General features: G+C 34.5%; 1 protein-coding gene and 1 long non-coding RNA gene across 7 annotated transcripts; both read left to right on the top strand.

The window, feature by feature from the left end:
• Positions 1-11,002: 11,002 nt before the first annotated feature.
• LOC145636173 (putative LRR receptor-like serine/threonine-protein kinase At1g05700) lies at positions 11,003-41,824 on the top strand. Of its 3 annotated transcripts, none has more exons than XM_081687648.1 (13): positions 11,003-11,306; positions 32,073-32,607; positions 35,547-36,049; positions 36,127-36,259; positions 36,384-36,455; positions 37,320-37,391; positions 37,477-37,557; positions 37,762-37,913; positions 39,695-39,903; positions 40,037-40,163; positions 40,575-40,637; positions 40,762-40,954; positions 41,103-41,824. In XM_081687648.1, exons 1-13 carry the CDS (start codon positions 11,174-11,176, stop codon positions 41,524-41,526), a joined length of 2,697 nt encoding a protein of 898 aa, XP_081543774.1. In that variant the 5' UTR covers positions 11,003-11,173; the 3' UTR covers positions 41,527-41,824. The 3 variants fall into 3 exon arrangements, with proteins under 3 accessions (XP_081543774.1, XP_081543775.1, XP_081543776.1); XM_081687649.1 differs by having other exon boundaries at positions 32,145-32,607; XM_081687650.1 differs by lacking the exons at positions 35,547-36,049; positions 36,127-36,259.
• Positions 41,825-57,430: 15,606 nt separating this feature from the next.
• Positions 57,431-61,131, top strand: LOC145635020 (uncharacterized). 4 transcript variants are annotated; one of them, XR_014113741.1, is made up of 7 exons: positions 57,431-57,635; positions 58,300-58,368; positions 58,465-58,559; positions 58,757-58,831; positions 58,940-59,075; positions 59,857-60,001; positions 60,764-61,130. It is a non-coding gene; the product is annotated as an uncharacterized LOC145635020 (long non-coding RNA). The 4 variants fall into 4 exon arrangements; XR_014113743.1 differs by lacking the exon at positions 57,431-57,635 and adding an exon at positions 57,642-57,987 and having other exon boundaries at positions 60,764-61,131; XR_014113742.1 differs by lacking the exon at positions 57,431-57,635 and having other exon boundaries at positions 57,642-58,368; positions 58,940-59,071; positions 60,764-61,131.
• Positions 61,132-72,089: the final 10,958 nt, after the last annotated feature.

The following is a 72,089-nucleotide window of genomic DNA, read 5'->3' on the forward strand; positions in this document are numbered from 1 at the left end:
TTACTTATGTCAAAATATGAATCTTTTAATATGTTTAAGGATGAAGATATTAATACTTGTTTTGGTAGATTCATGACTATTGTAAATGATTTAAAATCTCTTGGTAAAAGCTTTACTGATGAAGATCTTGTTAGAAAGATTTTGAGAAGTTTGACAGGTGAATGGACTCCCAAGGTTACAGCCATTTATGAAGCAAAGGATCTTTCAATTCTATCAGTTGAACAGTTGATAGGTTCCCTCATGACCCATGAAATGCTGGTTGGATCTAAGTCAGAGAAGGTACCAGCAAAAGGAATTGCACTAAAGGGAACAGTCGAAGATGAGGATGATGAGATAGGAATGATGGCTAGAAGGTTTGAAAGAAGTTTCAGAAACCAGAAGGGAAAATTCATCAAGGGTAAGTTTAATAATGCATCAAATAAAAAATCTAACAACTTCTCTGCAACAGGATGCTTTAAGTGTGGTGAGAAGGGACACCTTGTGAAGAATTGTCCTCAATGGAAGGACAACCAGTCCAAGGAAGCAGACAAGATGGCCTACAAAAAGGCCATGGTTGCTTCTGTCTGGGGAGATACAGACAGTGATGAAGAGGGAGATGATTCAAGTCAGTCAGATGTATGTATGACAGCAATACTGAATCAAAGTTCAGAAGAAGGTACCAGGAACAGCAGAGGAACCAGCTCAGATGTCCACTGCCTCATGGCAAAGAAGCACCCCTTGGATCAACATCAGGTAAACATTGATCAGATCAAAAAGGATATGCTCTTTTATGATAGAGAAAACTTGATGGAATGTGCTAGTAGTGCTTTAGATCAATGTTTAGAACTTGGAATTGCTTATCATGATTTTAAGAGAAAGTTTAAAGAAAAGTCTAAAGAATATGATATTGCTAATTCAAGTTGTGATCTGTTGGAAAGTGTCTGTGCTAACTTGAAGCAGGAAGTAGCTGAACTAGAGATTGCTTTAGATCAAAGCAAACTTGAAATTCAGAGAATAAAATCTGATATGGGTTTGTGTGATGACAGTGATGATGAATGTGAGAAACAGTTCACAAGTTGTGTCATTAATGTGCTTGATTATAGTGGTGATGACTTGTATGACTTTGATAGTATAAAATCTAGGGCAAGTGCTCTAAATAGGTCTAAACTGTTAGAAGGATTCAACTTGTTAGTTGATGATGTAGAGGAACTATATAAAGCATATGTCCTAGTTAAGAACAGCAAAAGTACTGGTTCTGAAACTGTTTCTAGTAATATGCATGATGAATGTGAAGCTAAAATTTGTAGCTTGCAGGTTGAGTTAGCCCAGCTTAGAAAGACTAATTCATGTGATTCTGTAGTTTTGCATGATTCAAATATTTCAAAATTGCAAGCTGAGCTTGAAAGAGCTAAGCTTGACTTTGAGATAGTTGTTGACCAGAATTTATCCCTGCATGAGAAAATGAACTTAAAGGACAGAGAGTTCATAGAATTTAAGAAGAGAATGGATAAAGTCCTCCAATCCCAGAACTCATTGAACCAGTTAACTTTAACTGCTAGAAACAGTGGTAGAAGGGGACTTGGTTATACTGGGAAGGGGAACAGGAGGAACTGGTCTCCCAGAGATACTACATGGTTACAGGAATATAAGAAAGGTAAGTATGTCTTAGCAAAAGACATGCATGTATGCTATCATTGTGGCAAGAATGGCCATAAGAAATATGAGTGTAAAGACAGGAAAAGTAGATTGGATAAAAATAAGAAAAATGTTAAGCAGATTTGGGTTAGAAAAGACTTGCTTGAATCTGTTGTTGGAAAGGGACCCAAAAAGATTTGGGTTCCTAAAGCTAATGTTTGAATTTCCTGTGCAGGCTGAAGTGAGAGACAATACCTACTGGTATTTGGACAGTGGCTGCTCAAGACACATGTCAGGGGATAGGAAACAGTTTCTCTCACTTACAGCTCATGAAGGGGGAAAGGTGACTTTTGGTGATAACAGCAAAGGTACCATTCTTGGAATTGGTAAGGTTGGTAAGTCACTTTCCCATGCTATTAGTGATGTATATTATGTTGATGGTTTACAACATAATCTCTTGAGTATTTCACAATTATGTGATAAAGGTAATAAAGTTGAGTTCAAAGACAACCTTTGTCACATAGTGAATTTGCAAACAAATGAACTTGTCTGCCAGGGATTCAGACATGAAAACGTTTACATTACTTATTTAAACCAAATCCCTGAGAACAAGTCCATCTGTTTGAGTGCTGTTTCTGATAGGGACCAGTGGCTTTGGCATAAAAGGATGGGACATGTCAGCTTTAGACTTCTTAACAAACTCAGGTCTCAAGAATTGGTGATAGGCCTGCCTAACATCAAGTTTGAAGCAGATAGAGTTTGTGAAGAATGTGCTAAAGGGAAACAGGTCAAATCCTTTTTTAAGCCAAAGAAAACTATCAGTACCAGCAGACCTCTAGAACTTATTCATATTGATTTATGTGGACCCATGAGAGTCCAAAGTAGAAATGGTTCTAGATATGTGTGTGTCATTGTTGATGATTATTCCAGATACACATGGGCTCTATTTCTGTCTTCTAAAGATGAAACTTTTGATGAGTTCATTGTGTTAGTAAAGCAGGTTCAGAACAAGATCAATCATCAACTGGCTGCCATAAGATCTGATCATGGATCAGAGTTTGATAACTCTAGCTTCATAGAGTTCTGCAGGGAACATGGAGTTTCTCACAATTTCTCTGCCCCAAGAACTCCTCAACAAAATGGAGTAGTTGAGAGGAAGAACAGGACTTTGGAAGAAATGGCAAGAACAATGCTCATTGAGAGTTGTCTCCCCAAGTCTTTTTGGGCAGAAGCTGTAAATACAGCTTGTCACATGTTAAATAGGTTGATGTTAAGGCCTCAAATGAAGAAGACTCCATATGAACTACTTAGAGGAAGGAAACCAAACATAGCATACTTCAGAACCTTTGGTTGTAAGTGTTATGTGCATAATAATGGTAAGAACAGCTTGGATAAATTTGATCCAAGAAGTGATGAAGCTGTTTTCCTTGGTTATTCTTCTCACAGTAAGGCATATAAAGTATTCAATAAGAAAACTTTGTGTGTTGAAGAAAGTGTTCATGTAGTCTTTGATGAATTTAATATGTGTTGTGAGAATGTGCAGGTTGATGACTTAGATGAGATAGGACTTTTGTATTTTATAGGAGAATCAACTGTTGTTTCCTTAGAAGAGCCAGGTTCACCTACTGGTTCACCAGATGCTGCTGGTGAAGGACTTGGTCACAATGAAGGAGATCCTCAACAAGTAGATACTCATGAGGATGGAGATGAAGGCCCCCAAGTAAATGGAGAAAGCAACACCTCAGGGGGAACAGAAAACTTTCAGGACAAGTTTTCCACCCAGGTAAGGGAGGTAGGGGGAACATCTCAGCATACTGGTCCATCTGTGCAAAACCAATTCGATGGCACAAATGAACCAGGGATGCATGATGGTTCTGATGGATTAAATGAGAATGCACCTAGGCCTAGCATTTTTAAATATAAATCTCCTCATCCTACTGAACAAATTCTGAGTGATATCAGTAGAGGTATTCAGACTAGGAGAGCTGTTTATGAAAACTTTTGTGCATTTTTCTCATTTTTATCTAATATAGAACCAACTGACTACAAGATGGCTTTAAAAGATCCTGATTGGGTTTTGGCTATGCAAGATGAATTAAATCAATTTGAAAGAAATAAAGTGTGGCATCTTGAGCCAAGACCTGAGAACAGGTCAGTCATAGGTACCAGGTGGGTCTTCAGAAACAAATTGGATGATCTGGGTACTATAGTCAGAAACAAAGCTAGACTGGTCGTGCAAGGTTATAATCAGCAAGAAGGCATTGATTATGATGAAACCTTTGCCCCAGTAGCTAGACTTGAGGCAATAAGGATCTTGATTGCCTTTGCTGCTCATAAGAACATTAAGCTCTTTCAAATGGATGTTAAGACAGCATTCCTTAATGGTTATTTGAAAGAAGAAGTATATGTTGAGCAGCCCCCTGGCTTTGCTGATAGTCAATTCCCAAATCATGTATATAAGCTGGACAAGGCACTCTATGGTCTTAAACAAGCTCCTAGAGCTTGGTATGAAAGGCTGTCCAACTTTCTGATGGAACATGACTATAGAAGGGGAACGGTTGATAAGACCCTCTTTATCAAAACCAGGAATTTTGATTTGATTGTAGTACAGATATATGTAGATGATATAATATTTGGTGCTACTAATCAAATTTTGTGTAGTGAGTTTGCAGATCTGATGCAAAGTGAATTTGAGATGAGCATGATGGGAGAACTAGGATTCTTCCTAGGATTGCAGATCAAGCAAACAGTTGATGGGATCATGATACATCAACAGAAGTATCTAAAGGAACTAATCAAGAAGTATGGATTGCAAGACAGTAAATCATATGCAACTCCAATACCTACAAATGCAAAGCTAGACAGTGATGATAAAGGAGAGAGTGTGGAAGCTACACTGTTTAGAGGTATGATTGGTTCTCTTCTCTACTTGACAGCTAGTAGGCCAGATATAGTGTTTTCTGTGGGATTGTGTGCACGTTTTCAAAGCAATCCCAAAGAATCTCACCTAAAGGCTGTCAAGAGAATACTTAGATACTTAGTAGGAACAGATGATCTGTACTTGTGGTACCCCAAAGGTGGTTCAATTGAACTATTAGGATACACAGATGCAGATTATGCTGGATTCCTAGTAGACAGAAAGAGCACATCTAGTATGGCACATTTCTTAGGTCCCTGTTTGATTTCATGGGGATCAAAGAAACAAAATTCTGTTGCTTTATCTACAGCAGAATCTGAATACATAGCTGCTGCAGCTTGCTGCTCCCAGCTGTTGTGGATAAGGAACCAGTTGAAAGATTTTGGTATTTTCTATGAAAATGTACCTATTTTATGTGATAATACAAGTGCTATTAACATTTCTAAGAATCCTGTGCAGCATTCCAGGACAAAGCATATTGAGATAAGACATCATTTCCTAAGAGATAATGTTGAGAAAGGTCTTGTAGAGCTGAGTTTTTGCAACAGTGAAGAACAAATTGCAGATATCTTCACTAAGCCATTGGGTAAAGAGTCTTTCTGCAAGTTTAGAGTCATGTTAGGTCTGACTAGGTCAAACTAAGAGACCTCTCTCAGCTGTTTTCCCCAATGATTGGCTAATTAAGTATTCTTTAAATGTGTGCGTGCATCATACCTTTGCAATCTGTCTATTATCTCAATGTTAATTGCTTATCTCTATGTGAGCAATATTGTAGCTAATCACTTTCAGGATTGAAGGTCATATTGAACAGATAAGCAACTGTTTCAGTAACCCTACCAGTAGAGGAAACAGCAGCAAATACGAACGGATTAATTTTGAAATTAATTTCAAATTAAACCGTGAGAAAATATTTTTTTTATATTCTTATTTGATTTTAAAATCTTTCAAATATGGCAGTTATTTTCCTCTGACGGCAATTTGTTCTGACAGTTGCAATTATGGCCAGTTGTTCATTTATGGAAGTTATTTCCAAATCAAAATAACTTCCAAATATCTTCTGATTCTCTGATTTTATTTATGTTTGTCTCTATAATTTCTCTTGCTATATATTTGCTTCCCTTTCCTTGCTCCGTGATTATTCATCATTCATCAAAAATTCTCAACTTCTCTCTCTACACAAGATCAATTCTTCGAAGCTTAGACTAGCAACAATGGTGAGAAAGGCTGGAACTGGAAGGAAAGGAGGAAGGAAGGGAGGTTCCAAAGGAAGTTTGGCTAGTTCCCCCTCTTCAAAATCTCAAGAAACAATCAAGGATGTTCTTATGAACGTCTCTGAGCAGACACCTTCACAAGCAACACCAGAAATCAACCCCTCTGAAACTGAACCCATCAAGGCCGTTCCCTTGAGACAAACTCCTTCAAAAGAGAATGTCTTGAAGAAAAAAAATTGTTTCACCATCAAAGACTAAAACTTTAACCCCATCTCCACAAAAATCCAAATCCAAAAAGGCCCCAAAAGAAAAATCCATCGAAACCCTCACTCAAATAACTGAAACCGTTTCTTCAAACCCCAAATCACCATCTGAGGGGGAACCTGATAAAAAGATAGCCAAGAAACTTGAAAAACAGTTAGAGGAAGTGGCTGATGAAGGATTGGATGAGGAGAAGGAGGACAAGAAGATGGAGGAGGATCTAGATGTAGTGGTGACCAAGGTGGTTGCTGGTACCACTACTGGTTCTGTAAGGAAAAGGCAGACTAGGGCTGCTTCAAAGGTCATTAAGGGCTCAGATGAGAAGGAGACTACACCATCTGAGACTAAGAGAGGAGAGAAAAGGAAAACAACATCATCTGTTTCCCGTATCTCCAAGGCTGCTAAAGGTAAACAACCTGTTACCCCCAGTACTGGTACAACTTCTTTAAGTTCTAGGACTGTGTTATCTGGTTGTGGTGTTGAGAATGAATATTTTGATATTCCTGCTTTGAGTCAAGTTAAGGAACTTCTTGAGTTCCAAGGATGGATGTCTCTGTTTAATGATTTAAATGATGCTTTTGTTGGTCCTGTTCGTAAGTTCTTTGTTAATCTGAAGCAAAACATTGATATGTCTGTGGTATCAACTGTTTCTGGTAGTGTTGTACATGTTTCTGAGTCTGTTTTATCTGAGTTGCTGGGTATACCTAGAGATGGTTTTGGTAGATATAGCAGTGATGGGTGGCCCCTAATGGGAGGAGTAACACCTGAGGTAGTTACTCAGTTTTTGTTTGGAAAGAAGGAAGAAGCTGGTTCCCCTAGTGACTTTAGGGAGGCAATTATGTTGGTTCTGCACTCCATGTGTTTGAAGGTCTTTCTGCCCAAGGGTCAAGGCAGAGGTACTGTTAGGATCATGGACATGGTCCTGATCTATCTGATCATGAAAAAGGTTAAGGTAAATCTGCTAGCTCTAATGATGGAGCACATGTTGTACTGCCATGCTTCATCCCACAACTCCCTGCCCTATGGTTCCTTTATCTGCAAAATCATCAAGGAGCAGAATCCCAAGTTTTCTTTTTCTGGTGAGGTGGTGAGTCTTCAGTTGTTCTCCAAGAAAATACTCACTCAGAAGAAGATTGACTACTCTGGAAAGAGGCTGACTTTTGTAGGTCAAGAAAGTAGCCCAAGGGATGAAGGGAACCAGGAGGAAATCACTCCTGAGGATGTGGCAATGCTTCTTGCCAAGTTGGAAAGGCAGGATGAGAGGATAATAAAGTTGGCTGCCAGTCTAGTGCAGGCTGAAGAAGAAAGGAAGCTTGATAAGCTTATGAACAACAGGAAATTCCTCACTATTTGCAGGGTGATTGATCACCTGTTGCCCCCAGAGTCTGGGATGAAGTTTGACCCCGCACACTGTAGGATCATTGAGACGGATGATGAGGAATCCTCCAGTGAGAAGGGTCCTGATGCTGAAGAAGGAGAAGGCTCTGAGGAAGAAGAAAATGAATCTGATGAGGAAGAAGAAAAAGAGAAAGAGGAAACAGAAGAAAAGGAGAAGAAGGAAGAAGAAAAGACAGATGAGGAAGGGTCTGACTTCGAGGAGGAGATCAACCCAGAGGGTGAAGAAGAGGATGAAGATGATGATGAATGATCACTTCAGTCTCCCCCTCCCCTTCCATTAACTGCCATAATATTTGCTGTTCCCCCACACTGCTAGACTGTTTTTAATGCAGTGTGGTTTCTATTATGTTTCTAACCTTCTGGTGTGTAATCCTGAACAGTTTTAAGCTTTTTCAGTTTTATGTGATTGAATAACCTGTTTGTGCTAACCTGCAGCATTGAGATTGATCAGTGGTTGAAACTACTGATTTTTGGCTTACTTGCGATATTTTGTTGTGCAATTCTATTTTTTGAATGCTTTTTAATGATGCCAAAAGGGGGAAAAGCAGGTTGAAGTTTCTGAAAAGGCCTTGTTAGACAATTAGATTAAGTCTTTTATTTCCTTGAGTCAGATAATCACAAAAACAAGTTAAAATAGAGGGAACAGTTAGATTAACTAACTGTTTCAGTGTCTTTTTACAAAAATCCAAAAACAAGTTGTTTCTTTTAAATAAAGATGGCTATCCTGGTCAGTCATCAGTGTCATAAGTCTTTTACACAAGATATCCCTTGTGTAGAAAGTCTAATAGAAAGTCTTGTCTTCTTAAGTGTAGATTAGAACTTTCTTTACTTTGTTGTTTCCCACTAACGTGCAGGTGCAGGAAACTTCAAAGTGTTTGTCATCATCAAAAAGGGGGAATTTGTTGAGTCACTTAAGGTTTTGAGTGATGACAAACAGCTGACTAGCTGGTTCTTGTTGGTTTTATATTATATCAACTGACATTTTGAACAGGAACAGCTATCCCAAGTACTTGAGGCAATATGAAGTCCTTTTGAATCAAAGCATTCAAGAAATCTGTATCAGAATGTTCTATCAAGGAAGGCCGTCAAGACTTGAAGATTATGAAGTCTCTTAGATTAGGATAGTTGATCTTTGTAGTCTTTATAATGTTAAGTGTGCATGGATGTTTGTACATGAGCTATTTGTATCCCTTACTTAGAATATTTAGTGTTGTAGAGATCAGGAAAAGTTGACCTGATCCCTAGGACATTAACAGGTCAGGAAACAGCTGCTTCGTAGCTTGTTTCATGAACCTGGACATTAGTTCAGTAAATATTTTCTGGAATATATATTTCCTATCCTTAGAGAATATTTACTAAACTAATTGATTCAGTTTATGCAAAGTTGGAGATGAATTATTTCGCATATAACTTATAATATATTATTCTACCCATTTATGGAAAGTAGAATAATATCTTAGAATGTCTCTTATTTACAAAATAAAAGATATTCTATTTACCTAAGTTATGATCTGAAAAGATCACGAAAGATTTTATCTCCCAACCTTATAAAAGCATAAACTCGATCAGAATTTCGAGTGAGCTTTTCTGAAAAAAATTCTCTATCTTTGAAAGCTCGAAATACACTCTAAGGGAAATAGTTAGTTCATCTCTTACAAACTATTTATGCACACAGTAAGAATTGTTTTGTAATTATCTCTTGTAAGCTTTGAGTGGAAGCATTTAGAGGGAAACAAAGGGTTTGTATTGAATCACTAAGAGGTTAGTGATTGGGTAGCATTTACGAGTGTGAGTGCAAGTGCTTGTGAGTTCAAGTGCGAAGTGACACCTAGAGTTAGGTGTGGGGATCACGAGTGTGATCATTTGTAATTGCTTTTGTTTTTCAGAGTTGATTAATAAAAGTAATTAGGGTAGTGGAGGACGTAGGCTCAGAGTTGAGCTGAACCTCGTTAAATCTTTGTGTTGATTATTTATTGTATTTTCTATTTCCGCTGCAGGACCAGTTCATCATCTGGTCCCCCTACATAAATAGAAGAAAATCCAATAATTTCTAACACTGCCCTGTACTCAATTCAACCCCCCCCTTCTTGAGTACCAGCTGCACTTTCATATATGCATTGAGTACTTTTTTTTTCCAAAAAAAAAAAAAAAAATCAAAATCTTATCAATATATTTTTTTTTGAAAGCCAAAATCTTATCAATATAAGTACTACGTATGATGCTTTAAATTTTTTATTTTTTTTTATTTTTTATTTTTAAGGACTATGACAGCTTAGTTAGGCAAAATATATTCTACAAGTATTTAGCAAATCTGTATTAATATTTTTATTAGTTAACAAAATATATACTTAATATATTTGAGATTTTTTTTTTTATTGAAAAGATTCATCCTTTAAATTAAGTACTTTTATATATATTTATTAACATAATTAAAACCCCCAATAACAAACACGCCCAAAAAAAGAAAAACGGGAATCAGTTAGATTTTTCTTCATTTTTATTTTAATTAATTTTCAACTTAAAATCATGTTCATCTAGCTTCAACATTCAACAATGGCTTCTTTAAAAAAAAAACATTCAATGGCGGATAATTATTCACAAATTCATATGACTTTTATAAATTATACTAAAAATCATTTCAATTATTCTAACAATTGATCCCGAAAGATATAATCCATAGTTTTCAATCGAATTTTTTATTCACATAGTTAAATTGATACAAACTCTGAAATAAAAAATTAAAGCATAAATGTGATGATTAAACATTAATCTTATTGATTCTATCTGTAATTTGGTAATTTTTGGATAAATAATGAAGATTGGAGGTTGATGATGGAGTGCCCATTAAAATAGATCAACAATTAGATGCACCATTGAAGATGGGTGAAGGTATCAAAATGGGGATGAAAGTATACAAATGAATTTTGTCAATCGTTTATTTTGGATGATTTTCTTCAATTTTATAATTATGAGTGATTATTTATAAGTTATAATATTATAACTTGAAAAAAAAAATTAGTTATAATATTGTAACTTGAAAAAAAAAAAAAAATTACCCTCTAAAAGTAATGAACCAAACAACCCTTTGCTGACTGGGCGTTGATTGGTCGCTGACTTGTCACTTAAATGATGTGTAACTTTTCGAAGGCTAAGATTAAGCAATAAAAAATATCAACGGTTGAGATTTAGTCTGTTATTGTAGTCGACCGTAGTCAACGACTATGGTAGAATCATCCTCAAAGTAAAGTAAAAGAAAAGTAGTGGAGACAAACTTTTTTCAAAGTAAAGTAAAAGAAAAGTAGTGGAGACAAACTTTTTTTTTCCTTTTTTTTTTTTTTTTTTAGGGGGAGACAAACCAACTTGATGTCCAAGTGGAATATATTAAAGTGGAGACTAATCAAGTCAGATATTTCAGATTGGTTTGTCATGCCTTCTGATTATCCTACATCGGACCTGCTGTTTAGGGACCAAACTTTTGCTCTGATGATGCTCAGCTTTATCTTGATATAATATAAGCTACTTTCCCTTTTGTGTTAAAAAAAAAGTCATATATTAAAGTGAAATTCCGTTTAAATATACGGTGTATTTGAGTAAAGTACGAAGAAGACTAATCAAGTCAACTACTTCGTACTTTTGTATGAACGTAACACTCACTGCATGTTATGCAAAATGCATATAGTATATAAGTGTGCTGTGTGCATATCAATATGTGTAGCTTATTAGCTTAATATACAAAACAAATTCACTATATCCATAAAAGAATAAATAAAAAATGCTGTGGATTTGGGTTATGGCCTTTAACACCATCAATATACTTGTGGTTTACAATCGTGTTTTAATTTTCTCCTTGGCTGCTGGTGACGCTGCAAATTTGACTGTGGTAGCCGATAAAAGAGTTGCTGCAGGTATAATTATTCTCTTAATCATTTGCATAGTCGCTTATGCTTTCAATTTGTTATTATGAAGCTTTAAATTAGTACTATATGTTTATGCCTAGCTAAAAGGATCCTATAGCGGATAAATTGATATTTTAGAGTGTATTTCCTATTAGATAATGGCATTAAAATATAATAGTAGTAGTCGTGATCATAGTTTTGTCTTTCAAAACAAATTTACAGTGTGTTTCGATAGATTAGGGGGGAGGAAAAGAAGGGGTGGGAAGGGAAGGGGAGGGAAGAATGAAGAGTTTTCCTTACAAATCTTTTCATTGTTAGAGGCAGAAGCGGGGCTAGTCATGGTCCTGATAGGCCACGAAAAAAAAAAAAAAAAAAAAAGGGTTCAAATAAATTTAATTTTAGTTTAGTAGAGTATAAAGTGTATACTTGTATTTTTATCAATAGCCTAGTGGTTAGAATATTTGTTTTTCTATCTAAGTTCATGGGTTTAATTCTCTTTCCCAACATTTTTTTTTTAAAAAAATATATATCTTTATTTGTGCTTAATTTTCTAGTTACCCAATACAAAAACAAGTTATCATGAAGTTTATATCACAATGAACAAGATTACTTTTCTAGTTAAGATGATGTAATTGATGACACAATATACCAATTTCAAAACTTGAATATTACTAGTTGAGCCATCGCGCGCGATGCGCGCGATAGCCCAATAAACACGAATAAAGTGTTATTAATTTTAGTTTATAATAAATGTGTTACTAATTCAATATAAAAAAACTATAAATAAATAAATAAAGATTCATATAAAACTATAGCCTTTATTTGAAATTATAGTTTTTATATAAAGAATATTTTTTCATATAAAAAAACTATAAATAAATAAAGACTGCATTATTATTATTTTTTGTTTTATATATAAAACTATTCGTTATATAAATAAATCGACCAAGCCACAAACCATGAACTCGTACCACGTACCGAATTGAAACATGAATATGGTAATACTTCTCCTGATTCATTTTCTCTCTCTCAACCCCCTCTCTCTATCCCAACCCTTTTCTAACTTGGGTTCTTCTTTCTCAATGCATCCCTCTATCCATGCTCCTCTCTCGCTCTTTCCCATGTCCCTTTTTTTTTCTCTCTCTCCCACACCTTCTCCCTTCCCCCCATCTCTCTCCCTCTTCTCCCAACTCATTCTCATACCTTCTTTTTCGCTCATTTTGTCTCCTGCCTCCCTCTCTCTCGGCCCCTTTCCTTTTCCGGTATGCCCTTTTCTCTCCTGGCATGCCCTCTCTTGACTCCTCAATATATGGATAATTTGGTGTCACATTTATCCATCATCCTTTATATTTTTAATACTTGTCTTGTATGGTTTTACAAACTTATTTAAAATCTTTTTGAAAAGTATTGTTTACCAACTCCAAGTTTCCATACTAAAGATGATCCTCTAAACAGTTTCCATACTAAATAAATCGTGCATGAGGTGTTGAACCCACATCTTATGCACGATAGCATAATGTTTTACCAATTAAGCTAATAGCCTTCATATACACACAAATTGCTATGATACAATCTTAAATACCCAAATTGCCTCAAATTAAACTACACACATCTGACATCTTAAAGCATGTTAATTGTAAAGGTTAAAGAATAAAGCAAATCAATCCATAATCTCTTTTTAGTCAAAATGTTATGAACTAAAAGACTCATAACTTCAACGTAAAGCACAAGATGAACAAAGGACAAAATAAATTTGATTCATGAGTACCACTTCCAAGGTTTAGACGACTAAAATGGAGGCATTCACATTAAAAAAAAATAGTAGTAGTAATTAAGTATTAGTTCTTTAAATTACACCTGGTATTCACTTTCTTTTGTTATAGTAGTTAATACATTTACATTAAAAAGACTTAATAGGCAACATAGACACATTACAGCAAGGCCCCAAGAAATAGAAGCAAGCAATATTATTATTGTAATTAACTATGGGATTTTCAAACATATTAGAGTAGTTGCATGAGTTCAATTGATTAAGAAATATTTACAAACAAAATGTAGCATACCTCTTTCACAAACTCAATAGGACGATGTTGACATCGCATATCACACCTATGAAGAGCTTCTGAAGAGAACTGTTGTTTGTCGAGCCACCATAGCAAGGGGATCAAGTACTTACTTGGTCACAGGATAGATCAGCTGAACAAAGTCCATCCTGCAAAATTTTAGCCCAAACAATCACTAGTTAGAAGCATGTAACTTCTTACACCTCCCTTTTAGTATATAGACCATAGTCAGATTTTGGAGCAAGTTAAGACCATTAATTTGAAGAAAACCAAACAGAAGCAAGTGTCAACTAAAATCAGAGAATAGAGCTTATCAGAGTACCACTTTATTTAATAATTTAACAGGAACATTGCAAATTAAGCAAATTAACCTGACACTTACTTGGATTAACGGAAAAGACTGGATATGAAGCATGCTTGTTTCAAACTCCAAGAGAGCAGTAGTGAAAATAGATAATCATCGCAGTACAACTAAACTAACTTTCTAAGCCCAATAATAAAAGGAGTAAATAAATGACATAGCCCCCAAATTAATTACAAATTATAGGGACGGAGATAGAATCAAAGAGGGTAAAAACTCAGAATTTCAAATCAAAAACCCATATTCAAAAAGAAAAGAAAAATTGGAAACAAGCCTTTCAATTTCGAGAGTAGACTAAAATATTGATTCCGAAAAAGATGATGAAAAAAAACAGAAAAAATTATAACAATCTTCTTAAAAAAAATATTCATACAAACATAAATTACTCACATATTTCAATTATTCATTTTATTTAATTTTTCATAGGCTGAATCTCTCGTCAATGTTTGATCAAGGAAATGAAATAGGTGTGATCTACCTGAGTGCTCAAAATGAAGGGCCAGGACTAACTGCAGAAGAAACCACTGTAGTCCATCATCATCAACTCTTTCAAAAACTCAACGCATTAGCACAAACCTGTAAAAAGACATCAAGTCACTTGATTTAGCTGAAAAAAAAACAGTAGAGAATATGAACCACAACTAATGGTGATATGATGTTATGTAGTTTAAATTCCTGTTTCACCCAAACAAAAGATGTTGATGATCAACTTTGTCATTCTAGAAGTGGCTTCAATGTTAAAGACAGGTCATATTTTAAATTCGTTGCAATATACAACTTTGAATTCTGGAGAACTAAGCTGCCACGTTCAAAACTTCAAATGATCTTCCTTGCCTACTTCATAAGTTCAAGTGACATATCTAGCATCATTAGGTCTTCATCATACATTTATTGCTTTGAAAGTCACTAAATCTGTCATGAATAGATATATTTTATCAGAGGAATTTTCTCTCACCCCTTAATCTTAATTCACATTTATCAACAATAAAGTCCATTATAGGTCAATTATCAAATTTAACACCCTGTCACAATTAATCAAATAGAAACAACATAATTGAACGTTACCCAACATAAAAGAAATTAAACGAAACAAAACTTGACAAACTCACCATACCGCCTTCAGCATCCTGTTCCCTAGCAAGTTCTTGTAGGAACCAAACATTACCTTCATCAGCAACCTCTTGCTTCAACTCTAACAATTCTATAATCAGACTTTCATCTCGATTAGGGTTAGCAAACGCTTCCTATACACACAAAAACAAAAACCACATTGACTCTTCCATTAATTATTAATTACCCACAAAACCCATCACTACAAATAATTTAGAACCTCTTTAAATTAAAATTCAACGTGATGATCAGGGACTTCCCGTACATTGCTCAAATCCTATAAATATAATTCAAATTTGCACATAAAACAAAAGTTCAAACTATTGTTAGTTTCCCACAAATATAACTTAAGTAAAAAGCAAGAAATTGGGAAATTTGGCATGTAAAATCAAGAATCTATTAGGGAAGGTCATTGATATTGCCCACCAAATAATGGGTGCTCAGTAAATGCATTATCCACCATATTTTAAGAAAAAAAAAACTGCATTTCAAGCAAAAAGAAAACACAAAAATCAACCAATTTAAAGAGAAGACGATGAATGAAACCACGAATATAGTAATGAGAAATTGACAAAACCCAAAACAGTCATACCTATCATACCAGAAAGTTGTTTTGCCACTTTTCATAGCGCCGCAAATGAATACAACAAGAGACAGCATTCTGGTAAAACTTTTTGCTATGATGTCTGCAGCGTATAAAAGGCAAATAGCAGCAGATAAGCCCGACCTTAGACAGAGTGAAGAAAATCAGTCTTTTTTGACATGGCACGTGCAAATTTGAAATCACAAAGCTAAAAAAATAGAAGCAAGAATAAGCTTTTTATACTGAATAAATTTAACCTTAATAACGCAAAAATTTAAAACTACACATTTGTATAAAAGAGGTGAAGACAATAATGTAACAAAAACTGCAGCTAGAAAGGTGCAAGCCAGATTGCCAATTCACGAGTCATTATGCTCTTCAAAAGATGATCCCAGATTGCAAGCATTGAAGTTGGTCTTATTAGTTACGAGTACCCTGTAATGCTAACATAAATATCTAGATAATCAAACATCAACATAAATATCAAGATAATCAAATATCACAGCGCACTTGAGCTATAAGAGAGTAATTTCATAGCACCGATGATATGTCATTGAGATTCTATGGCATCACAAGGCAAATGCATAAGCAGGACAATTGATGTGCCCTGTGCACACTTGCCTAATTATATCAATCCTATTCACTTTATAATACTCCTTATTTATCATAACATATCAAACATCCAATCATATCTACTATGGAGTATAATTCAGCAGATCACACTACTAACTTGCAGTCTCGCACCACATTATACACCATTGAAACAAAAGTTATCGACTTCCTTGTCAATCAACTGCAGTAAGCATAAGATAAACAACACCAACGCATACAAACTCAGAAAAACATATTACAGATAACAGAAATTTGCCAATGTCGATGATAATACATCGAAATTCTCTGAACCAAAGACTAAAACAACATAATTGGAAAATTTTACAGAACAGAAAATACCTCAAAATTCTCAAACAACCCAACAAAATACATACTGTATTTCCAAGTAAATGCCTCAGCTTCAGCAACTGAATTCAATCTAACAACAGGCTCACCCGTCTTCTTCCTTGCCCAAATCAATATCTCCTCCCTAATCCAAAACCACATCTTAAAAATTTCAGAAAAAAATCCAAATTAAATATACCCTTCAAATTTAACAAAACATAAAATTAAAATCTTACGTAGAAAATCCACCAGTATACTGCTGAGAAGTGTCATTGATGAAAAGAAGTGATGATTAGTTGCTGGCGACCAGCCCACCTCTTCCACCCTGAGCCTACCTAATCGCTAACCCCCAAATCCTCGACCCTACTGCTCCGTCCTTAAACAATTTTTGTTCTTTTGTCTCTCCTTCCCCAAACACCACCACTGCTCCACCCTTCTCTCAATCCACCACTATACCACTCCAGTCCCATCCCACCATCAGAACCGCCCCTCCCCTTCTTGACTATTGCTGCCAACCCCCCCCCCCCCCCTCACCGAACATGCCAAAACTCCCACACAACCCAACAACCAGTCTCTATTCCACCCCTACCCTTCTACAGCCCCGATTCCACCAATTTCCGACCACCGTAGCCAATCCTCACCACCAAAAACTCCCACACCCACACACCCCACCAACGAGCCAGAATCCCCCACCTCACCCAACCATAACTCCCTTCTCCCTCACAAACAGCAGCCACCAGCAACCCTGGTGCCCTGCTGCTGCTCCATCTCCTTGCACCAAACATAACAACCCCACATCACCAATTCTTCAATTGCGCACCAAATCACAGCCAACGCCACCAATTACCGCCAATCCGCCACCCACAATCATCAATTTGATACTGTTTTCAACAATTTTTCCCTCCACCGTTGATTTTATTGAGATTCGGGATTGATGATGATGGTGAGCATGGCCTATTGTTGGTTTGGTATCTTCAATATTAATATTTTAAATAAATTTACCCCAGTATAAATATTAAATAAATTTACCTAAAAAATTGAATTTGTATCTTCTCGAGATCATCTAAAAGTTCTTCATTTCCAGTGAGCTTCTCTCATATTCAACCTTTACAATCCCCTGACCTACAGATGTTGGATCTGACGGAAAATTACTTGACCTTCCTCTGTAAAAGCAATAAGATGTTCAGTAAAAATCAAAGTAAAATCAAAGCAACAGGCCTAACTTCTACCATAGCATTATTCATGAGAAGATGATCAAAATTTAAAATTTATATTTTTAACTTCTGTTTATAACTTGTGCTTCTTAATTACACTCAAACTTGTTATACAAGTTCCAAATTCAAGATACACTCCAAATCCAAAACCCTAGATTCGTACAGTTCATGACTTTCCTAAATCTTGTTATCTATTCCCCTAATGTATACCAAATTAACCAAAACCCTAAAGCACTTGTTTACCATCTACTCATAAGGACTTGAAAATTGTCTATCATGAGGTATAAAATTTTATTCTTTATGGGGCAAACAAATATAAATAAAAATAATTTAATAACCCTTGAAAGCTAAAACATATCATAGATTAGAAAAATTTAGAAATTTACCCAAGATTAACACGAAGACGACTGCTAAGCTCCACAAAAAGCTCAAACATCGGACCTAAATCACCGACACTGCCATGATGATAAAGCAAAGTAGATGAGGCTTTAGCGTTTACATACACAGCTACTACTCGTTCCGCCTTTGAATTTGGCGCTTAAAACATTAATGCCAGGAATTGACAATAATTTCTCGCCACCAAAATTTCATCAGAGATCACCGTGTATACTTTAGAGCTGATAGAAAAAATGCAAATTTAGCAGCAATTGATGAATTCACTCCCCCACCCCCGTTCTTTTTCTCTCTCATTAGATATTCCTGTTTTAAAAACCTTTCTCCAAAACATCTCCTCTTTTATGAAAACCCAAAAAATTTCCAGCTTAAAATCGATAATCCGGAATAATTCGAGCCCAAAATCGACAACCTTGATAAAACTAAGCTATATTAAGACTCAGAGACCACCAAGACAAAATCCAAGTAAAAATTGGCAACCTAGAAAAATCTAAGCAAAAAGTGCGATGACCCAATTACACAGACCAAAATTATTGAACTCAAAATCGATCACCCAACAAAAAAAATGAGCTGAAAATTGAATACCTAAACAAAAAATTTAAGGTCATAAGTCATAATCACTAACCTAAAAAAAAAATTAAAGTTTGTATAAAGATGACCCTTTAAAGCTCAATCAAACCATGTAAAAGTAGGGGCAGAAGCTGAAAATAACGTAAGTTCCAATATTTTAAGGTACCCTAATGTAAAATTGAATTTAACAATAATCACAATAGCAAGATTAACCATAAACTAATTTAGGAAAATTATGAACAACATATCAGAGTAATTGATTTCAATAGGAGTAGTATTTTTTTCGATCCCAAGAATCTCTTTTTTTAGCCATGAAAAATAACCCAGTTCATCCCACACATATAACCCAATGAATCTCACATTATATCCCAAATTATAGGGGGGATAAAAGCAAAAAAATTGTACCTTAATTGAGTGAACAGAAGGCTACGATTCTCCATAAGCTTTTCCAATCCACCCCTCTGATTTCAACACAGTTAATCTAACCTAACAAAGGTATGAATAACCAACATCAGAGTAAAAACAAATAGCATTATTTTATGTAGAAAGATACAAGGATATAATTTTCTACCTTTAATTAAATGCATAAGGATCATCTGATCATCTCCATTAGCAAGCATATGGATTCAGAAATTCGGAGACCCTTCATTTCAGTGATAATAATAGGCTCAAAGTAACCCACTGCCCTAACTCTCTGCATTATGAGACTATGTCATCAATTATTTTGTCCTCTAATTTATTGGTGACTTTCAAAAGCAGCAACCAAGCATATTAAAAAAAAGTCCAAACCACGAGTAGAAAAAGCAATCAACAGTGTAGGAAATTTTATGAACCTAAGCAAGATAAAAGAACTCATCTCTAATTATTGTGATAAAACTCAGCACACCTACAAACAGAACAAGAGAAAATGATAGCTTTCATTACAGGATAAAATCTAATCAGATTAAATTATATATCAGTGGTAATCAAAGCATGTATGCCATCATTTGTGTTTCTACCTATACAATCCAGAAATGTTTAAAAAATAAATAAAAATAAAATCATACAAACAAGAAATTACTCACACAGAGTACTTAATTATCTGAATCCTAAAATTGAATCAGAGTAACATGTAAAACGGCATACTCTGATTGAAGAAAAAATATTCAAATGATTTTATGTAGAAAGATACAAGGATATAATTTTTTTTTTTTACCTTTAATCAAATGCAGAAGGATCATCTCCATTAATAGATCCTTGAGCTCCCTTTAAATCCAAAAAAATCAAAAAAAGAAACATCAGCTTTTAACGAATGTAAGCTAAAACGTAAAAACATATAAAATCAAATAAGTTTCATCAGATCTTGATAAATGTAATAAAAAAAATAAATAAAAAAAAACCTTCACAAATCCTGAAAGTAAGCTAAAGACTTTATAATTCAACAAAATAATTAAAGAACCATACCTTCATCAGAAGCCGCTACAATGGAGAGTCGAAGAGTTTGTGAAAAATGGAAATAAAATAGGATGAACCGATCCTAACTACATAAAAGAAGAAATTGGGCATTGCTAAGAAATTAATCTAAGAGTATATGATTGAAGGATCCATTAGATGAAATTGGGCATTGCCCTGAATCCTAATTCATTATAACAGATAATTAGGGATCCCAAAGAATAACAACATTTTATTTGACGCCGTAACTGCAACTGAGTTATTTGACATTAACCATTCAAAAGCTTTATCCTTCTTGCTCCATTAATGCTTGATCAAACTCCACCGCACCATTGAAGTGAGGTCGGCGGCGAAGAGTGGAGATAAAATATGACGGTAGTTGTGATGATGGTGGTGGTGGAGTGATATTGAAATCTCTATGCTTGGTGATGAGGCCTTTCATGTTGAAGCAAAATTTAACATTCTTTCATGAGTGCAGTGAAGAGAGAGAAAATGAAGTGAAAAAGGAAAGATGTACTCCATCTAATGGAGTGATAGTGAGAAAGACTGGTTCAAAGGAGAGAGAAAGCAATGTAGGATTTTAGGTACTCTAAGTGGAATTTTATGAATCTCATTCATACGCACCTAAATAGGATCTCATGAATATACAAATAAAGGATCACATAATAGTTTAGAATTAACCTTTGATGCGTGAATTCCCAAGCTTTATTCTACCTTCTTGCGGAGATTAGAGCCCCAGTTGTTGCTCCTCTAATATTGGTCCACAAGTGTAGATCGAACCTCCACCAATGCTAGTTGGACGGGAGAGTTTAATCTCCTCTTCTATGGATAACTTCTATCCGGTTGTAGAGAGAGAGGAAGGGAAAAATATTACGTTGTTTCTTTTGAGAGATGAACGTCTGTTTTATTTTTCCCAAGGCCCTTCATTATATATAATCATATTATCTAATTAGGGAAAGGCTTATTCCTATCTTACTCCTTATGGATAGTCATTCACTAAGCCCAACTTTTGGACTCGGTATTCATGTTCGACCTAACACTGTAACGTGTGACCTAATAGGATCCATTTAGTTGGCATTGGTTTAACCCAATGATCAATATTGGTCTCTAGCAAGACGTAAAGACGACCCAACTAAACGAATTTATTATCTCCATAATACGATCCATATTATATTAGTAATTGCACGAGAGTCGATGACATATTTCCTTCAATCTCCCACTTGTCTTAGACAAGCGTGCAATCTTCAAATTCCTTAAGTCTCTTAGTGTCCAATTTGATAGTATGATTACATCTCTATGTCATCCATACTAGCGTTCAAATTATTTCTTGAAATCCGAGTTTGAATTGCTAAACAAATGATTATCTAGTAATCCATTTTACCACGGCCATGCATTTCCAATCCATACTCTTCAAGAGGCCAAGACACCCATCCTATCTAACATAGGAGGACTTATTCAATCTTGTGGCAACCAAAACTCCCACTCAAATTTTAGCGCAACCCGAGTGTCACTTTTATAGTCCCCTTTTACGGCATGACGTTTAAAAACATCAAGGTTACACTAATCATTGAATTGAGTAGTGTTCCACTCATGTCCAAGGAATCTACTAATATAATTTGCGAAGTTTTTCAAAACTTCTAAGTAGGTCTGTTCAATATGTATCAACCATACAAATCCATATAATTGACTGAACATCTCTATGTTCCCATAACCCATGAAATTGCGCTATCAATCAATCTTATATGCTAATCCTCTTCAATAAGTCGTTTATGTCCAGTTTAACGACTTAGATTAGAAACTTAAATATTCCATGAATTCAGTTCACTTATGGGGTTTTATTCATCAAATCACGCATTTGACAAACCGATTGAAATTCATAAAATATTTTGGACATTTTATTTAATACTAAACCATGATTAAATAAGTATGAAACTTTGTTTCACATTGATAAACATAGGGAGAACACAATTGATAGTTTTGCAACTGTGTCCAATACACAATCAAAGCTATCTAATATGTTAAATTTCTATTGAACCTAATATGACTTTCATATTTAGGCTTCTGAAATAGTTTAGTTAACAGATTTTGAGACATTCTCATCCATATGAACTTTGCGACCTTTTCTTTTATGATAGTTTATCTCCATATACTTAGACGTTGCCTTTTGTTCTTCTCCAAGTACTTCAGGAAACTCTTAATTCAATAATTTCCAATATCACATATCAGAATCCGATTTGAAAATTGCATACATGCATCTAATCAGTATAATGCGTAGCCTTTATGACGAACCCTTTGAAATTGCACAAGGAATGTCACTCATTCGCTAAATCTCATCAATCTTTGCTTTAAACTGAGTCTTGATAAGCAATGTGCTATGCCACATAGGAGTGAAACCTCCTTTGGAGTTATTATGCTTGAACGTAGAGAGAACCTCATCTATATAAGTTTCTCAATCAAGTTCAATCCTCTTCCAAGACCAATCTCAATAAATCTTGATTCCCAAGATGTACTCATTTAAACCTTCAAGGTCTTTCATACAATAACAATTCACTAGCCATAATTACTTGACCTATTAAAGTATGGAAACATCGTATCTTGTAAGAAGTATGTCATCTACATAAAAAACCAAGAAGACTACATAGCTCCCACTAAACTTCTTGTATGTACAAGCTTCTTCATTTATAAGACTATCAACCAATTTGATAAACTTAGTAAATCGAAGATTTTGCTCCATGATGCTTATTTCAATCCACTAATGGACTTATGAAACTTACATGCATTTCTAGGACTTCCTGGTTCTTCAAAACGTTAATGCGTGTATCACATACACATTCCCTTTCATGAACAATTTCAGGAAAGTGTTTTGAACTCCATCAACCATATCACATAGAGTTGAAATCACTAGAAGAGTCTGAATAGATATAAGCAATATTAGCAACGAAAGATTTCACCATAGTCAATACTATGAATTCGTTAAATCCTTTAGTGACTAATCAATGCTTGGAAATTTTTTTTCCTTCCTTGTCTACTCTTTGCATTCAATGGTTTTCTCCCAATTCATGCAAATCAACCAAGTGTCTCACACTCAATTTTTCAGACATGGAAACCATTTCAAATTTTCATTGTACTAAGCTATTTTGTGACTCGTCAAATCTTACATTCAAAAATCAATATTTTAGAATTTCTTAACCATCGAACTTATTTCTCTGGCTTAGATTTACTAGACTTTGTGGGTTTATGCGCAACAAGTGAAAACTTATTTTCAATGAAGAACAACATAATAAGGGTATACATTGAATGTGGCCCTTGACACATGGTTACGTATCCCATTACATTAATGAGACCACGTGTTGTTGTTTTTAACATGGTGTGAATCATGCTCATTTGTTGGTTCTTTCGAACACCTTCGAGACTTATACTCCCACTTGCCTTATCTCGAACACCTTCGAGACTTATACTCCCACTTGCCTTATGAAAAAGGGTTTTAGCATAGGGTATGTTGCTCTTCTCGACCTTTTCGAGAATTACTCCCACTTGACTTTTATAAATGACACCTTTTTTCAAAAAGGCACCAATTAGAGCAACAAACAATTTGTCCTCAAAACATTTTGTGGTTGTAGTACCCTTGTACTAAGCTTTAGAATTCAACATTGCATTAAGCAGTTTAATACAAGTTTCTTATTCTTAAATTTGTAGAAAAAAAAAAAAGAACTTCTCTTATTTATATCTTATATGATGTTTTATCTACATTGTGATTTGACGCAGTCCTAATTAGTGTAAAAAGCTCATTTTAAAAGTGTATCCTTAGAACTATTGTTTGGAAGATAGGTACAGTTCATCATGAATTATGCTATATCTTATATAGTTTAATTCCTCCATTTGAAAAACATTTTCTCTTAGTGGAGTAGGTTGTAAACTAATTTTACAATCCTTGGGATGATCATCAAGTTTTGGCTCAAACGCTCATCACTATGATCACATCGTAAATGTTTTTGAATTCTTGCCAAGTTAACAATTTGACTCAAAAGTAAATTGTTACAATCTTATCGTAATGTTTTCCAAGTCCTTTTATTCTTCTTTTGAACCTTATTGAACTCCTTCAAAATCTTCTGATTCATGCTTCATGTAAGCATGTGTGATCATATTCAAAAGAAGTATCCATGTTCATCTCTAGCCTGTGATCCTTAGGTTTCTTAATTACATCGTTATGTATTCAACCATGGGATCACGTCACCTTTTCTCCAAAAGATAAACTTTTCAATCATCAAACTACAATAAGATTTGCATGCATCAATGGATTCATAATCTTATGATGTTAGAAGTCCATCCTCTCGGAGCTTCCGTATGCAATTTTATTCGTATTTTGATCAAATTGACATTTCTAGAAGTGATTCATACATAGAAATGGTTCATCTATATCTAACATATAGAACTCTTTAACCTATTTAGCATTTCAAAACATCCCTTGATTCAACTAAGCACAAAATAACATTTGTTCGATGCTTTGAATCTTTGACATTCAGTGGTAACTGCAATGGAATGATGTTTTGATTATAGCAAGAATATAATAACGATTATTTATATCGATGCTAAATTATATATAGTTAAGTGAAATGTAAAGTCATACATGTAAAACAACATTTGTTTCTCACATTGTAGATTTACTTTTCGCTTATCCAAGTTTCAACTCTTTAACTCAACCTCATTCTTCAACAAGAGAGTTAATCTTGACATCACATGTCAAATAAGTAGATTTTTGCTAAATCAATTTCTATAACTACTTGATGTGGAACATTTCCATTCTTAACCTTCCAACTGTACTTTATGGGGTAGTTTTCAATCTCTTGGAGCCAGTCCTCAATTTAAACATTTGCTATTCATAATAGCACTTGTCAATTTAGTAGCCTTGTGATTAAGAATTGACAACTTATTTGTCTTTTCTTTATCCTTTGGCTTTTATTGTAGTCCCCATCCTTCTTAACCCTTTCTCATTTGAACCATCTAGAACATTTCTTTCAAGCTCAAAGTGATACTATGCTCAACTACTTTAAGCATCTTACATAATTTTGCCAAAACCATTCAACACAATTCATGTTGGAGTTTAATCTTGTATTTAACACCGTATGCAAAAAGTGATGAATGATGTCACTTAAATTAGTCAACATTTGATAGTATGAAAATACAAGTAATTCACCATGTTCAATCATATTGATCAAGGAAAAATACTGAGTTCTTCATGTGAGTCGCACTCATGTTGTCTTTAGAGGTCTTGTACCTCTCCATCGAGTCCAATTACTTGAAACGTTTTCAAAATGAGTCAATGGTGGAGCCATTCAATTATTCAAACCTTTTGAGTTCTGGGAAGCTATCATTAGACATGTGACATTATTAAATAGGTTTTAACACTCCTTTTAGCCTTTAAACCCCTTTTAACAAAGCATGGATAATAATTTACGGATACTCTTTTAGTTTTGAGAACGTTTCTCAATATTTCTTTCAATCGAGGAGATACTCATAACAAGAAAATTAATCAATAAAGACATAATATTTGCAAATAATTACAAAGTTCAACTATGTTTATCGAAGTAGTTTATGATTCAAACATCCTTTGAAATCATTTTAGCTACTTTACACTATATTCATTTTGTGTCCCTTCATGAATAACGTGATTCCAAGATCCTATCCCTATGTAGCATTAAGCGGACGGAGGCCCTTCCTTAAGGTTACATTTTCAAGGTAAGTAAACTCCTTTACTAATTACAACTTCTTACAATTCTTGGTTGGATAGATAACATCATATGTTCAACTATCCCCTAGCTTGCTTCAAAATCCAAAACGATTTTGATGATTTTGTCCAGGATGACCAAATTAAGTGTGCAAAATTCGCAATTTCACCTTACCTCCCAAGATTAATAATAATGCTCTGCGGAGGCATGACCCATTACTATTAATCAAGTGTTTAATAAGTACTTTATATTTGGAAAAGCGAGCCTCAATATTGTGGGACTTAAGTTCATTATGTTGTTATAAATCAGTGAACTCTAGCGCATTTGATAACAACATTCAATAACTTTATAAACATTTTAAGAATAATAATAAAATGAATAAAATTAAATATGAGCTAGTATGGCCTCTAATCCTAAGAACTAAACTTGATTAGGCACCTCCTTGAACTCTTAATGGATCTCCGTCCATTTTCATCATGGGCCTTCTCATCTTGGGCTCTTCTTTGGATTAATTAAGTATTTAAATAATTAAACTAATTCATAATTAAAATAAATTACAAAAATACTTAACGATACGCAGATCGTATTTAAATTACAAAAATACACAACGATACGCAGATCGTATTTTCTAATTTAAACTTTGGGCCATACTAATAATTTATAGCAATAATAATATATCATATATAACATACAATTGCCACAAATTAAATCACATAGCATACTTTTCCTAAATTAAAATATCAGATATTCTTAATTAAGGCAACGTATATTTCAAAATATCACATATTTTTGCAATTAGATAATATCATATATTATTTCTAACCAACCATAAAATATCATATATTTTATTTAAGGTAAGAGATAGAATCAAATCATATTTTAGTTATGAAAGATAAATCATATTTATCTTCCATGGTTATCCTAACTAATTTAGGAGATTCTATCCTAATTGCTAGCCAATCACATAATTTTAATTCAATTATTATCCAAAAATAATTATGGGATAATCACATTATTTAAATCAATCTTTATCTTTTTGGAATCTTGCTCAACAATCCTTAAAATTTTCAAAGATTAAAGCAAATTTTAAGATTTGAAATTATCTTAACAAATTATATCCAAAATTAACAACTTTAATTAAGGATAATTATCAAAAACCAACTTTTGAAATTTGATATTATCCTCAAAATAAAATCAGATTTTATTTTGAAAATATTCTAAAACAAAATAATTTTAATAAAAACATTTTTTTTATTATTAAAATACTAACTGCCACGTCAGCAAAGGGAAAAACCCCAGCCAAACGCAGCAGTTCGCAGGTGCTTCGCTCACCCGCAGAAGACGGCAGCCAAGGAAACACCTGACTAGAAGAACGCCGGAAAACACCTGACCAGAGATGGTTCCGCGCCGCTCGTCAATCTCCCGACACCACCCTTTAACGTCTGAGGGCTGTTGTCGCAACCAGGCTGGTGCCTAGCCACGATCGAAACACAGGCCGCAGCAGGCAGCCGTGCAACAGTTGCACTATGCCGCTGTCGCCTGTCAGCCAGTCGCCGCCCTCAATTCCCCTATTGATCGGCCACCTGGAAAACCGTCGTGGCCCACCTGACGGTGATCCGACCACCCAACCACGGCTGCCCCTCCCAAAAATCAATTCTTTTCCCTTTTTTTTTTTAGAGTTTTAATTTAATTAATTTAACAACTCTTGTAAAATTAAATTAGGTCTTTTAAATTAAAACATAACATTTATGCCTAATTCAATTTTCAAAATCAAATTCACAATTCAATTTCAAATCTAGAGTTCGAAAATCATCAAAATTAAACACAAAATCAAAATTTAGGGCTTTATTTCAATCAAAATATTCGAAAATTCTAGGGCTTAAATTGGATTTTGCTAGAAAAATTGAGCAATTTAAATCATATTTAAAAAATTCCAAAAATTAAATCTCATTTAATATAAAGATTGAACCATAATTAAATTATTCTCCCTCCTAATTGAATTAAAATTGTGGACTATCAAAGAATTAATATTCGGTATATGTACATGCATAGGCTAACTGATACCACTGTAGGGTTTTAGGTACTCTAAGCGGAATTTCATGAATCTCATTCATACGCACCTAAACAGGATCTCATGCATATACAAATAAAGGATCACATAATAGTTTAGAATTAACCTTTGATGCATGAATTCCCAAGCTTTCTTCTACCTTATTGCGGAGATTAGAGCCCCAGTTGTTGCTCCTCTAATATTGGTCCACAAGTGTAGATCGAACCTCCACCAATGCTAGTTGGACGGGAGAGTTTAATCTCCTCTTCTATGGAGAACTTCTAACTGGTTGTAGAGAGAGAGGAAGGGAAAAATATTACGTTGTTTCTTTTGAGAGATGAACGTCTGTTTTATTTTTCCCAAGGCCCTTCATTATATATAATCATATTATCTAATTAGGGCAAGACTTATTCCTATCTTACTCCTTATGACCAGTCATTCACTAAGCCCAACTTTTGGACTCGGTATTCATGTTCGACCTAACACTGTAACGTGTGACCTCATAGGATCCATTTAGTTGGTATTGGTTTAACCCAATGATCAATATTGGTCTCTAGCAAGACATAAAGACGACCCAACTAAACGAATTTATTATCTTCATAATATGATCCATATTATATAGTAATTGCACGGGAGTCGAGGACACATTTCCTTCAAGCAAATCGAAGAATTGAATGGTGGAGCATGAAAAGGGGAAAAAGCAGGACTGAAACAAGACTAAGGAGACAAAGTGCTGAAATCAAGCATGAAGGGAAATTTCGAAAGTAAAAAAATAGCTTGAGGGTATAAACGGAAGCACACTGTAGATTTCAAATAGTAACACAACTTCTGGTTTTTATAAGGGTAGAGATTGGTCTAGTTTAATTGCACTCGTATTTATTTATTTATTTAATTTTTTTTTCTATATTTCTATTAACATGACATTCGAATCATTAGTTGTAGTTGCTATTTTTTTTATCATGCTATTTGATAAGAGGATTTTTGGATGACATGGTGCCCTAGCATTGAAATAATACTGGCTCTGCCACTAGTTAGGGAGATTAATTTCTTGCAATTTGATCCTCTATTTTCTTCCCCTCCAATTTAATTCTCTCCTTGCTTATTTGTTATCCAAATGAAGGATTATTTATCCTTTAATATCTCTTCCCTTCCTTTCCCTCCATTTTTTTCAATCCAAAAAGTGTTAGAAAAGGGGTTGTCCATAATAAATAGATGTTTTTGATTTGCAGTAATAGTCCTACCGATTTTCGAAAGTTTATTTAATTGATTAAAAATTGTATGGAACTACTCGCTAAACAAATCATTTTCTCAACAACTATCTACTCCCTTAAAAATTTAATATATCCTATATATAAAGTGAAAGGGGATTTTGGGTGATAACTTTCACTTTCCAAAATATCCCTATCAATTTTGTCTTTCTTTCTAAATTTTTTTTTTTTTAAAAAAAAAGGGGAAAAAAAACTACCATCTAAATAAAAAACTACTACCTAAAAAACTACCATCTGAAAAGAACAAAAAAACAAAAAGAAACAAAGAATCAACAAAAATATATTCACACACACGAATTTTTGTGTGTCGCTTAGCTTATATATATATATATATATATAGACACACACACACACTCTATCCCTATATTTAAAAATTTTGAGTAACACTATATATTTTGGTTTTCCGGCAAACAAAATCCGATGAGTGGGAGCTACTTTTATTTTTCACTCCTAAAAATTTTGTTGTCGGCAATTAAAAGTTTGAAGTAAGGAGAAATTTTATCATTTTGGCGTCGTGTTTAAGAGGGAAAGTTAAAGTGGGCCCCACCCAACAAATTTGGTTACCGGAAAATCAAAATGGGTAGTGTTACTCAAAATTTTTAAATTTTTGGGTAGTTTTTTATTATAAAACTTTTAAGCAAGTAGTTCATGACAAAATTGCCTATTAAGCGGGTAATTCTTAACAATTATTCTATTAATTAAAGTACAAGTTTACGTCCAGTTTTTTTTTAACGGAACAAAATTAAAATAATTTCAACAATGAAAATAGATATATTATTATTATTATTATTATTATTATTATTATTATTATTATTATTATTATTATTATTATTATTATTATTATTATTATTATTATTATTATTATTATTATTATTATTATTATTATTATTATTATTATTAATCTAAAAAACATACAAAGTTATACAACCTATAGAAAATTAGTGGGAAGCCGAGATACAATCTGGGCCCCCACTCCTCTAGCTATTGAAAAGCCGATCCTAGTAAAGATATGATCTGCAGCACGCGCTCCAATGTTCTGAGTCTTCAAAAACTTCTGGATCCGCTTCAGCAATGCAACAACCTCCTTTTCTAACTCCCAAAGAGAAGAGAGAGAAAGGAAGGAAGCCATATCCTATTGCTCGACAACTAGATTCGTACTTCACCCGCTTTCGATTAGCCGCATCAGTCACTACCCGTCCAGGAACAAAGTCAGAAAGCCCAAACTGTGTCAATGGAGAAGACCCTGTCAAGTCAACACAGACATCGCGACCACGATCCCATGAATAAAGTAACACATCTGCAGGTTTGAGAGCCCCGTCGTTCCCTCCAGATAACCCAATGTCCACTTCCTTCCTAGCAGAAATCCCTGACCGATAGCAAATATCAACAAGGGTATCCCGAACAACATTGTGCCGATGTTTAATACCCACCATACCAGCACACGACACCGCGTGATCACCGAAAATATCCGCCGTGAAAACCCTTTAACAAGCAGAGTACGACGTCGAGACAGAGAACAATGGAACACCCAATCGGTAGCATAACACACATCGGAAAGTCTTTGCGTTCATCGTCTGACCCAACCCTGAAATAGGAATCGCCCGAAGCCAAACGGAGGTATGATCTCCCTGCTGCGATTTCCACAATGCTGATTGGCGAGGAGATAAAGAGAAGGCAGATTCTGCAGAAGCGGTAACCTTTGTGAAGTATATATCTGCCAATTTCTTCATAAGTTTAGGGGCAGCGACCTTAGTAGGATTACTCATAATGTCAGACTCAACCGTTCTATCAAACAGACTCAACGCATCCGCAAAGGCTTGACCAAGGCCAATAATTATTATTATTATTAGCTAATAATTAATTAATTAAAAACTGAAGAAATCATAATAACCTACAAAAAAATTAGTGGTAAGTGGAGGTACAATTTGAGCTCCCCCTTCTTTAGCTATATCAAATCCTATCCTAGTGAATATTTGAGCAGCTACACGTGTTATCTTTTATCTTTTTGTAAAAAATGTTTCTCAAAATTTTTTGTGTTATTTATATTTCAATTTGAGCACACCGTGTGGTAGGGGTTACCCAAGTTATTTTGTTAGGGGTTATCTGTGTTATTCAGTTAAGAGTTACTCGAGTTACTCGGTCAGCGGTTACTTTAGGGGTTCGGACAGGGGTTACTTGAGGGGTTCACTTGGTCAAGAGTTACTTGATGGGTTACTCGAGTTATTCGGTCAAGGTCAAGGTTTCTCGAGTTACTCGTGAGGTTACTCGGTTAAGGGTTACTCGATCAGAGGTTATTTAAGGAGTTCGGTCAAGGCTGGAGTTACGCAAGTAATTCGGTGAGGGGTAATTTAAGGAGTTCGGTAAAGAATTACTCGAGTAATTCGATTATTAGGGGTTACTTAAAGTGTTCGGTCAGGGGTTAATCTGTTAGAGGTTACTTTAGGGTTCAGTCAGGGGTTACTTAAGGAGTTAGTTACTCAGCTAGGGGTTACTTGGTCAGGGAGTACTCGAGGGGTTCAATCATGCATGGATTACTCGAGTGGTTACTGGGTCAGGGGTTATGAGGGGTTACTTGATCAAGAGTTATTCAAGTAACCTCTAACCGAGTTACTTGAGTAACCCTGACAACTCAAGTAACCCCTGACCGAATAACTCAAGTAACCCCAGCAACTCGAGTAACCCCCGACTGAGAAATTTGAGTAACCCCTGATCAAGTAAATCGAGTAACCTCCATCGCACACGGTACAACGCACACCGTATACAAAAAAAATTTGTTTTATTTTATAAATTCGTTATGCTCTTTATAACTATATGTTAGTTTTTGTTAAAGATTTTCGTTGATTTCCAAAGTTCAGAATCAACAAGAGTTCGTAGAACGATGTTCTTTCTACTTTAATCAGGGTGCGCCATATAGGGTATACGAACAACTGATTATTAGACTACAATTAGTCCGTGATATTGTTAGCGCAATTTATGTGAATGTACTTCAATATCATGGTTAGTTATCGTTGTTAATTATGTGTGAGGATGGGTGTTTTATTTAATGGTTCCTTTGCAATAAAATTTGAAGGCTTCATCAGCATTGACTGTGGAATGACCAAAGATTCACGATACGACACGAATGGGTTATATTTCGTTTCAGATGCTGGATTCATAAACACTGGAAGAAACATGGAATCTGAGGTAGACTACGAGTTGTATAAGCTTAGGCCAAGTTATAACACACTTCGAAGTTTCCCAGATGGAGATAGAAATTGTTACAGCTTGAAACCTTTACAGGGCAAGAATAAAAAATACTTGATCAGAGCTAGTTTCCACTACGGAAATTATGATGGCCTCAACATTATACCTCAATTTGATGTTTATATTGGAGTTTATTTTTGGGTGACAATTAACACTGAAAGTACTTTGTTTGAACTTATTTACACCCCTCCAGAAGACTTGATATATGTATGTTTAGTAAAAACTGGATCAACCACACCTTTTATTTCTACGTTAGAGTTGAGGCCGTTGAACAACTCTATATACAATCTCGACACTAGATCACTAGTGATGCTGGAACGAGCCACGGCTAGCTTGGAAGGAGACAGGTCACTTTATAAAAGGTATCTTTCTTTTTGCTCATTTTACTTTATTCCTGAATCGATTCCTACCATTAGATGTCGACTGAGTCTTGTATATAATGGGTGTACATTAATTTTTTTTGTAAAACGGTCAGTTCGAACGTAAGTTTACCTATTTATATGGTAATAAATTTAATGGATATTTCACCATATGCCCCTGAGTTTTTTTATTTATTCATCATATACCCATGAACTTTTTTAAATTCATCATATACCCATGAGTTTTCATAAAAATACACCATATACCCTTGATGACTTATTATTGTTAAATTCGTCAATCATTTGGGTTAATTATGAACCAAAACCACTTAAAATACATTGATCTACCCCCAAAACCACCCACATTCCTATTTTCCATCCCAAAACTACCCTAAATTTCATTTTCTAATCCTCAAAATTATTTATAGGGTTATGGTTATGGAGATTTAGAGTGGTTTCTAAGGCTAGAGAAACGAGAAGAGTGGTTTTGGGATGAAAGCAGATATCTAAAGTGATTTCGATTTATAATTAACCAAATTCTACTCATCTTATTTTCGTTAAGGATATACGGTGAATTTTTGTAACAACTTAGGGGTATATGGTGAATAAACAAAGAACTTAAGGGTATGTGGTGAAAAAACCGTAAATTTAACCATTTAAAGGGTAACTTTTAATTGGTCGCTGGTTTGAATTTTATTTAAGGTGTAATTTCTTATAAATACTGATTTCATACTATAAAGACTAATATGATTAATCTAATACATTGTAAGTTTTTTGTTAGATTTAATGGAAAGCAGTACAAAAAGGTAACTTTAAGTACTATTAACATAATTTTAACCCGTTTTATAATAAATTAACGTACACCTGTTGCACACAAGACTTAGTCTTGGATGTCATGTTGATTTATCTATAATAACAAGCTAAGGCCCCGTTTTTTAGAGCTGCTCTGCTCTGCTCCACACTGCTTAAAAATAATACTTAATATTGATTTATTATAATAATAACTAATATTTAATAATAATAATAATAATAAATAATTAATATTTAACAATAATAATAATAATAAATATTTAATAATAATAAATAATATTATTAAAAATTATTATTTAATAATAATAATAGATACTTCCTCCGTTCTATTAATATTGCTACAATGAACTTTTTGCACTATTCATCACTCTTGTTTGACCATATAATATGAGTTATACGTTAAGCAAAATATAGTCAAGTGGGATCTTGTTGGATTCGTCTCATAAAATACTTTCACAATATCAACTTTTTATAATTTTTACTCTTACACAATTATAGATATTTAGCATATAAAATGTGTTTTGGGATGCGTAATTTCCTTCTTGTTGCAATATTAACAGAACGGAGGAAGTATTATTTAATGATAATAATATTAATTAAAAATTAATATTCAATAATAATAATAATTAATAATTAATATTTAATAATAATAATAATAATATTAATAATAATCAATATTTAATAATTATAATATTAATAATTATCAATATTTAATAATAATAATAGTAATAGTTTTATAATGATAATAATAGTATTAATAATACTTATTATTAATTAATAATAATAATAATAATAATAATAATAATAATAATAATAATAATAATAATAATAATAATAATAATTTGATTTTTTTTTAGAATAAAAATTAATATTTTAAGATAATAACTAATATTTAAATATAATATTAATTAGTAATTTTTAATAATAATAATTAAAATATTAATTAAATAGTATTTAATAATAATTATTATTATAATTAATATAATAATAATAATAATGAGGGATACCCAATCAATTCCCCAGATAAATAATTTTGTTTATCTGGGGTATAATTGTCTTTTTAAGTAGTAGTGGAGGGGTATATGCGTCTTTTCATGTACTAGTTGAAGGGTACATGTGTAATTTCCTCACCAAACAGTAAAAGCAAAAGGCAAACATTAATTGAACAGTACTTGTACAATACTTAATAAATGACCCTACTTTTTCAATATATTTACAAAAATGCCATCAGATTAACAAAAATTCGTTTATCTGGCAGATTGACTTGTATTTTCTCAATAATAATAATATTTAATGATTATAATAATAATGCGGTAGTATTAATAATAGTAACAATAATAGTAGTAGTAATAAATTAATATTATTAATAATAATAATAATAATAAATAATTACTATTATTATTATAGTAGTAGTAGTATTAGTAATAGTAATAATAATAGTAATAATAATAATAGTAATAGTAGTAGTAATAGTAATATTAAATGTAGTAATAGTAGTAATAATAATAATAATAATAATAATAATAATAATAATAATAATAATAATAATAATCTAATATATATTTATATAAAGGGGAGTTTTCCCCCGAGGTTTTAGAGAGCCACGTAGGATTTAATTTTCTTAGCGCGCCATGTAGGATTATAAATTTAAGTTGTAGCCAATTAAATAAGAGATTTTAATTTCTTTTACAATTAAATAATTCAAATGTCACGTAAGCAAAATTAAAGAATGAGATTTTAAAGTTTAGATTAATTAAATACAAAATATTATCTTTTGAGATTAGGAATTTTATCTAATATAAAATATTTTTTTTAAAAAAAATAACAAACCGTGCATCGCACGGACTTCATCTAGTAATAATAATAATAATAATAATAATAATAATAATAATAATAATAATAATAATAATATTTGCTCTGCTTTACTCGGCTCTGCTTTGCTTCAATCTCCTCTGCTCTGCCCAGTAGCTCAAAAGAACAGGGCTTAAGTCATGCATTAAAGATGCAAATTCCTAGCGTAGCATTATTTGAATGATTAATCGCCTTCTTTCTGTAATATGTGAATAATTCATTTGTCGTCATTGCGAAGACAGTAATACTAAGTTTGGAATCATGGATGTCTTATAATCCAGAAAAGGAGATGATCCATATGATCGACTTTGGGCCGCAGTTCCAGGGGAGTTACAGTGGGGTTCAGTGAAGACTGATATTTACATGAATTCCACATATGCAGATGCTTATGAGTTACCATCTTCGGTTTTGAATATAGCATCCACTCCTGTGTCTAATACCTCTTTATTGAGTTACTCTTGGGAAATCGCTGAACAATCATATAATAAATTCTATTGTTTATATTGGCACTTTGCTGAAATTGATGAGAACTTGGGAATCGATGATCTAAGAGAATTTACTATTTCTATACCCGAAAGATATCATTCAGGAGTGATTAGCCTAAGAAATCTGCAACCGTTAACCGTGGTTTCTCCTGTAATAAAGTTGATTACTGAATCTACTATTGAGTTTTTCATTGAGAAGACAAATACATCGAAACTCCCTCCCATTCTCAACGCTTTTGAGATATATGAAGTAAGGAACTTCTCAGCGTTACTAGTATACGTAACAGACCAAAATGATGGTAAGATGGGTTTAAGCAAAATATACATTTTGGATTAGTGTGTTTCTATTTCATGAATGAGGTTACATTTTTAACAGTTAATGCCATAATGAATGTCAAGGCATCATACTACACAGTGCCGATGAGTTGGCAAGGGGATCCTTGTCTACCAAATCCTTGGCATGGTTTCCAATGTAGCATCAATGATCAATATTATAGAATAACTTCTTTGTGAGTTTAACCATATCTATCCCTTTTGAGGTTTTGCACTGCTTTGACATGATAAATATGCTAATATTTGCTACTATATATTTAAATTTAAATGATTAAACTAATTTAAACTGAATGATTGCAGGAATTTGACTTCTAGTGGATTGGCCGGAGATATTCCTAGTTCATTGTTTGCTCTTACCGCTTTAACCAACTTGTAAGTTAAATTATTGTATGTATGAATGAAAAATGTTTACTGGTTATGTGTTTTTTTACTTGTAAGTTGTAACTTGTATCTGAGATTGCGTAATGATTTCTGATACGTTTGGATACATGCACATTCAACACAATAAAAAAAGGCTCTTGTTGTGATTTTGGCAAAATATAAGTGATTGTATCGCTGGCCAATCAACCAATTGAGAATTGCATAAATGATTCTACTTTGATTTTAATATAAAGTGATTTTATTTTTGAGGCAAATCCAAAGTTAACCTTTAGAAAAAGTGGGTGTTTAAATGAAAGAGTTACATGTGAGATTTTATAAAAACAGTCCATAGGAGTACTTACCTCCAACATTTTTAAAAGAGAATACTCCTTCCGTCCCTAATTACAAGTTTATTTCTCAAAAAACACGGGAGTTAAGGAGGATGAGAATAGTTGAGAAATATTACATGAAAAAAAAAAAGTAGAGAATATTGTATGGAAATAATAAAACATAGAGAATATTGTTGGAAAACATAAAAAGTAATTAAATAATGATTTCTCGGGTATATATGTATTTTGTATGTGAAAGATGTAGAGCATTTTGGCTGTTGATTGAGTACCATACCAACGACATTCATAGAGCATCTTGTTGAAGCTAATTTTTCCCTCTCTCATCTCTTTATTTATAATTTCAACACATCTAGCTAACGCTAATATTTGTGAAAGTGACAAATTTTCTATGATTTATTTTTTACTTAATTATTTTATTCAAAAAAAAAAAAAATTACTTAATTGTATCCTCATTCCTCAATAAATGTATGATACGTACGTATTCTTCACTTCTTCAGTCTTGACCTTGTGTATAATGTTACTTCAGGGATCTTTCATATAATTATCTTAAAGGGGTTATACCTGATTTTCTGGCCAAGATGCCATCTCTCCATATCATGTAAGTTTTGTAAGTAGTTTAACTTATTACTTCCTAAAACTTGAGATATACATGAAGTTGGCCTTGATTAACTCTACTATGACAGAGATTTGAGAGGTAATATGCTCAATGGTCAAGTTCCGGTAGCACTCAATAAGAAGGTGGAGGATGGCTCAATAATTTTGAGGTTAAGTTACATCCCATGCTAATCATCTACTTTGTATGATAATTTTTACAGGAATTCTTGGTATTGTTTCTTATTTTTCACATAAGAAAAAATAATTAACTCATTTAATTCTTTTTAATCATTTTCGACACAGTAGTTTAAGAAGTGTTACAACCACTGAAGTTGTTGATGCATTTTGTCTCACCCATCCCACCCTCGTCACAGATTGGAAGACAATCCAAATTTGTGTATATCATACTCATGCAAGGAGAAGAATTCAAAGAAGATGGTGATTACTTTGGCTGCAATAACACCTATAATTTTCATCTTCATTGTGATAACAATATTGATCTGCATACTTAAGAGGAAGAAAGCAGGTATCTTAAAGTTTTCGTTACATAATCTATGGGCAATTTTGAAAATTTGAGATTACATTGCATTATGCAGCCTTAGAAAGATATAATGTCATCTCGTAATTTAGGAATGACAATGGATCAAATTCAAGTCGGATGGCGCTAAAATGAATCTGATCCGCTTAATAATCAGACCATAGACTCAGATTCAAATGCGAATCTGACTAATATTTTAAGCACCGTATCCGATCCGCTTATTTGGACATCCAATAAATCTCGCCCTGTTTGTGTGAAATACTAATAATTATTGTTTGAATTTTCTTTAATGAATTTCATTTCTATAGGATTTTTTTTTGTTAAAAACTAACTTTTAAATTCCAAATTATAAGAAAACTAGCTACCTTATTAAAAAGAAAATGTAAAAATTACCTACCTTTTAATGTATAAATGTTGTAATTGACTAATGACTACCTTCCACCGGAATCTCAAATTTGACTTTTTTTTCCTGGCGTTGATCATGTCACGTGACCTTTAATGACTCAATCCCCCATTTTTTCCCCAAATTTCCCCACAAGAACTCCTTTGACAAAACCATTGTTCATCATTTGCTTCTCTCTATCCTCATTACCACTCCCTCAACCACACTAATTTGACAAAAATTGCAGGGGCCATGATGAAATTTTGGTAAGTTTTTTGGACTTTCGATCATAAATTTTTAGGGTATAAATCATCAATTAAAAGAGGGTTTCAATCGAAAACCATTAAAAAAACATAAATTAAAGAAAATCTACCTAAAATAGAATCTAGAAAGGGAGAATTTGCCTCAAAGATTGGAGATACTAAGTACAATTAGGGATATTGGGGTTATAAGGGATGAATTCGACACTGGACTTCTTGCTTTGCTCTGATTTTTGGCCTTTGGTTGGGCAGCAATGGCGGTTTTGTGGCTGTTGGGGTGGTCGGTGTTGAGAGTTCGTTGTGGTGCGGGTGGTGATGAGTAGTGGCGTTTGATAGGGAGAGGTGCGATTACAGTTGGCTGGCGGATGGGCAGGAGTTGTGACTGTGATGTGAGCTAGAGTTGATTGTTTATGGTCAGTGCTGGCAGCAATAGCTGTTGTTGTCGTGCTGTGGGCGAGAGAAGAGAGATGGCTAGGGCTACGGACCTACGGTTTGTGCTGTGGGTGCTGCTTGGTATGTGCGGTGGAGCACGAGCGAGCGTGAATCGGTGATTGGTAATGGCGGTTGATTGTGGTTATGGTGTGAAAATTTGAGGATTAAAAAGGGAGGAAATGAATCATTAAGAGTCTTCGTCAACCCCAAACAAAAAGTCAAGGCCGAGAATCCGTGGGAGGTAGTTAATTATAACATTTTATATTTTAATAGGGAGTTAATTACAACATTTTTTTATTAGATAGTTTTTCGCAGATTTTCGATTTTAATAGGTAGTTTTTCAAAATAAATCTCGTCTTAATTATATATATTGACCGCAGTCGGATTTTGCGGAAGATTTAAGTCCGATACAACTCATATTCAAATTTGGAATTATTTAGTCTGATTCAGACTCGGATTATTGTTTAACAAGTTCATATCGGATTTTACTTTTGGATTAGGTTGGATTCGAATAAAACTTGAATTAAATTCACGTCCCTATAGTAATTGCATCATCAGCAAAAGCACTTATAAAATGTGTCAATAAGTTATGTATATGAAGTGCAATAAATTAAGGTCTAGTTTAAGTACTATGCTTTTTCTTTGGTTTGTTTGTATTTGTAGCAGTGGCTTACCCTACTTTTTCCATTGTTTAGCAAGATACATAAAAAATGCATCTTTAAAGCTGGAGAGTCGGAATTTCACATACACTGAAGTGATGAATATGACAAATAATTTCCAAACAATTATTGGAAAAGGAGGATCTGGAGCAGTTTATCACGGCTCCTTACAAGATGGTACTCCTGTGGCGGTTAAAATGTTAAACTCATCATCCACTCTTAGTTTAAATTTGTTTCGTACTGAGGTATATAATTATTCAATTTGGTATACACTATCTAAAGTTTGAGATCTATACAAAAGAAATCTTAATGCACGTATCCTGTAAACTACCGTAACAAAATACTTCGTATGTAACAACTCTGTTTTCTAAATGACAGGCTAAGCTATTAACAAGAGTACATCATAGAAGTCTTGTTTCTCTAATAGGTTATTGTGAGGAAGGCAAAACCATGGCGCTCATCTATGAACATGTAACTAATGGTAGTCTGCAACAACATATATCAGGTAAACATGGCTAACAAACTACAGTACTAAAGTACTTAAAGGTATAAGATAGATAAAGTTGAACTGTGCCCATGAAATTATTTTAAACGAGATATGTATAATTAGTATTTTAATGATATATAATATGATCGATTTGTTTTTTCACGTTATAAAATGGCCTCAATTAGTTTTATAATATCTACAACGTAAATTTAAATTTTGAAAATTTTAGTCCAATATTATAAAATATTTTTTGAGAAACTACATAAAATAAGAATAAAACTTATATATATTAAACTAAAATTTTGATAAATAAAATAAATGTTGGTAATACTATTTAATACCATTAATAGAGTAATATAATTAATCATAAGTAATATATTTAATATAATTAATACCTAATAGCAAAATATGTTCATGTGCTGGTTGCAGATAAAAATATTAAGGTTTTATGTTGGAAAGAGAGACTACAAATTGCCATAGACGTTGCACAAGGTCAGTTATGCAACACTATAATTCAATTTTATATATGAGAAAATGTTTTTCGATAATGTTTGATTATCTGCTGCACAAGGTTAACTTCGTTAATGATAACAAATTAACAATATTGTAACTATAGGTTTGGAGTATATGCATAGTGGGTGTAAGCCTCCTATAGTACATAGAGACATGAAAAGTTCCAATATTCTATTAGACGAGAACATGCACGCTAAGATTTCAGATTTTGGCATCTCCAAAACGTTCTCTAATGAAAGTAGTGAGAGTGGTCTGAGCACTAAAGTGATGGGAACACATGGTTATATTGATCCAGAGTAAGTTCACAATACTCATAATACTGTATTTCAGTTTTACTACGAATCATTTACATGCAATCCTCTTTCTAATTAGAAGACTAGAAGAGTTATGATAATATGTGGTTTAATTTCTGATGAGTGATTATCATGTTGTCTTATGTTGTAGATACTACAGCACCCGAAGACTTAATAAAAAGAGCGATGTGTTTAGTTTTGGGGTTGTTTTGTTGGAACTCATCACAAGGAAATCATCAATTGTGATAAGCAAGGGCGAAGCTATACACATAATCGCATGGACTACTCCTAAACTTGAGAGTGGAGATATAGAAAACATTGTCGATAAAAGATTGGAAGGACAGTTCAGCACCAACTCTGCATGGAAAGCCTTGGAGATTGCTATGATGTGTGTTTCATCTACTGCAATTCAAAGGCCAAACATGAACCAAGTGCTGAGTGATCTGAATGAATGTTTTTCCATTGAAATGTCGCAAGGAAGAAAAAGAGATTTGGACAACCATGGATATGGTTATCCTACTACTGACATTGCCATTGCTGATTCATCAATTGAAATGGGTCCAACAGCAAGGTAGTTGCCTAAAATGATACCAGAATATCACTTTGATATTTATAATGTGAAGAACTATTGTATTGAAATATATCACCAGTATCAATGTACTACTAAATATGTTTATGTAATGAGCTCCTAAATAAGTTTCCAATATAAAACTTAATTGTATATACATATATATGTATATTTTATGTATATATAGTCTTATATATATTGTTGATAAAATTTTAAGATAAACTTTATTACTTCAATGTTAAATCTTATCATGTAAGAGTTACTCTACAAAAGACATATAATTCCTTTTAATAATTTATTTTATTAAAATATACATACGGTGTAAGGAGGGTGTTCCCATCGTAGGGGATCTTTCTCCTTAAATTGCCAAGACCCTTTAAAAGCCTAGGACTTTTACACTTGTTAGGGTGTATTAGGATTTGAATTCTTGACTGTTTGGGAGACCTTGAATTAGAATTGATCCTGTCATTACAATTTTTTGTAAGAAACAAGTAGGATTCGCCAATGAGTTTTAAGAAAACTCATAAATCTCGTTCATGTCTTTCCCCAAAGTAGAGTTCATGGGATAATTAGCACGAATCGTAAGTTTACCCATGCTCAAATTGGTCTACATAAACCAAAAATGAGTTCGGGAGCGAGGGTACTAATATAACGTTACCTTTACAAGGGAATCGCTATCCTAGCCCTAGTGCGCCCTCTACCAGCTCTTCCTTTTTCACAATTTAATCACTAAACAATATATGCAACACGATACCTAAAACTAAGTTAGTTGATTTTATTTACACGCGTCAATCACGTAGGAATTACATTGCAAAGTCCTCATTCATATTCGTGAATAGAACAAAATAAACAAGATTCGTCTTGGTTTAAGTGATCAATCAACTATTAATTATTCAATTCTATTCTTATTTATCGCAAGATACTATGTGGAATTGAGTAATTAAAAGTCCGTTTAAAGTGATCAAGCAACACTAATTATTCAATTAAAGTTATTTTAAACAAGAATAAAGGTGATTGATCTAAGTGCTTGGGATTATACTTCTCTTTGCTTGATATTCGTTTAGAACACTTATGGACTCCTTCTTGTTCGGGAACCTCAACTGTAGTAACAAGTATCAAGAGTAGGGCTGAGTGTTTAGGATAAGAGGGTTTGGTATCACACAAGTTCACAATGTTTCTGCCAGAGTTTTAGGCTAAATTCTGTATGTTTGAGCCTCGTATAAAGCCTCTATTTATAGGGAATGGGTGCATTTAGGGTTTTTAACATTCTGTCGCAGCAGGTGTCGCGCGTATCTGAATGGGTTGCGCGTGGCAACCCAGTGCAAGTTATTTAGTTGCGCTGCTATGGGCAGCGCAACTGATTGTCTTGCGCACGGCATTATGGTAAGATTCGATTTTATATCTTTATGAAATTCGGAATCTTCCGCAAGCGCATCACTAGCAGTTATGTTGGGTGTCGCGCGCATCTGAATTAGTTGCGCGCCAGACCAACGCGACTCAGTGAGATGCACGTGGATTTTTTGTGGCAGCATTGATTTTTAACAAAGGCGCCTCTAAATCCGTCATTTTTAGGTCTTAAGCTCGGGCTTAAGCCTAATTTTGATCGGGCTTAGTTAATTGGACCTTATTTCATTTGTTTTTGGGTCAGGCTAGTAATTTTATGTTCTTATGATTCAACCAGTTGTCCATAAATGTTCTTCACGTTGATCCAACACGAAGATGGTTTTATTTATCGTCATTGCACTTCCTGTCGGGACAGGAGCCAAAAGTAGATGTCTATAGTTAGCCCCCACTTTGATCGAGTCTTGAATAGACGAGGATCAAAGTAGTCAAGGAAATAAATCCGAGACTTATTCGGCGAAGTTATCAAAGAATAGAGAATCTTTCAGAAATGTTAAAGATGTCGAAACGATCTTTGATTCGCTAAATGTTTGATACAAGTAGCTATTAAGGCTAGAAAAACTTATTTCTAGTCTTAACGCGCTAAAGAATCTAGATTGAACCTTTGCAATTGTAAAACGCTTTTACAAGTAAAGGTGTTCTGGGTGATGTCAAGTCATGAGAAGAAATTGGTTTAAAAAAGGAGTAAAGGGGATGATGTCCTCTCAATCATGTCATCGTTGGTCTAAAGTCCTTTGATATGTCATTGAAACATTAGCCTGATTTTAACAAGTTATGAAAATGACAAAAGGGTGTTTTGGCATTCGTAGCCTAACATGTGAATAAAGTTGTTGACAATTCGCTTGTCAAAACGCAGTATTCGGTGTCAACAAGTGATGCGGTTCCAAGGCATCAATATTGTTATTATAATTATTTTTATTGTTATTTTTAGTTTATTATTAGATGACCGAATTTATTAGCATATTTTTGTTAGTTTAATTCGGTTAGTATAAGATAAGATTAACTTTAAAGATCATATTTGCAAAATATTATCTTTACAAGTTAGAGTTAGTTTCCTAGTTAGATTAGAATTTGTTTTACCGATTTTTAGGCTAATTATTTAGCTTATAAATACGTGATGGTGTTTAACGAAAAGCATGATTGATTGATTTGAAATTTATAAAGTTTTACGTAAGCTTGTGCTTGTGTATTCTTGGCCTAGTTTAGGTTTTAAGCTCGTGTTGCTTAGCGTTTCTTGACCGAGACTCAAGATTCCAAACCTTTCAACTGCGATTGAAGGTTATATCCATCAAAATTCATATCAACAAGATAGAATTACACGTCTCAGGAGGCATATATCCAAATCCAGTGAGAGAGAAGAAATTAAAATTGGCAACTCTCTCAACAGTTTTGTCCACAAGATGAAAATAGGTGTCTTAGGACTGGGGGCACATGACTAAATAGATGCGACATTGCACGTTGCTCTTTATACAGGGGGTGGATGGACACCGATACCGTAACTGTCCGGTAAGTCAATAAGTGTACTAACTACCATTTTTGCTTTCTTTATACAGGGGGTGGACGGACACCCTAACTGTCCGGTAAGCCAGTAAGCTTACTAGCTACCGTATTTGCTTCCAATCGAGAATGTGCCTTGTCCCCGACGGTTCGGCGCGCCAGTCGACTCGTTTAGCTTACGCCTAAAGTAAAGAAATTCTACCTTTAAGTTACGAGAGGTAGATCACATTAAGCTGGAAAGAGGTGAAATTTTACGTAACACCTACGCCATACACTTTTACGCCGCATGAACGCCATCCTTTTTGCTGTGGACGCCAGAAAGAAAAAAAAAGAACGTGACATTTATAAGTCAGTACAGTAAAATGACAAACCTTTCTATGGGAGCTTTGATGTAAAGCACCACTATGGAACGTCTTAAGACACGCTCTCAAAAAACTTCCAAAGCGTATGCTTAGGGAAGGAACAAAGCACGGTGTGCATGCAGGATGATGCAAAAAAACTATTAAAGAAAAAATAAACTACAAAATGCAAAGTAATTAAAAGAGATTTCGATAATTTGCATGCCATTTGTAGACACCCATTTGTGTCTCCCAAAAACCAAACCCAGTGATGAGTACCTTTCACGTTGAATCAAAATCAAATGAAGTGAAGAAAGTGTGGAAAGTTTAGTGTTGCGGATAGTTTTAATTCTTTTCTCTTCTCTCTGTTTTTGAAAAACTTATTTTAAGAAAACAGAAAATCCAGTTTGGTTGGTCCATGATATGGGTCCAATAGTAGTGTAGTTGGATGGGGCTTGACAAGAGCTTTCCAACGATATATTATAAGCCCAATTCCGATGAATATTGAGGAAGTTATGGCCAATTTACTAAACTGGGCCCGTTTTGAGCCTTACATGCGGCTCAATGATCTAGGGGAGGGCCTAATATGATTTATCATTCCTAATGCAAATAGGAATGGTTTTAGTCTTCTAGAATCTTCTAGAAGGTTCTTTTCATTCCTAATTCAATTAGCATTGATAAATTGACTTTTGACTTTTCAGAGTTTTAATCAATATCAAATAGCATTTTCGAGGAAATTATATGATTTTATCCTCCAGTACGGCAAACTTATCTGATTTTCGAAAACGCGTTAAAAACAGGCTTGGCGCCTGACCCCAGGCATTGGCGCCTGGAACCAGGCCTGGCGCCTGGCGCTAGCCATTGGCGCCTGGCGCTAGTGTTGGTGCCTAGCGCCAGTTAGCCAGGGTTTGCGCCAGCTCTGTTTTTTGTGCGTTAGACTCTGTTTTGATATTTTATCCTTTTTGGCTGATTTTCTCTATAAATAACGTATTAAAAACTCCGTTTTCATTCACCAATTCTCATCATTCACGAGTTCTCATCAACAATCAGTTTTAATTAGCATTCTCTCAATCATTCATTAATTCTATCATTCTCTAATTCATTCATCAATTCTTTCTTTCTTTCTCTAAACCTTGTTTTCGCATACAAAATTTCGCATTCGCAAGATCTAGAAACACCTAGCCATATTCGAAGTTTCCTTCGCCCTAGACGTGAAAGGTTTAATTTCTGAGGGTTTGGTCCCAAATCTCTCTTTCAATTATTTAATTTGATTGTTTTGATTATTATTTTCCTTGAAGTTACTAACGTGTGTATTTTGTTATTAGAAAGAGGTACGAAGCATCAAAGTAAGTGCTTTAATGAGTTTTTATTGATGTTATGATGTAGAAATCATGTTTATATTGTTATTATGATATTCCTAGTATCATGTCTAGGGTAATTTTAATATCAAATATGATTGTTATGATGCTTCCTATGTTCTTCCTAATACTTATGATTGTTAGTATCATGTTAGGGCTAAAGATTTGATTTTTATTGCTTAGTGACATGCTAGGGTTTGTTATTAATCTTGTTAGTATCATGCCTAGGATCTTGCTATTTCTATTATGCTTTAATATTAACATAAACATGATTATAATTTATGATGATTATTATTTTGATGATGATTATTTTATCTATGATGATTATTAATTATTATTCATGATATTGATTATTTTTTATGTTGCTTGATGTTTATTATTTATTGCTTGATCACACCTTTATTGCATGTTTAAAGGGAATTTATACTTGTAATCACGCTTAATAAGATAATTAATAATCTTGTTTAGGGTTAATTATGATTATAATTCAAGTGATCACCAATAATAGTTTATTTGTGCATTATATTCAACCAACATAGATAAACAGGTTTAGGGTTAATCCTAATGATTGCATGTTAATTAAAAAGCGCACATGAATACGATCAGAATAAAGTAGAGGCCTATTATTAGGGCAGGTTCAATCTCTTTTAGGTTGGATTTGTACCATCATCCCCGAACCCTTATTTGGTTCTAGACCTTATGGAGTTGACGATCTCTTGGATCGTTAAGGGGTGTAACCTTAACCCTGTGAACGGTTTACAAGTTCCTAAAACTTGTTGGCGACTCTTTTGCTCTATCTTCTTCCCTTTTGGACGCCACCGTACTTTAGTGTATGATCACAGTGGGGTTTAAGTTAGGGGTTAACGCTTGAAATTTATTCCCTACAGTTTTTGGCGACTCCACTGGGGAGGATTTCTATTTTAGTTCCTGAATTTGTTTCGGCAATGATTTAGAATGAGTGGACGAGACTCGAAACGTTCTAAGTATTTCATGTGCGTAATTTTGATTAACATTATTGTCATATGCATAAAAAAGATCTCATTGGAAAGACCATCCTTAATGAGTTAAAAACATAGAATTTTACACGTAGGAAATTTGAGGAATATCTTTCACAACTAGGACCGAAATAACACCGCGCGAAACTGGAAAATTTTATCGAGCACAGAAAGCTGCTGAGGCATGTGGGAAGTAGCGCCAAAGGCCAGAGCTTGGCGCCAGCATTTTAGCCGTAGCGCCAGACGCCAGTATTGGCGCCAGGCGCTACAGTTAAAAGCTGGCGCCAGTCTCTGATTGTTGGCGCCAATTCCCCCCAATACCGAGCCAGAAATATGCGTTCTAATTTCGACCATTTTTTCGTATTGTTTGCTCGATCCTACTTCTTGATTGAATTTTTTCTCACTTTTCTGAAACCCATATGTGTTCTACATATGGACATAACCCTCTGGGAATTCATGCTCCATCTACCCGATTGAACGCTCCGTGCAACAAAGGGTACATCCGAGATGTTGAATTCACCAAACCATGGAAGCGAGTTTTTCTAAACTCGCGGTGTCCCATCCACTCGCGCCAACCTTTCACGGTTAGGCTTCCGCGCGGTGCATCCGGAAAATTAACCATGGACCCTCTATTGACTAAACGTATATTAGCTTAGTTTAGCCTTAGAAAGAAAAATAAACTAATAAGAAACTTTATCTGTTTATAGTATGAATTTCCCTCTGTTCGTCGATGCTGAGGAGGATGTGGTTTGGAAGGCTCCTCCCAACTGGGACCCTCGGGTCCTTAAGGGGTACCCAGACCATCATGTTTCAATCAGGAGTTAGCGCGGCATAATAAGTTCTTTTGCGCCTCCGTTGTTTTTTTTTCTCTCTCTTTTTTTTTAAAACCAGCCGTAACTATATTATTTTCGTATGTTTTTTCTTAGAGTGAGCCTAGCATGCGTTTGTACAGCTCAGGCGACTTGAGAGGCCGTTTTGAGAGTTTACCCGATGTGGTGAAGGGTATAGTGGAGCTTTCGGGGATCAACCCTAGCTGGCGGCTCTTCGGGATTTATCGAGTCAGCCTGCATCGTTAGCTTTCCTTCGTGGGTTGCTGGAGTTTTGGTGGGAGTCCACCAACACTTTCCACTTCCCATAGGGAGAGATGACGGTTACCCCTTATGACTTTTATATGATCACGAGTTTTTCTTTTGGAGGCGAGCCTGTGATTGTAGAGGCCGTAAAGGATCAGACGAGAGGCTGCGGGACAAGGTTGATCGGCAGTGCACACCTGAGCAGCTGGCTCGGATATACATTACTCACGTTCTTTCCGTTACTATCTTGAGTGATCGGGGAGACATTTCGCTATCGGGTTACTTATTTTCCTCGGTGATTTGGGGTAAGTAGGTAATCTGAGTTGGGCAGAGGTGTCGCATGCCCGTATGCTTATAGTTATGGGCAAGGCGACCCGGGTGATGGATTTCGCGGAAGCTACTGAGGCGCCTCGGATTTCCATTCCGTTGCATGGTCGTATCCTTGAGGTGCATATTCACTTTTAATCTTGTTATCTTTTTTAATCACCATTTTTGCATTTCGATCTCATTATTTTTCATTTCTTTTAGGCTTGGGGATACTCGTATTTGCCTTTCTTAGCCCCCATGGTGCTTTGGGCGGCTTGTTTTTCTATCGACCATCGTCTCTCGTCACGATTAGGAAAAGACGAGCCACTTCAGCCAGCGACTTTCGCCAGAGGATTCGTTTGGCGACTCGTGCATCGGTGAGTATTTTAAAAACACACATATTCAAATATGTATATATATGATTTTCTCATGTGGTTGTGTTTTGTAGATCAATCTCCATACTTCGAGTTTGATCGTCGGGGTCCCTAAGGCTGTCCGGTCAGGCATGATTCGCTGCCCTTTTTCGGGCCCTTTATCGTGGATTTCAGAGCAGACGCTTTATTAGGGATTTCAGAGGACAGACGCTTTATCCTACTTGACATTAATTGCATCCAAGCTGAATCCTTTTCCAACTTTTGTTCTGGTTAGTGTTCACTATTTTCGTTATTTTTTTTATTCTTTTCTTTTGATTTCGGAACTTTGAATCTTTAATTATTGTATTTTTAGCGAGTCGAGCAGGGTCGTTGGGTGCCACCTGCAGTGGAGATCACGTACACCGATGCTTTCAATTCGGGTCGATAATTCGTGAGATTCTTCCAACGGCGGAGGATGAGGACATACCGTTTGTACCTGAGACGGTTGAGTCGGTATGTTTACTTTGTATTTGTATTATTATTATTTATAATTTTAAATATCATACACGTTTTTTTGGTAACTATCCTTGTATTTTTGGAACAGGTTCCGCGAGAGACCGTGAACGGCATGGTGATGACTTTCCGTGCTTTCCGAGTCGCTTATCGGAGAGCCCTCGTGGCTTTGTCATGCTGTGATCATCAGATGGTCACGGTAAGTTTGTTTCTTTTTCCTTTTTTTGTCAAAGTTATTACATATTTTGCATATTAAAATTTGTTTTGGATTTTGCAGGATGTACAGCAGCCTCCCGGCAGTCGCCAAGCACCCTGACTTCCTTTGTGTTATGTTTTTTTTTTATCTTATGGAAAAGAAATGTACATATATTTTTTTATTATTGAGCATATGACACACAGTTTTTGTATATATATATATATATCATATTTTTGTTTCCATGAGTTTTTTGAAAAAAAAAAATTGAAAAAATTTTCAACGGAGGGAAAGGGTTCCCGACTTACCCCCCCTCGAAAAAAATAACAAAAAAGAAGAAAGGAAAAAGGAAAAGGAAAGGAAAAAGAAAGGTGAAAAGAGAAAAGGAAATAAAGAAAAATAAAAGTAAAAATAAAATGGAAAAAAAGAAGTTAGAAAGGAGATGTAATAAAAAAAATTTAAAGAAAGAGGGAAAATAAAGGAAATAATGCTTAACAAAGACAAGCGTATGATTAGTCATAAGATTTCGTTGATATTCCATTATTTTGTGGTTCAAAATACGGAAATAAACCTAACAACATGTTGCGACAGAAAAGGCGCGCGCAACTGAGTCGTGCGCATGTGAATTGGTTGTGCGCGGTAGGCGCGTGCAACTCGTGAGATGTGCGCGCCACCTGCGGTTGAACTTTCCTTTGAGAGAAAATTTTCCCCTTTTAGGTCTATTTAAATGTTGTTTCATGTAGGCTTTTGATCCTCTTACATTCAATCGTTAGTAGTAAAGAAAATACATTAATCTCTCTATTTTCTCTTTTTTTTTTTTATTGTACAATGGGAAAACTTTGAACAACGTTTGAAACAATGGGTCACCTCCCTTTCAACCGAGGACAAACTAGCCTTCAAAATATACCACCTTAACCCCCTATTGAGATATATGCAACTAGTTATAAACTTTGACTTCCTCCATGCTACCGTTAATCATTGGGACTCAAACCACCATCTTTTCCTCTGTAAAGGGGATGAAATTGTCCCGTTACCTAGCGAGTTTGAGGCTCTATTAGGCTTCCTTGCAAATACTCTCCCTGTGACATATGCCCCTAACTTGTTAGATTCAAAACCAATATTTCAAATATTCTTTTTAGGGTGTATAGGATTTGGATTCCTGACTTGTTTGGAAGACCTTGAATTAGAATTGATCATGTCAACACGCGTTTTTGTAAGAAACAAGTAGGAGTCGCCAATGAGTTTTAGGATAATTCATAAACCTCGTTCATGCCTTTCTCCCAAGTAGAGTTCATGGGATAATTAGGACGAATCATAAGTTTACACATGCCCAAATTGGTCTACATAAACCAGAAATGAGTTCGGGATTAAGGGTACTAAGACAACGTTCCCTTCAGAGGGGAATCACTATCCTAGCCCTAATGCGGCCTCTACTAGCTCTTCCTTTCTCACAATTTCATCACCAAACAATATATGCAACGCGATGCCTAAAACTAAGTTAGGTGATTTTATTTACACACGTCAATCACGTAGGAATTACATTACAAAGTCGTTATTCTTTATTTAATCAATATTCGTGAATTGATCAAAATAAACAAGATTCACCTTGGCTTAAGTGATCAATCAACAATTTATTCAATTCTATTCTTATTTAACACAAGATACTACGTGGAATTGATTAATTAAAAGTCCGTTTAAAGTGATCAAGCAACTCTAACTATTCAATTAAAGTTATTTTAAACAAGAATAAAGGTGATTGATCTAAGTGCTTGGTATTATACCACTTCTCTTTGCTAGATCTTCGTTTAGCACACTTATGGACTCCTTCTTGTTCGATAACCTCCACTGTAGTAACAAGTATCAAGATGCTGAATGTTTAAGGCAAGAGGGTTTAGTAGCACACAAGTTCACAATGTTTCTGCCAGAGTTTTAAGCTAATTTTTGTCTATTTAATTTGAGCCTCGTATTAAGCCTCTATTTATAAGGAATGGATGCATTTAGGGTTTTGAACATTATGCCGCAACAGGTGTCGTGCGCATCTGAATGGGTTGCACGCGACAAACCAGCGCAAGTGATTTAGTTGCACTGCTATGGGTAGCGCAATTGATTGTCTTGCGCGCGACATTATGGTAAGATTCGATTATATATATATATATATATATGTATACACACACACACACACACACACACACACACACACACACACACACACACACACACACACACATATATATATATATATATATATATATATATATATATATATATATGCAGAGAGAAAGAGAGAGAGAGAACCAAGGTGAATAATATGAACTAGGAACTAATCTCAGTCATTGATTGCCCTCCATCTAATGGCTCACATTGCACCCGCTCCCATTAATGGCATTCTTGAAATTTTGCTGTTTTCAAGTATTTTATTTTATTTTAACTTTTAGGTAATTTCATATACTTTAAGACCGATTTAATTTACTTTTACTAAATTTTCATTTATTTTGTGAAATGGAACTGGAAACTACTTTATAAAGTTATTACAAAAATGTCATTAATGACACGAAAAACATGTGAACCGTCCGATCAACATGATCTAAGTGCCTGGATTAGTTCTTTTGTTCTTTTTTTATTGCACCATAAGGGGTTTTACGCTTGCCATTGCATTTCTTTGGCTATTATTATCTTTAATTATACTATACTTTTGTAAAAAAAAAAAATTTTTAATAAAAAAAAACTGATATTTTAAAAGTAGATTTCAAGACAAATCTAACTAGATCCTACATATTATGTTTTTCCTAATGGATAAATCACAAGCGATGGTATTATTTGTATGACACATAACATGGTATTATTTTGCTAAATTGACGCGCGTATGACACGACACTTACTTGGTGAAAAGTTAAAATGCCAAGTGCCCTTAGTTTGTCCCCAGACAATACCCTAGTTTTTTTATAAAGTTTTATTGAATACTTTTTGGCTTGAATTTTAAATCTTATCATATAGAGAATACTTTATAAAAAATCGTATAATTCTTTTTTATAAGGTAGGTTATTTAGATATAAGATATCATATTGTTTATTTGTTTTTTTTTTTTGTCAAGATCATATTAATTATTAATAGTTGTAGACACTTGATTGAGTCGCTCCAAAAACCAAACCAGTGATGAGTACTTTTCACATCATTGAATACCGAACGAGGTGAAATATAGAAGAGTCTTGTGAATCCCTCTGTTTTCTAAAATGCTTTATTAAAAATAGTTCATTTCGTATTTAGAAAATCATTCATTTTGTATCCTATTTATAAAAAACATTCAATCCAGTTAGTTTGATCCATAATATGGGTTTAACAATTGTTTATTTGGATAGAGTTTGAAAAGAGCTTTCCAAGATATATTATAAGCCCAATTACGAGTAATGACGAGGAAGTTATGGCAAAAATACTAAATTTGGCATAAACCGGGATTTATATACGGGCCCAATGATCATGTGGAGGGTCCATTAATTATAATTGCATTCCTATAGTCATTAGGATATTTCTTAGTCTTCTAGAATTATCTAGAATATTATTTTAAGTTTTAGAGGGATTAGGATTGATAATTATAATTATTTTTAATTTTGAAATGATAAAGAATTTTATTTGGAATAAAAAAAGTGCTTTAAAAGGATTAAATCTGACTTAATAAAAGATAAGTACGGACTCCACTTACCCAATTCAATTGGAAGAAGGACTCCGTATGAATTTTATCGTACACCTTCTATCGCGCTGCGATAAGTCCATTGTGCCGCGATAGGCTCATCGTTGTGCGATAGAACCAGTTTTACTCCGAGTCAAATTATGGCTCGTCGTTTTTCTTTATAAATAGGCTCGATTTTCCCCGTTTTCAATTCACCAATATTTCTCTTCTCTTTTTAAGCTAAAGATTATTCTCTCTCTCTCTCTCTCTCATGATTTCTAAGCCTAGCCTTTTCAAAATACACCATACGTCCATCACGAGACTTAGATACACATATCCAAGCTCGAAGTTGCCTTTGGCCTCGACGTAAAAGGTTAATAGTTCTGAGGGTTTGGTCTCAAATCCCTATTTCAATTATTTAAATTAATCGTTTGATTTAATATCTTTATTAAAGTTTACTAACGTGTGTATTCTTTTGATAAAAAGAGATACGAGGCAACAAATTAAAGTGTGTAATTCGATTGCTCAATTCTTTTAGAAAGTATGTTTATATTTTATTAATTCCTAATATCATGTTAGGATGTCTTTAATGCTTTCTAGTATCATGTTTAGGGTGCCTCCTATTTCTTATACCATGTTAGTATCATGTTAGGGTTAAATCTTTGATTTTTAATGTGTAGTCATATGCTAGGATTTGTTATTAATCATGTTTGTATCATGCCTAGGATCTTGCTAATAATATTATGCTTTGAGATTATGATGATGATGATTGTTGTGTCAATATTATTATGTTGCTTGATATTATTGATATTGCTTGATCACGCATTTTCAATAGGTTTAAAGAGAATTTGTATTTAAAATCGAGCTTAATAAAATAATTGATAATTTAGTTGAGGCAAATATAATTTTAGTTCATGTGTTCGCTAATAATAGATTTATTTGTGCATAATTATTAACCCACATAGGTTAAACAGGTTTAGGATTAACCTAATGATTAAATGTTGATCGGAAAGCACACATAGAGGCCTATTTAGGACGGGTTCAATCTCTTTTAGGTTGGATTCGTACCATCATCCCCGAATATTTAGTCATGATTACGGACCAGTGTGGAGTTAGCAATCTTTGTGATCGTGAATGGGGTGTAACCTTCACCTCGTGGACGATTTACAAGTTCCTAAAACTTGTTGGCGAATCTTTTGCTCTACCTTCCTTCCCTTTAGACGTCACCATACTTAAGTTCATGATCATAGTGGGGCTCAAAGTTGGGTGTTTGAAATATTACCTACAATAATGTTAATGTTTAAGTCTATATATTTGCTTTTATTATGTAAATAATATGCTCATAGAGTTGACTACTATTTCACTTATCTAAATTAGTGCATTATATTCTATCAAAAAAAACTTATAATAGTGTGTAATCTTCTCTTACTATTTTTGTAATATATACGAATTATCAAAAAAAAAAAAAAAAACATATAGTATTTCTCGACTTTAATGATTTAAGAAATTAAGTATCTGTAATCCGGATATCGTTGACCATAATAGTCTTTTGGGATGTCCCCAGGAAGGTAGAAAATAGAGAATCTTGTTTTAACAGTGAGATATGGTGGTTCATCCGGAAGACAATGAATAATCATGGCAGAAATACGATCGGGGAGATCATAAAGCTTGTTTCCTAGGACATTATTACTCATGTGAGAACAGTAGAAGCGAATTTTCTCTATATAATAAAATAGGTGTTCATTGTCATTCTTAATAAGAGTACCAATTTGGGAGTTTTTTCTAGAAAGAATCGGCATCTTGTAAAGAAAAAGAGTTAGAAAAGAATTCTCTTCCCAAAGAAAATAAAATAACACAGTTCTTGCATGAATGTTGAATCATGCAATTTTGCTTATTTCTAACCACATAATTACATGCTCACAAGCAATCCATTCACATGAACAAACATCACAACCTAGATATTAATGCATACAAGAACATGATTATTCATTTTTATATTCCCAAATTCTTTCCTACGTACCCAAGCTCACCAACATGCTTATAAAAGCTTTTAACACATATTTCTTACCTCAATCCTTGCTTTCCTGCAAAATGAACAAACTAAAAATATTCTGACTCCTCTTTTTAGAATCAATTTTCAAAATTAAGTTTTGAAAAAGGGCCAAAATATTCGGCCATCACAAAAAGATTAGAACACTGTAGACACCCATTTGTGTCTCCCCCAAACCAAACCCAGTGATGAGTACCTTTCACGTCGAATCATAATCGAATGAAGTGAAAGTGTGGAAAGTTTAGTGTTGCGGATAGTTTTAATTCTTTTCTCTTCTCTCTGTTTTTGAAAACTTATTTTCAGAAAATAGTCAATCCAGTTTGGTTGGTCCATGATAAGGATTCAATAATTGTGTAGTTGGATGGGGTTTGAAAAGACCTTTCCAACGATATATTATAAGCCCAATTCCGATGAATATCGAGGAAGTTATGGCCAAAATACTAAACTGGGCCCGATTTGGTTTTTATATGCGACCCAATGATCTAGAGGAGGGCCTATTATTAATTATCATTCCTAAAGCTATTAGGATTGATTATAGTCTTTTAGAATACTCTAGAAGGTTCTTTTAAATCCTAATGGAGTTAGGATTGATAATTATGTTTTAAAGAGTTTGAAATTGAATAAAACTACTCCTTTTAAGAATCCTTGTTTTGTACGAAGTGGAATATATTCAGATTTTATTTTCGTGCCTCATAATATTTATCCAAATTTTATATGGTTGGATAGATCTTGAAATTATATTTCCAATGATATATTATAATATTAAATCCGAGTTATAACGAAAAAGATATGAATGAGACATGAAACTCTATCCAAAACTGACACCCTTCCACTATTTTGGCCATATATTTTTATCTATAAAATATTTTAATCTGATTCTAATTGGGTTGAAACGTAGACTTTAAGAGCTTTCTAACGACATATTATATGCCTTATTTGGACTTCCGGATCTAAAGATATGATAAAAACAAAAACGCGTGAATTTTTGAAATCAGCGCCAAACACCAGCCATTGGCGCCTGGTGCTAGCCATTGGCGCCTGGCACCAATAGCCTGGTGCTGGCGCCAGCTCTGTTTTGCGTGCGCCAATCTCGTTTTGCATGCGCCAAGTGCTATGTTTTGATATTTTATCTTTTTGGCTGATTTTCTCTATAAATAACATATTTCACCTACAATCAGTTTTCATTCACAATCATTAATTCTCTAATTCTCTCTTTAATCATTCTCTAATTCTCATCAAGTTTTCTTCTTTAATTCATTAATTCATCTTTCTCTTTTCTAAACTTTGTTTTCAAATACAAAATTCCGCATTCGCAAGACTTAGATACACCTAACCATATTCGAAGTTGCCTTCGCTCTAAACGTGAAAGAAAGAGGTACGAGGCATCAAAGTAAGTGCTTTAATGGTTTTAATTGATTTATGATGTAGAAATCATGTTTAAATTGTTGTTATGATTCCTAGTATCATGTCTAGGGTAATTTTAATATTAAATATGATTGTTACGATGCTTCTTATGTTCTTCCTAATATTTATGATTGTTAGTATCATGTTAGGGTTAAAGATTTGATTTTTATTGCTTAGTGACATGCTAGGGTTTGTTATTAATCTTGTTAGTATCATGCCTAGGATCTTGCTATTATTATTATGCTTTAATATTAACATGAACATGATTATGATTATAATTGTTATAATTTGTGATGATTATGAATATTATTAATATTATTGTGATGATGATTATTTTTATTGTTATTATAATTATAATTATTGTTATGATTTTATTTATTATGTTGCTTGATATTTATTTTTATTGATTGATCACCTTTTATGCATGTTTAAAGGGAATTTGTACTTGTAATAACGCTTAATAAGATATTAATAATCTTGTTTAGGGTTAATTGTGATTATAAATTCAAGTGATCACCAATAATACACTAGTAGAAAAATATAAAAAGGCACCGAGCCATGCCCACCGGTTTTTAAAAACCGGTGGGGAAAAAATGGGCGGGATTAGGCTTTTTTTAATTGCCACTGGTTTAAACCGAACCGTTGGCATATGTTTTAAAGGCCACCGGTTCAAACCGGTGGCAATATAATTAAAAAAAAAATCACCCCTATATTTTCTTTCAATTTGCGCGTTCTCTCTCTCTTTCCTCCATCTCGTGTTCTCTCTCCTCTCTCCTCACTCCTCAACTAGATCTCCCTCTTCTCTCTATCTTTCCGCTCTCCACCGTGCCGCCGTCCATTCCTCCCGCTTCCCTCTGTTCATGTTCACGGTGCGTCAGTCGCACGGTCCTAGCAACGGCGGCAGTGGCGCAAGGAGCTGATACAAACCCACCTCTCGTCGTTTCCCCCTTGCGAAATGATTTTCCCTGAAGGTTCGTGCTTTTTTCTTCTTTTCTCTTTAATTAATTTCTTTATTTCGTGATTTTTGAGTTTTTATTTTTCTCAAATTTACAATTTCATGTTTTCGGAAACCAAGGGTTTTCTGATTTTCGATTTTAATTATATATTACTCCATAGAAATTGTTCCTTTCTCAATTACATGCAGCACCGCAATTACTGAATTTTGACAACATTTCATTGTCAGATTTCTTGAAATCATATAGATCTGTGTTTTTGAGCTTTCAAATTACTAATGTGTAGTGGAGCAAACTTGGGTACGGGATTTAACCCGGGTATTGTGGCCATGTGAAGGTTGGGTATAGTGATGAGTTTGATGATGATGAGGTAAAGGATGTCTCTTGATAATTTTTCTGCATTTTCGTGATAATCTGACCCTAATTACAGAAAAAATTGAACTTGATATGGGGCTTATCGATTTTGTCTTTGATATGTATATTCACGTAGGTTTGTTATGTTGAGATTTGATTTATATTTGTGATCAATGTTGAATTTTGGTTTTGTCTATAAATCACTTAATTCTTAAGAAATAGGTATGTAGGAACTCAATTTTGGTCGAACAATTTAATTTTGAAGTACTGTTTTTTGCTCGTGAGATTTGTCAATATTTTGTGTGTATAGTAATTGTTTCTCGCATAGGTTTGCTGTGATGGCTGTGATGTTTGGGAGCATGCTGAGTGTGCTGAAATCTGTGGCAAAAATCTCAAGGTTGGTTCACTCTTTGTTTTTGTTTTATTGACAAGACCTGGTGCTTGTAAAGACTGTTTTTAGAGGATTTATTTGTACATTCTGTTTCTATCTAAGGATTTGGAAGATGCGGAATATTACTGCCCTGATTGCAAGCCAAAGTTTGCATTTGAGCCATCATACTCTGTAGCTCTACCTAAAGTCAACCCAAAGTACGTGTTTACTTCTGTTTGTTGTTACTGTTGCTTTACTTTTATTGTTATCATCATTATTAATATTGTTATGGATAATTTATTATAGATTCACAGCATATACATTTATTATTATTACTATTATTGTTGTTTCTGGCATTTATACAACCGATTTTGAGCTCAAACAATTTAGTAAGAGTTACTATTTTATGATACAGACAACTTGTGCCATCCGATGAGGTAACTGTTGCGTGCAATGGTATGGAGGCATCATATATCCCAAGCCTTCACTTGTAAGTTCTAAAGGTTACAAAAATTATATATTATGCTCTTTTAAATTCTTTTTTTACATTTTGCAAACAATCTGCTATTAATTTGATTACCTGTGCTCTTCTTTTTAGGGTTGTGTGTAAGTGTGGTAAATGTGGGACAAGGAAGTAGTCATTAAGTGAATGGGAAAAGCACACTGGTTGTAGAGCCAAGAAATTGAAGCATAGCGTCAAAGTCAAAGGCTCAATGATCCCCTCGCATTAGTGAGTAAGGCAGTCCTTTCTGCTTTAATTTGAATATGTCAAAACATTATGATTATCTTGGATTTAGCTAGCATAGTTGTCGTTTGGTGGTCTCCTTGTACAGTGTGATCATACTCAATACTCACGCTGTCGGATTTCTGAATCACTTATGATGAAGGATATGAGATCATTAAAGTGAAAGAATCTTGATAGTTTTTCATAGTATTTGTTTAACCAAGGATATGTTTAGTGCAAAATTTTAATGAGATAGATGATATTTATGCAACCTTTGATGAATCTTTGTATTAGAAACACCAAGATCTATCATATATGGATAATATATTAGTAGGAATGATCAGTTGGGAAATGCTATATCTGCATATTAATGCATTAATTGAAGTAAAGTACTCAGATTTTGTATGTTGGTTATAACCGAGTCTAGCAGTAGGTTTGCTGAATTTAAATGACATTTACAGGTGTTGATACAAAGGACTAGTGTTTTGTAGTCTATTTTTAATATGACTAGAAATAATAGACATTCATTTATTCATTTGCAAAGAAACAGAAGATAATCTTTGTGCATGGCTCTCTGCATTTTTTATGTAATGTATTTAGTGGAAACAAAGAAAATCTTTGCTAGTCTATTTACATGAGAGAATGTGTATATGTAAATATGAGGCACACTTAATATATGACTTCGATTTTTTTCTTTATTCTATGTTATATAAGCCCATTTTCAATGTACAATTAGAAAAGCTCCATTTTGCATATCATGACTTATTATTTACATTTTATAATTCTCTCAGGTAGTTGCATCACATATCTATGCTGATAATCGGGCCCCTATTGAGAAATTAAAAGATGGTGAAGCTCCTCTTTTGACAACTTGCAATCAAAAGTTGCTTATAACTGTACGATGATGGTTGTAGCTCTTATTGGTGCTCACCCTGCGTAAGTATCATGAAAGATTCTATAGAATGTATACACTAAATTTGATCAGAGCAGTAGTTCTATAGAGTGTATAAGTATACACTAAATTTGATCAGGTTTCTAGTCATCAAATGAACATAGAATGTTACTTGGACTCCTCACATAAATCAGACTATAAGTTTCTGAGTTACCATACATTTTTAATTCCTGAGGCATGTGCATATATTGTGAATTCTGAGTGCAGTTCTTTTCTTTCTTATGTTGCTTGTGACAACTGGTATCTCTCTTTGCAAAATTTATTAAGGGGACTTCACTGAGTACATATAGCCCCCCCTCTTTATTATTTTTTTGGTGAAGATCTAGTGAACATATGTACAAAACCAATCTTTGAGTTTTCCTTTGTTCTAAGTTGGCTGGAAGTGGCCTGTGCATGTGGCCTGGTCCTGCCTGAGAGACTCTTGGCACTTGTCCTGTGCTACATTTCTGAAAATCAGCATAGCAACTTGGTCCTGCCGACTGAGATGCTGCACTATATGTTGTGCTAGAGCTACTGCCACTTGTCACTTCTGCTCTGCCCTACCGAGGCTGTTGTAAATTGTTTATTCCAAATACTGGTTTGATTTGTTTATCTGATTTATGATTTGTTTACTCTGATTTGTGTAGGTTCTTGTTCAAAACGCTATAAGTTGATTGATTGATTGATTGTATTGTCTGGAATTTTACTTCTTCCGTAATAATGAACTTGTAATTTGGTGAAAATATACTGAAGTCTGTCAATTTCAGGAAGAATTAGTCTGGCCAGAATTAGATCAGTTGCTTCGGGATGAGGATGATGAAGTTGGAGGAAGTGGCAAATAACCAAGCAAAGAATTCACCAAATACTACTGTAAGGGCTCACAATGAAGAACGTGCTAGACAACCTGATAACGGGCTTAATGTTGGTTGAGAATTTGCCTAAAAATTCATGTCGTTCATGCCACTTTGTTTTTCGAGGAATATTGTAATTTTACAGCTTTTTTATGAAAAACAATGTAAGTTAATATATATGTAAGTGTTTATATATCATTTTAAGTGAAAAAAATGCAAAAAAAAAAAAAAATTTATTTTTTTTGGCCATTATTGCCACCGGTTTTGACCAGGAACCGCTGCCAATAACCTCTTTAAAAAAAGCGGGAAGGGTTATTGCCACCGGTTAACCGGTGGCAATACTTGTTTTTGCCACCGGTTTTGAACCGGTGGCTTTTTATACGATTATTGCCACCCCCCAAATGCCCACCGGTTCAAAACCGGTGGCATAGGGGGGTTTTGAACCGGTGGCCAATTTATATTTTCGTCTAGTGATAGTTTATTTGTGCATTAATATTCAACTAACATAGATAAACAGGTTTAGGGGTAATCCTATTGATTGCATGTTAATTAAAAAGCGCACATGAATACGATCAGAATAAAGTGGAGGCCTATTATTAGGGCAGGTTCAATCTCTTTTAGGTTAGATTTGTACCTTCAACCCCGAACCCTTATTTGGTTCTAGACCTTATGGAGTTGACGATCTCTTGGATCGTTAAGGGGTGTAATCTTCACCCTGTGAACGGTTTACAAGTTCCTAAAACTTGTTGGCGACTCTTTTGCTCTATCTTCTTCCCTTTTGGACGCCACCGTACTTTAGTGTATGATCATAGTGGGGTTCAAGCAAGGGGTTTAACGCTTGAAATTATTCCCTACAAAAAAACTTTAAGATGTTCCATAATAAATAAAAATTTCAGGTTTCTCCCAAATTAAAAAATTCAGACCCTTTTTTAAAAAAATTCGGTCCTCTTTTAATTAAAACAAAACAAAATAACTCTTTTTAAAACTATTTAATTAAATAAGAACTTGTCCAAGTTTAAAACAAAACAGCTTAAAACACGTTTTTTTTTTTACTTTAGTAGTAATAAAATCTCAACTAAAGCTCCCAGATACCACTCAGTAACACCTTAGAAAGTCATTTCCTTTAAAACCTGTTTGCTCTTTTTAAAACACAAAATAGGAAAATCTAAGACATTACCGTCACCGTGAAAATGGCTAACGCAATTATAAAAGACATACATCGAAAGACTATCTTTAAAACCATTCAAAACAAGTCAACTTAAAAGTCAACCAAACGAAAGTAAAGTCAAATGAAAGTAACCTACAACTTGGAACCATTGTAAGCATTTAATAAAACAAAATAAAACTTTAAAACCTTTGCGTTAGTCTTAGAAGTATAGTAATAATATAATCCATAAAGCAATAAATCACATGCTTATGGAAACAAAGCATGATTTGCTTCACTCATGCCCATCATGAATATGCTTCATCACCTAAAAAACTCCTCTTTACTTGTCTCCACTACTCTCCATTAGGAATGGGTCGTCGTAGAGCCAAAGTAAAGACAAGGCCAAACAAACATACAAACACACAATCAGCAATCTTGAGTACATAAGCGTAAATAAAACACACTAACATGCTTTCACCCTATCATCACACGACTTACCTTATTGCACCTGTTTACAAGTATACGACACACAATATGACTCTTAAATAAATATTTAATTTATTTATTTAGCTTGATTACGCATCGAATGGGTTTCCCCCTAACCTGCCCCAATAAAGGGGTACTAACACGGGAGCTAACTGTGCTAGTATAAAAGAACCACTCGTAAGTGGCAAAATTCCTGCGCATAATAAAAAGGAATATACGTCTTTGTTAGTTGAGACGATTAATACAAGAGGGGGGTGAATTGTATGGAGTTCCTATTGACTACTTTTGCGGAATAATAAAACAATGCATATAGGAACTTGCAAAGACACACAGATTTTACAAGGAAACCTTCTAGGGCCCAACTGGAAGTAAAACCTCGACCTTACCTTAGGGATTTCAAACATAAATCACTTCACTATAATAGGGAAAATACCAAGTTACAACCTATTATGCACAGACCTTTACTCACAAGTTCCACACTGAACTTGCTCCTTGATAGGACCCTATCCTACCCAATCAAAGTACCACACTTAGATTCACTCGTACTACCTAAGTACAAAACTCTCAGCTTCACACTAGAAGCTTACACAATCTGTATGCATTGTAAAAATAACAAACTCGCCCAAATAACCCAACCCAATACAAGTGTATGACACCTAGTATATGATAGGCAAGCTATGCACGAAATCCGAAACTAATATGACAAGTTAGAAGCTTGGTAAACTTACTCAATTAATTCTCTGTGATTTCTCCACGCATAAACTCACAAAAACCTTAAACCATTTCGATCTCTACTATTTATACAAGTATAAATTGTATAGCAAGTAGGTTTTCTAAAAGATAAATAAGTTAACTTAACTTATCTTTAAAACACGGTTTTAAGTAAATCAGTTTAGAAGAAAATCTTTTTCGGAAAATAAGATAGAAAGATATTGTTAAAAAGAATCATATCTTTTTAACAAACCGATTTTAAGAAATAAAACATTTTAGAAAATCTTTTTCTAAAATCTTATCTTTTATCTTTTCTTTATTAATTTATTTACCAAGCTAACTTGCCACGCTTCTAATAAATCTCGTGCATTAACCAACTTAACATAATAACAATAAATCTAGAAGATAAAAACCTTAGCTAAATTATATTGCTGCGCCGCGCTTCTGTACAGGTAGGTTACTTGGGCTCCACGCAGACTAAGTTCCTTTTGGGACCTTAGCTTGCTGTCTTCAAGTTCATGTTAGGGAACGTTCCTGTTAAGGAACTCAGTTCTTGTTAGAGAACTTAGTTCTTGTTAGAGAACTCTTCTTCTTCTCTGTTTAACTTTTTGTATAAAGATCTCTTCATGTCTTCTTAGTTCAAGTTACTTCTTCCATCACCACAATCAACTTCACCTAAACTAGTCAAACACTTGAAAACCTTTATTAGACGAGTTTGCTTTAGTTTAAGTTCATCATCATCAAAACCTTTAAGCTTCAACAATTTTCCCCTTTTTGATGATGACAAACTTAAGCAAACTCTTGAGAAAAGTTAAACAAAATAGAAGGACGTATATTTGTGTTTTTGATTTATTGACATAAGGTAAACACTTATTGAAACTTGATAGGCGTGTCGCGTACCTAACAAAAATAAACCTAACTAGACCACTACTATGTAGACGGGCAAGCAAGGGTCGGATCCCAAGAGACTATGGTTCAACTAATTAAATAGACTCAAGTAAATACTAAGCAAGTAACCAAATCAAATAATTGAGAATTAATAACTAAATATCAAGAACGACAATTAAACTAAAAAAATGATAATCAAATAATAAAAACATCCAATATCAAGCATTACCACGAATACAATTAATGCAATAATAGTTCTACCCCTAACATATAATTCAATTGATTAAAGAGGAAAAGTAATCCCTGAATTTTACCAATGGTCTCTCCCGAGTTATCAATGGCTTCCCTAATCACAATCAAGCCTACTTTCGTGGAATCATGTAAATTAAAGACTTTGAGCACATTACTCTAACTTCCTAATCATCCATTCAACTACTCCCGTGATGAACTTCAAACCCTTAATTAATTTATTCAAACCCGTCAAAACCCAACTCCCGTTGCGATTAAAATAATGGATTAATAACAATACCAATTATCCCTAATATAGTATTGGCATGAGCACAATCAATTAAGCATATCAATTGCAATTATCATTAGAGAATTTAAAGAATTAAATCAAGCATTAATCATATTTGGGTTCCGCTAGATCTTGGAATAGAGAAACTACTCACACATATTAATGAAATCAAGAACTATAATCAATAAAGAAAACATAATTAACAATAATAAAATAAAAGAATTGAGAGAAGAAATCAATACTGGAATTAATTATGAAATCTTGAATCTTGAAAGCAAAACCCTAGAAAATAATATGGAAGAACGTAATACCCAAAAAGAAGTCTTAAAAATAATATATGAAAAAGTGATAAAAAGTAATAAATAAAAGATTATCTAAAACCTATTTATATCCTCTCATAAAACTAGGTATTTCTATCTTAATAGGACTCCTAAACGCTGCCCAAAACGAGCTGCCACAGGTGGGTTGTGGCATGAAGAAAACCGCCACAACCAGGTTGTGGAGCGGGCTGTCTTCGCCTCTCCTTTGCTCCAATAATGGACGCCCACAACCAGGTTGTGGCCATAAGGTTGCACGCCACAACCAAGCTGTGGAGTAGGCTGCCAAAATGCTCCATTGATGCTCCATTGGTGCTAGAAACGCTCCATATAAAGAAATATCTCGCGATCGAAATAAATTCCATACGAATAGAGTCCTATTCCTATAAAAACAAAAACAAACAAACCGAGAAGAGTAGTATCGAAATAGGAAGAATAATAGCTCAAAAAGATTAGGAGAATGAAGAAAACACAATAAAACATGACCAAATATCACATATAAATCGTGTATAATATCGTGTTATCAAATTCCCCCAAGCTAAACCTTTGCTCGTCCTCGAGCAAAGCAACGAATAAATAAATCAATACTTCACCCCAAAAATAATCAAAATCAAGAACAACCAATTCAAGGTAAATCTAACAAATATGCTTCAAAATCAACCAATCTCATCCATTTAATCACTCATCCTCCCTAACAATTGTCAAATATAGGAAACCACGAGAGCATATAGAATTCAAGACTAGTGCTCACACACTCGACTCTCATTTATGTGGCGAGTAAAAGATGTACTCGATCGCTTTCCATCCCAACCCCATCATGTGAACAATGCCCTCCCAACTCACGCACTCGTGTGTTTAAAAAAAAACATACACTCAACCTAATAGTCGACTCGGAATATGTCAAGTCATTCCTTGCATTGATAAGTAGCTACTTTCACATTCGCACAACTCTATGCACAAAGGTCGGAAGGTCTTTAAAGATTGTAATGTAAGGTCAGGGTAAGAGGTAGGATAAATTTGGGAAAATGTGAGAGAAAAACAATTCTTAAGGGAGCTAAAATCCTAACAAAACCAAGACCAAAAATAGATAATGACCAATCATCTCCAACATAACTCAACTCCACCAAAAATTCACCAAACATAAATCCAATCATATCAAAAATTTCCAACACTTACAATTACACTCATAAAAAAATAACAATGTAGAACTTGAGTGAATAAACAAACTTTGAACTCTTCAACTTGATTTTTCTTATTGAAGCTCATTTTTTCTTCTGATGAACCTTCACTTAGAACAATTGAATCATTAAACAATTTTTTTCCTTTTGAAGTTCACTTATTTTTTGCTTTTCATTTTTTTTTTCTTGAACTTCAATTCTCTTTTTTTTTTCATGCTTTATTTTTTTTCACAAGAAATTCAACTCTCAAATTATCAAAAATAAACCACCATGGAAAATAATTACAACTTCTTAACACCACCCAATTGTGCAAATAATAAGCACACTACAAACTCTCTCACCTCACTCACTAATAGCTCCCCCAAGCTAAGCTTGGGACTAGTAACCAATGGGGCAAAATCGGCTTGTAATGTGGCTAATAAACAACAAAAAGGTCATGGTAACAACATGGGTAGCAAGAAGGGAAAAAATGTATCTATTATCGTCTGAAGGCCACCTAAGAGAACAACGCCTTCGTCCTCCTCAATGTGCATAATAATGAGTCGTGAAACACTACTTATAGTCACAAACCAATACTCAAATTCATTGACATACCAGGAACTAACACACATTCCTCACCAAATCAACTAGTCAAGCACTATATTCACAATTAGTTGGACAAAATTGACGCATGTTAAGGCATCCAAGCAATCAAATTTCAAATCATGGCTAAACTATCCACAATACTCATCATCATATACCAAGAATCAAAACAAATTTCAAGTATGGGGCACAGGGAAGCATGATTTATCATTCATTGGAATGTATTTTTGTAATTTTTGAATTTTTCTTTTTTTTTTTTTTCATTTTTTTCAAAGCGGTAAAACTATACTAAAAAGCAACAAATCTATACTAAACAAAAATGTACCATGCATACAAGAACCTCCCCCGCACTTGAATATTGCAATGTCCACAATGCAATAATATGACATGAATAAAATAGGGGGAAAAATGCACTCACAAAGCTTCATTGAGGAGGGAAATGAGGAAGATTTTGAGATCCTCCGGATTGAATCCATCTACTCAAGGTACCAAGAAAAGTGGATATCGATACCAATTGCTCTTTAATCTCTCTTTGCTCATTATTGATCTTATCAATTGAAGTAAGGAGATATGTGAGAACCTTCTCTGTCAATGTAGAGGATGAACTAGCGCCATTGGAGACATATGGTGCAGGCACTGGCTCAAAAAGAATTTGAGTCAGAGTTCGAGGATGAACACCAACAAATGGCCAGTTAGCCTTATCACGTAGAGATAATGCCTCTCTAGAGGGTAATTCGTCTTCATCATTTCGAATACACCAAAGAGTGGTGCCATCTTTCTTGCGAATCCAACCCATTAATGAACATGCAGGAATGTCTATGCAATCGGTTCCCTCAATGGATTCTTCCTTCATAAGACGCTCCTTGTGTCCCAAATGAAGAGCAATAGGAGTTATGAGACCGCCAAGAACGATTGCTCCCTTTTTGGTAGTGGTGTTTGCCAACTCTTTCATCTGCTTGATGAGGAATGCACCTGTGTCAATGGGTTGGGCATGAAGCATGTGATATATCATGAATAATTCATCCTTTCGAGCCTTGCTCCCCTCTTGACGACCAAATACAGTGTTAGCTAATATCCTTTGGACATATCTAAGCGCTGGATGGCGAATATGATTTGCTGGGCTCATCTTTGAATCGTATGTACTTTCACCGGTTAATAGCTTCCAAACAGGATCTGCAGACCAACGCGGGGGAGTTAGTCTCAGGCCACCAGGGGGTAACCCAAGCACCTCATTAAACCTTGCCAAAGTCCAAGTATGCTCTTCATTGTACAATTGAAAACTAATAGACCCTTCACCGCAACCTGGTTCTGAGTAATTAACCGCCTTCAAGGAGCTTAAAAACTCTAAGGTGACTCTTTTATATGTTGGATATTTATGCATGAGAAAATTACCCCACCCAACATTAGAGAATAGCCACTGAACGTCATCTTCAATATTTAGAGTTTTTAGGGCATCAACATCACAGAAACGAGTTGCAGTTACTCCTCTCTCAAACAATCTCTCATATTTTGCTTTATGCTCTTCATCACGAAATTTAATGTCATAGTAGTCAACCACAACTTTCTCCTTAGTCTTGGTCGATGACACCTTTCCCTTAGTAGTGGAGGGTTTCTTCTTGGATGTAGAGGTCTTAGAGACGGGTACGGGTCGCGATACTCCAGAAGTTTTCTTATTCCTAGTTGTGGTGGAACGAGCCATTCGAGATTGAAGCAATTTTGAATGAACAAATCAATGATACGGTGAAATCAAGAGCAATAACCAGATCAACTAATTCCAATAGAACAGGGACACAACCAAGAAATCAAGCTTTTTAGGGGAGAACGGGCAATAATTTCTCGAAACTCAATAGTTTTCACCGGCAAACAATTGATTCAGAGGTTAGGGTTCGATAAAATACCTTGCCAGTGAAACAAGGGGTTCAAGATTGCATTTGAAATACCCTTCGATCGAAAAATAGTATTACGCTCGAAATTTCTGCTGTGTAATTGGGAATTAATGCAACAACAATGAAAATTACAAAAGTGGAGAGGTACGAAGAAGCTTGCTTGAAATCTCGTCTCTGCGCCGATTCTTGAACTTTTAATCTGATTTTTTTTTATATATATATTTATTAAATCAGGTAGCAGGATGACTGTGGTGGCTGCTTGTGTGCCGCGTTGATGTTGCGGACTGCTCTGCCTAGGTAATCTGCCTCTCCTTTTTTTTTTTTTTTTTTTTTTTTTTTATATATATATTTATTATTTCATCAGAAACTCGCCACAGGCTACCTGTGGATGGATGCTACTCACCGCGGGTCGGCTGTGGAGTGAACTGTGGTTATTTCCCTTGATGTATGCAAGGCCGCAAGTTACCTGTGGTAGGCTACTGCAGATCGCGTGATGGTTGTGAAGCTTCCTGTGAATATTTGCTTTGAGTAAATTGGTCCACCTGCATTCCACTCAATTGCATAAGAAGACAAGAAAAAGAGGTTATTAAATCTGAGTGAATTAAAAGAGCTACATTATAAAACTACCTAAACTACTTAAAACAAAATAAGGTAAAAGCAAAAAACTAAAACAATACTCCAAAGTAGAAAAGCACTAACTAGACTAATACTACCTAATATCTAACGCACTAAAGAAATAAATAGAAAAAAAAATAAAAAAGAGAATAAGTACTAAAATAAACTACCCCAATATGATATGAAAAACAAGCGCATATCTTTTCCCTTTTTTTTTTCTTTTTTTTTCTTTTTTTTTTTAATAATAAATATATATGTTATATATGTAAATATAAATATAAAAAGGTCCAAAGGAAAAAATAAATAATTAAGTAAGAGTAGGAAAGAAAAAAAATAATAATAAAATAAAATAAAAAAAAAAAATAAATAATAAAAAAAAAATAAATAAATAAATTGGGTTGCCTCTCAAAAGCGCTTGTTTATAAGGTCTTAAGCTCGACCTCCTTTTCGCTCATTTGTCTTGTGATGGTGTCGAGAGTGTAATGTCCACTCTTTCATCAATTGGATCACCTACTCGATAGTGCTTCACTCTTTGGCCATTCACCTTAAAAGTACCCCCATTTTTATTCCATAGTTCAATAGTACCATAGGGGTAGACTTTACAAACCTTGAATGGACCCGACCACCTAGAGCGAAGCTTACCGGAAAATAGTTTCAATCTAGAGTTGAATAAAAGGACTTGATCTCCTTCCTTAAATTCTCTTCTCACAAGACCCTTATCATGCCACCTTTTGGTCTTCTCTTTGTACAATTTCGAACTTTCATAGGCTTCCAGACGGAGCTCATCTAGCTCATTCAATTGTAACAATCTCTTTTCACCCGCTGCTTGAGCATCGAAATTTAAATTCTTAATAGCCCAAAAAGCCCGGTGTTCTAGCTCAACCGGTAAGTGGCACGCCTGTCCATACACTAATCGATATGGGGTTGTACCGATTGGCGTTTTGAATGCCGTTCGGTACGCCCATAATGCATCATCAATTTTCATCGACCAATCTTTTCTTGTCCTTGCAACAGTTTTCTCTAAGATAGATTTAATTTCTCGGTTCGATACCTCGACTTGACCGCTAGTCTGTGGGTGGTAACCAATACCAATCCTATGTTGCACTCCATACTTCTTCAACATTGCTTCAAATCGATGCTCCAAGAAATGTGTTCCCCTGTCACTAATTAACACACGTGGTAAACCAAAACGAGGGAAAATAACTTTCTTGAAGAACTTACTTACCACACGAGCTTCATTGGTTGGAATAGCAATTGCTTCAACCCACTTTGAGACATAGTCAACAACTACTATAATATATCGATTTCCATAGGAAGAAGGGAATGGTCCCATGAAATCTATCCCCCACACGTCAATCAACTCGACCTCGAGTATGTTATTGAGTGGCATCTCGTGCTTCCTTGAAATATTACCGGTCCGTTGACAACGATCATAGGCCTTGACATATGAATACACGTCCTTGAATAAGGTTGGCCAATAGAAACCGCATTGCAATATTTTCGCGGCCGTCTTCGTAGGACCTGCATGTCCACCACACGGTAAGTCATGGTAATGTGAAATAATATTGCTTACCTCCCTTTCCGGGACACATCGTCTAATCATTGCATCCGCACATAGTTTGTATAAGAATGGATCCTCCCAAAAATGTCTCCTTGCCTCGTAAAAGAATTTCTTCTTTTGTTGAGATGAGTAACCATGAGGTAATGTACCTGTGGACAAGAAATTAGCTAAATCAGCATACCATGGTGATTCAATTTGAGAGAGTGTTAATAAATGTTCATCAGGGAAAGAGTCATCAATGGGGAGGTCATCTCCATCCCCCTTATCGAGGAGGAGGCGAGAAAGATGGTCTGCAACGACATTCTCAGTCCCTTTTGTGTCCCGTATCTCAATGTCATAATCTTGCAATAGAAGGACCCAACGAATCAACCGCGGTTTGGCGTGACTCTTAGTCATCAAGTATTTCAATGCAGCGTGATTTGTGTGAATTATCACCTTTGAACCAACAAGGTATGAGTGAAACTTCTCTATTGCATAAATTACTGCTAGCATCTCTTTTTCAGTCGTGGCATAATTCAGTTGAGCAGAATCAAGAGTTTTACTAGAGTAATAAATAGCGTGAAGTTTTCTATCCTTCCGTTTCCCCAAGACGGCCCCTATCGCATAATCACTAGCATCACACATAATTTCAAATGGTAGGGTCCAATCCGGGGGTTGCATAACGGGGGCGGAGATCAAAGCTGCCTTCAACCTGTTAAAAGCCTCAAGATAAGCATCAGTAAATACAAATGGGGCATCTTTGGCCAAAAGCTCAGTTAGAGGTCTAGCGGTTTTCGAAAAATCTTTAATAAATCGCCTATAAAATCCTGCATGACCAAGAAAACTCCGAATTCCTTTTACAGAATTAGGAGGGGGTAGTCGCTCAATGACCTCTATCTTTGCTTTATCAACCTCAATACCTTTATTTGACACCACATGGCCTAGAACAACTCCTTGTTGTACCATGAAATGACATTTTTCCCAGTTCAAAATTAAATTGACTTCTTTACATCTATGGAGCACCTTTTCCAAATTTTCAAGACATACATCAAAAGATGTTCCATAGACAGAGAAGTCATCCATAAAAACTTCCATTGAATGTTCAATAAGACCTGAGAAAATTGCCATCATACAACGTTGGAACGTGGCTGGAGCATTACATAATCCAAATGGCATTCTTCGATAGGCGAAGGTGCCATATGGACATGTGAAGGTGGTCTTTTCCTGATCACATGGATGAATGGGAATTTGAAAGAAACCAGAATATCCGTCCAAGTAGCAGAAAAAGGAATGCTTAGCTAAACGTTCAAGCATCTGATCAATAAAGGGGAGGGGAAAATGATCCTTCCGGGTGGCCTTGTTCAACCTCCTATAA

Source organism: Chenopodium album, chromosome 6, assembly GCF_948465745.1.
Source record: "Chenopodium album chromosome 6, dcCheAlbu1.1, whole genome shotgun sequence".
Taxonomy (NCBI): Eukaryota; Viridiplantae; Streptophyta; class Magnoliopsida; order Caryophyllales; family Amaranthaceae; genus Chenopodium; species Chenopodium album.

Bases quoted from the DNA above. Each gene is read 5' to 3' on its own strand.
- LOC145636173 (XM_081687648.1), top strand. From the start codon at position 11,174: ATGCTGTGGATTTGGGTTATGGCCTTTAACACCATCAATATACTTGTG. The intron at 36,050-36,126 runs GTAAGATGGGTT...CATTTTTAACAG, and splicing joins CGTAACAGACCAAAATGATG to TTAATGCCATAATGAATGTC. The intron at 40,638-40,761 runs GTCAGTTATGCA...TTGTAACTATAG, and splicing joins TGCCATAGACGTTGCACAAG to GTTTGGAGTATATGCATAGT.